We start from the raw sequence: 72,089 nt of genomic DNA, 5'->3' as shown, positions 1-72,089 counted from the left end.
TGTGCTTTGTTAAACAAGTGCCTGAAGGCAGTATGCTTGTGAAAAGTCATCACCATTCTCTTAATCTCAAGTACCCAGGGACACGTACACTGCCAGGGACCTCTTCCTAGGAAAGCTAGGTATTGTCCAAGGTTTCTCCCCATGTGATAATCTGAAATATGGCTTCGTGGGAAGGGAAAGACCTGATTGTCCCCTAGCCTGACACCCGTGAAGGGTCTGTGCTGCGGAGGACTAGTATAATAAGAGGAAAGAAGGCCTCTTGGCAGTTGAGATAGAGAAAAGCATCTGTCTCCTGCCAGTCTCTGGGCACTGGAATATCTCGGTGTAAAACTCAATTGTCTGTTCTGTTTACTGAGAAAGGAGAAAACCACCTTAGGGCGAAAGGTGGGACTTGCTAGAGCAATGCTGATCTTTATGCACTAAAAAGGTTTATGGAGATGTTTACATATGTATATCAAGGCACAGCACTTTTCCTTAAACTTATGTCACAGAGATCTTTATTCACATGTCTTACTGCTGACCTTCTCCCTATGATGATCCTATTATCTTGTCACTTCCCTTTTTCTAAGATGGTAAAGATAATGATCAATAAATACTGAGGGAACTCAGAGACCGGTTGCAGCATGGGTCCTCTGTATGTTGAGCGCTGGTCCCCTGGGGGCCCACTTTTTCTTTCTCCTTACTTTGTCTCTGTGTCTCATTTCTTTTCTCAAGTCTCTCGTTCCACCTAACGAGCAACACCCACAAGTGTGGAGGGGCAGGCCACCCCTTCATCAGTCAAAATAAAAATAATTTAAAAAATACTTAGAATAATTAGTATACCCAAATGAGAAGGAACCAGAGAAATAATTCCAGCAATATGACAAAACAGGGCTCTATAACACCCCCAAAAGATCACATTAGCTCACTACCAATGGATCCAAACCGAGATAAAATATTTGAAATACCCGATAAATAATTTAAAAAATTGATTATGAAGTTACTCAAGGATATACAAGAGAAAGATGAAGACCAACGTAAAGATTTTTTTAAAAAAATTTAGGATATGAATGAAACATTTTCTAAAGAGAGACATTTTAAAGAAAAACCAATCAGAACTTCTGGAAATGAAAGACACATTAGAGGAATTAGAAAATGCAGTGGAAAGTTTTAACAATAGACTAGACCAAGTAGAATAAATAATTTTAGAGCACAAACACAAGGCTTTTGAATTAACCTAGTCAGACAAAAATAAAGAAAAAAGTGTGAAAAGAAATGAACAAAATCTCCAAGAAATATGGAATTAGGTAAAATGGCCAAAACTAAGAATCACTGGTGTTCCTGAGGGAGAAAAAAAGCAAAAAATTTGGAAAACTTATTTGAGGGAATAATTGAGGAATATTTCCCTGACTTCATTAGAACTTTAGACATCCAAATACAGGAAGCTCAAAGAACTCCTGGGAGATTCACTGCAAAAAGGACATAACCAAGGTTCTGTTATATAAAGTTACCCTGAAGGAAAGAATTCTAAGAGCAGTGAGGCAAAAGCATCAGGCAACCTATAAAGGAAAACCTATCAGACTAACAGCATACTTCTCAGCAGAAACCTTACATGTCAGAAGGGATTGAGTTCCTATCTTTAGTCTCCTTAAGCAGAGTAACTCTCAGCCAAGAATTTTGTATCCAAAAAAACTAAGTTTCATAAGTGAAGGAGAAGCATATTCCTTTTTGACAAGCAAATGTTGCGAGAATTTGTCACTATAAGACCAGCCCTACATGAAATACAAAAAGAGTTCTAAATCTTAAAACAAAATGTCAAATCCCCCAGTGTAGAGCCTCTTGACAGCATAAAATTCACAGCACCTATAAAGCAATAATACAATGAAGAAAACAAAGTAACTAGGTAACAATCAACATGAGGAGTGGAACAGTATATCACATCTCAATATTAAAAGTTGAATGCCAGTGGTCTAAATGTTCCACTTAAAAGGTGCAGATTGGCAGAATGGATAAAAAATCACAAACCAAATGTACATACCTAACACACAAGGATTCTTGTAGACTCAAGGTAAAGGGGTGGGAAAAGATATTCCATGCAAATGAAAACCAAAAGCAGGCAGGAGTGGCTATTGTTATATCAGATAAAACAGTCTTTAAGGCAACAACAGTAAAAAAAGAAAAAGACAAAGAAGGTTATTATATAATATAAAAGGATCAACCCAACAAGAAGATATTACATTTCTACATATATATGTAGGTAACTGGAGCTCTCAGATTCATGAAACAATTATTACCAGACCTAAGAAAAGAGATAAACAGTAACACAATAACAGTGGGGGACTTCAACACTACTGATAGCACTAGACAGATCATCAAGGCAGAAAGTCAACAAAGAAACACTGGACTTAAACTGCATTCTAGAACAAATGAACCTAACAGATATTTACAGAACATTCTACCCGACAATGGCAGAATATATTTTCCTCTCATCAGCACATGGAACATTTTTCAAGACAGACCATATGATACACCACAAAACAAGTCTCAATAAATTTTAAAAATTCAAAATCATGTCAAGTATCTTCTCAGACTACAGTGGAATAAAACTAGAAAACAATTCCAAAAGAAACCCTCAAAACTATATAAAATATTGAAATTAAACAATGTGCTCCTGAGTGATTTTGGGGTTAACAATGAAATAAGGATGGAAATTTAAAAAATTTTTCAACATTAATGATAACAGTGACACAAGTTATCAAAACCTCTGGAAAGAGGTTTTAGCACAGCAAAAGCAGTGCTAAAGGGAAAGTTTATAGTGCTAAATGCCTACATCGAAAAGTCTGAAAGATCACAAATCGACATCCTAATGTCATATCTCAAAGCACAAGAGAAGCAAGAACAAATGAAACCCAAAGCTGCAGAAGAAAAGTAATTACAAAGAGTGCTAAATGCCTACATCAAAAAGTCTGAAAGATCACAAATTGACATCCTGATGTCATACCTCAAGGCACAAGAGAAACAAGAACAAATGAAAACCAAAGCTAGCAGAAGAAAAGAAGTAACAAAGATCAGAGTAGAATGAAATAAAATGAAACAAAAAATACAAAAGATCAATGAAATGGAAAGTTGGTTCTTTGAAAAGATAAAATTGATAGACCATTAGGTAAATTAACTAAAAAGACAGAAGATTCAGGTAAGCTTGATTAGAAATGAAAATGGAGACATTACAGTTGACACTCTAGAAATTTGAAAGATCATTTGAGACTACTGTGAATACCTCTATGCACACAAACTAGAAAAATCTAGAAGAAATGGATACATTTCTAGAAATATACAACCCTCCTAGCTTGGATCAGGAAGAAATAGAAATCCTGAACAGACCTATAACAAAGAGTGAGATTGAATCACTAACAAAAAATTTGCCAACCACAATGAAAAAAGCCCAGGGCCATATGAATTCATAGCCAAATTCTACTAGACATTTGAAGAATTGGTACCAATCCTACTGAAATTATTCCAAAAGATTGAGAAAGAGGGATGCTTCCTAACTTACTCTATAAAGCCAGTATCACCCTGATACCAAAGCCAGGAAAGAACGTAACAAAAAATAAAATAAATAAAAGAAAAGAAAACTATGAACTAATATCCCTGGTAAACATAGATGCAAAAATCCTCAATGAAATACTAGCAAACTGAATCCAACAGCACATCAAAAAGATAATTCACCATGATCAACTGGATTTCATCCAAGGGATGCAGGGATGGTTCAACATAAGCAATTCAAAAAATATGATTCATCACATAAACAGAACCAAAAACAAAAACCATATGATCACCTCAATAGATGCAGAAAAAGCATTCAATAAAATCCATATCACTTTATGATAAAAACCCTCAACAAGCTAGGCATAGAAAGAAAATACCAAAAATAATAAATGCCATATATGGGAAACCCATAACCAACATCATACTGAATGGGGAAAAGTTGAAAGCATTCTCCCTAAGAACCAGAATAAGACAAGGATGCCCACTTTCACCGCTTCTATTCAATATAGTACTGGAAGTCCTAGCCAGAGCAATCAGGCAAGAGAAAGAAATAAAGGGCATCCAAATTGGAGAAGATGAAATCAAACTATCTCTGCTTGCTCATGTTATAATTGTATACTTAGAAAATCCTAAATACTCCTCCAAGATACTCCTAGATTTGATGATAAATGAATTCAGTAAAGTCTCAGGTTACAAAATCAATGTACACAAATCGGTAGCACTGCTATACACCAACAACAGCCAAGCTGAGAATCAAATCAATAACTCAATCCCTTTTGCAACAGCTGCAAAAAAAAAAAAAAAAAAAAAAAAAAAAAAAAAAAAAAGACAGACAGACTTGGGAATTTATTTAACCAGGGAGGTGAAAGTTCTCTACAAGGAAAACTACAAAAACACTGCTGAAAGAAACTATAGATGACAAACAAATGGACATATGTCCCATGCTCATGGACTGCAAGTATCAATGTCATGAAAATGACCATACTACCCAAAGCAATCTACAGACTCAATGCAATTCCTATCAAAATACCAATATCATTTTTCACAGAATTAGAAAAAAAAATCCTATAATTATATGGAATAAAAAAAAGAGCCCAAACAGCCAAAGCAATCCTAAGCAAAGAGAACAAATCTGGAGACATCACATTACCCAACTTCAAATTATACTACAAGGCTATAGTAACCAAAACAGTATGGAACTGGTTTAAAAGTAGATACATAGACCAATGGAACAGAATAGAGAAACTGAACCCAGAAATAAAGCCTAATACTTATAACCAACTGATCTTTGAGAAAGCATACAAAAATATAAATTGGGGAAAGGATATCCTATTCAATAAGTGGTGCTGGGAAAACTGAAAAGCCACATGTAGAAGTGTGAAACCAGATCCCTATCTCTCATCACATACAAACATCAATTCAACATAGAATAAAGACAAATCTAAGACCTGAAGTCGCAAAAATTCTAGAAGAAAACCTAGGGAAAAAAAATCTTCTGGATATTGGCCTAGGCAAAGAATTAATGACTAAGAACCAAAAGCAAAATGCAACAAAAACAAAAATAAATAAATGTGACCTAATTAAACTAAAAAGCTTTTGCACAGCAAAAGAAATAATAATCAGACAACATGCAGAATGAACAGACAACCTGCAGAATGGGAGTAAATATTTGCAAACTATGCATCTGACAAGGAACTAATATCCAGACTCTACAGCAAGAAACAAACAAATGATCTTACAAAAAAACGGGCAATGACATGCACAGACATTTCTCAAAAGATCATGTACAACTGGCTAACAAACAAATGAAAAAACGCTCAACATCACTAATCATCAGGGAAATGCAAATTAAAAGCACAATGAAATACCACTTACCCTAGCAAAAGAATGGCCATTATTAAAATGTCAAAAAACAATAGATGTTGATGTGGATGTGGTGAAAAGAGAATGCCTATACACTGCTGGTGGGAATGCAAATTAGTGCAACCTCTGTGGAAAACAGTATGGAGATTTTTGAAAGAACAAAAAGTAGATATAACATTCGATCCAGCAATCCCACTACTGGGTGTCTATCCATGGGAAAAGAAGTCATTGCATCAAAAAGGCACCTGCCTGTGTATGTTTATCGCAGCACGATTCACAATTGAAAAGACATGGAACCAATCTAAGTGCCTATCAACTGATGAGCAGATAAAGAAAATGTGGCATACATACACCACATAATACTACTCAGCCATAAAAGCAACAAAATAATGTATTATGCAGCAACTCGGATGGAGCTGGAGACCATTATTCTAAGTGAAGTAACTTAGGAATGGAAAACCAAATACCCTATGTTCTCACTTATAAGTGGGAGCTAAGATCTGGGTATGCAAAGGCAGACACAGTGGTATAATGGGTGCGGGAGACTTGGAAGGGGAGAGGGCAGGAGGGGAATGAGGGATAAAAAATTACATATTGTGTACAATGTACACTACTCAGATGATGGTGCACTAAAATCTCAGACTTCACTGCTACACAGTTCATCCATGTAACCAGAAATCACTTGTACCCCTAAAGCTATTGAAATAAAAAAAATCGGCTGGGTGCGGTGGCTAACACCTGTAATCCCAGCACTTTGGGAGGCCAAGGTGGGCAGATCAGGAGGTCAGAAGTTCAAGACCAGCCTGACCAACATGGTGAAACCCCGTCTCTACTAAAAATACAAAAATTAGCTGGGCATGGTGGCACATGCCTGTAATCCCAGCTACTCAGGAGGCTGAGGCAGGAAAATCGCTTGAACCTTTAAGGCGGAGGTTGCAGTGAGCTGAGATCATGCCACTGCACTCCAGCCTGGGACAGAACGAGACTCTGTTAGAAAAAAAAAAAAAATAAAAGGAAGGAAGGAAAGAAAGGAAAGAAGGAAGGAAGGAAGGAAAGGAGGGAAGGAAGGAAGGAAGGAAGGAAGGAAGGAAGGAAGGAAGGAAGGAAAGAAGGAAGGAATCCACGATTGGATGTATCGTGCTGAAATAGGGTGCTTAAGGCTAAGCAAAAAAAATTATTGATCATTCATCATGTGCTGAACACTAAACATTATTATCCTTCACAAAGGTGATATAAGAATACATTTATTCAGCAATGAGATGAGGAAGTTGGGGTTCTGAGAAGTTACATAACCTCATCCACACCTCAGCAACGGTACTAGGTGATAGACTTTGGATTTAAACCTGGGCATACAAGAAGATGAGCAAATTATCTAAAAAGAAAACAATTCACATTGTTATTAAACTTTTTTGCAATCCAGAATACCAGAGAAACTGGAGAAATGACAATTGCAGTGTTCTGAACACGTCTTCTCATCACAGTCACTTTTGGGGCTTTATAAAAGTCATACTTGAGTGAGCCCCATCTTAGACTGTTCAAACCTGGAAATGGGATCACATTGCCCATTTTAAGATCTGCTGTTCTACAAAATTTGTCAGAAAAAAAGATTATGATACAAAAATTCTAAGCATTCCCAAATTTGTGTGTGAAAGCAATAAATTAGTACTCCCATATCTTTAAGATTTTTTACAAAATGTACCACCTATGTATTCTTCCTGAAAAATATATTTGTACCTGTCCTTCTGTTCAGTGAGAGCTGAACTCGTATTAAATTGTGAGGAGTGTTAAGAGAAAAAAAGTCATACTGTGACACTAAATAAATACACAGAAATAAGTGTGATAGTATGACTATAGTTGCAATGTTGAATGTAACAACTTAAAAATCATAAAGAGAATGTTACAGAGAACAGCGATTGCATTTAAAACCTCAAATTAAATTAAGAAAGACCTGGAAGTTGCAAAGAACACTGAGAAAGTGAAAGAACTTAATTACTTGGCTTTCATAGTAGGAAACAGAAAGTTGTTTGATTCATGATCTTTATAGCTAGATAAAGGTATAGGAATGTTTTTGAAAAGTGTAAAATACATCACTAGTAGAATTTAAATCATGGTATATTGATGTCAGTGCAGAAAACCAAAAGTGAAGTTTTTGAGGGCTGAGAAGTGAATGGGATGAAAGGAAGTAGACAAGTACAGATGCCATTTACAAGGATGTCTATTGTGAAAATTAGCAGAAACCCAGGACAGGGACTAGAGGAGGATGTGGAGTCAAAAGAGAGTTTTCCTTCTGTTGTTAAAAATGGATGCCAGTAAGCATATTTGTATGCCATCAGAAGAGATGCAATAGGAAAGGAGAAACTGAAGATATGAAAGAGAAATAAGACAATGGCTTGGAGTGAAGTCTTTGAGCAGGTGAAAAGCAATAGCACCAAAGAAAATGGGTGGAGGCGTCACCCTTAGATGGGAGTATACACAGTTTAGCCATTGTTACAGGATGAAAGGTAGAATGTGTGGCCATAACAATTACTTTGTGCCCTATTTATTGGTCAACTTTAAAAAAAATTAATTTTATTGTAGTAATAACTCTTAACTTGAGATCTTCCCTCTTAACACATTTTTAAGTGTACAATGCAATATTGTTAACCACAGCCACAATGTAATTCAGAATATCTCTAGAACATATTCATTTTGCATTATGGAAACTTACACATTGAACAGCAACTCCCCACTTCTCCCTTCCTCCCCTCACTGGCAACCACCATTCTGCTCTCTGCTGCTATGAGTTTGACTATTTTAGACACCTCATATATGTGGAATTAGGCTGTCTTTGTCTTTCTGTGATTGACTTATTTCATTTTGCACAATGTCCTCCAGGTTCATCCATGTTGTATATGCATACTGCAGGATTTCCTGTTTTATTAAGGTTGAATAATATTCCATTGTATGCCACCTTTTCTTTATTTATCCATTAATGGACGCTTAGGTTGTTTCAACTTGTTGGCTATTGTGAGTCAATGCTGCAATGAACATGTGAGTACTAATATCTCTTCAAGAGCCTGATTTCAATTATTTTGGATAAATACCCATACATGGAATTACTAGATTATATGATAGCTCTATTTTTATTTTTTTTCAGGAAACTCCATACTGTTTTCCTTGAGGGTTGTACCATTTTTCTTTCCTACCAACAGTGTACGAAAATTCTAATTTCTCAACATTCTTGCCAAACTTGTCTGTATTTTTTTTTTTGATAACAGTCATCCTAACAGGTGTGAGATATCTCAATGTCATGAGTGATTACTCTACTTTTTTGCCCCTTAATTTCAGTTCTATAAAATGGAGAAAATGATACGCACCTCATGGTTGTGAGGATTAAATGAGTTCATGTGTATAAATTCCTAGGAAAAATGCTTCACAGATAGTGAGTAGTCAATAAAAGCTAGCTATTATTATTTTCTTTAAAAAAATAAGTGCAGATGAAAAAGTTTTGGAGACGGATAGTAGTGAGGTTGCACAAAAAAAATGAATGTGCTTAATGCCACTGAACTGTACACTTAAAATGGTTAAATGGCACATTTTATGTTACGCATATTTTACTAAAATAAAAAATGAAGGTTCGTTGATGGTGTTTGGAGGGGCAAGATGAGGGAGATTTGTTCTGTTGCATCTATTTTTTCTATAAAATGATGTCATTAAGGATGAGATGGGTAGGGATTTTGAAGATTTGAGGAAAGAGACTAAATCTAAAGTAATCATGTCAGAGAATATGAATTTACTAGGAAAGTGTAATAGGGTTATCTATGGCAGTACATGGTGCCTCCTTGAAATCTGTGGTTATAAATTGGAAATTAGTTGAGTCAACAGGAGCTGCTTTAGCACAGGGGTAGAGTAAGTGGGTTGTTGCATTAACCAGGGTCGGTATTTTTCCCAGGTGAGTTCAACAAAGGGAAAAAGGGGCAAAGCAGTGAGGGTGTTTGCAAGGGAGTTGTCAGGATGCTGAACTGTGGAGTTTGACACCATACAATAAAAGAAAATGGTGGTAAAATAGTCTCAGGAAGACCTGGTTAGGAAGAAACACGAATAAAGAAATGAAAAATAGTAAATGAAATAGACATTGAGGACAATATTGTCATTTAAGAAGATGGAAATGGCTATACAACATTTAGATAATTGTTCAAGAATTCAACTGTCCTGAGTCCACTGTGTTTTAGTGTTTAGCTCAGAAACTAGACTTATGAAAGAATTTTAAAAAATACTTTCTTTTGTAGGTGCCAAGCCTCTGTTAGCTATTTTCTTTCCCCCTTTGCTGTCATTTTAGATTCTGAGACCAATTTACCAGGAGTGTCTTGTTAATCTTCACTCTGTCCTTCAGAGATGGGCTACTTGCCATACAATTCCAATTTGCAGGAGAGTGGGTTTAGAGGTGACACCTTCCCATCATGCTTTACCTCAAATGTCAGCACCAGGACATCTATAATGAAGTACTAGAATATAGCTGGAACAATGGCTCTGGGAATGGGTCTTCTAGGTGTCTGTCAATTGAGTGTGGGATGATTTGTTCTTGTTTCTTCCCAGAAATTGAAGTTAAGCTGGATTTGTTTGCAATTTTCAGACATAGCACAATTCAACTTCACTGACTTGGTTATACTGACAAGCAACTGGTACCCATAAGTTTTCCAAAGAAGGTGGCTGCTTGCAAGGTGGGGAGAAGAAATTCTACCAGAATAAAGACCACACAGAGGACTAAAGAAGTCACTGTAGTCAAGAAACCACTCAGTGTTCAGGGGTCATGTGGCTCATTATCAGCAAATCGCCCTGTGGAATCTGACTCATGAACAAGGCTCAGGACAAAAATCACCCTTTTAAGCTGTATTTCTATACACATTTTTATAGCTAGCAGGACTCCTTTCTATCCAACCTCACAAAGTATACTTGTACTTATGGCTTCTGAGGTCCTTGAATGAAAAAAGAAAATAAGAAAATGGAAGGCTGAAGTTGCTTGGCAGACTCAAAACTATTTTTATCGGCTACATAGTCAGCCCCAAACCATAGGAGTCAATCAGTGTCCTGGGCCACACCTGCCTCAGACATGAATCTTGTTACACAATCTCATGTCTTTGAGCTATGAAACAACTTATCAGCCCCCTTCCTGTATGTTCCACCCCTTCTCCAGCATATCATCATAATCACTCATGTTCACACTAAAGACAGGAGGAGGGGGAAAGGTAAGAGTCTCCACCATGTTGCCACCTTTAATTTGCCTTCAGCTCAGGAGATCACAGATGTGAAGTACCATACGTGTTTAAATAGTATAGATATTCTAGGTCATGACCCTGCTAAGAAGTTATTGATTCTCAGCTCAGGGGATCAGACTACATCTGATATAAAGTGAGATTGTATTAGCTTATATGGCTGTTAAAAAATGATGTGTTCATCAAAGAGAGAACCAGAAGAGGGAAGACTGGGCTATGATTGGGAGACAAATCATGAAATGGGTGACACTCCAAGATTTGGTGTCCAAGTGACCTGAATTTGAGTCCCAGCTCTTCCATTTTCTATCTGTGTGCTTTTGAGCAACTATTTAGCCTCTCTGAAATGTGTTTTTTTTTATTTGTAAAATGAAGGCTCATGATGCCTGCTTCATAGGATTGTTATGAGAATTAAATGTATGTAAATGTATGTAAAGCACTTAGTACATTACTTGTCATTTAGACATATGATGAGGGCTCAAAATTTAGCGTTTTTATTCAGTTATACAGTAAATATTATTTGCCTTTTAAGGTTAAGTACATTTTCTCCCAAATTAGAGTTGAGTGTACTGCACCCACTGCCCCTTAGGTCTTAGCCAGTCAGTACCAGCTGCCCTCTCAGCCCCGAGGTAAAGTGGGCAGCTCAGACAGAACTGAGAGACATTAGCTTTGCCTGAACAGCAGCCTGGAGAAAGTCCAGCCATAAGGCTCCTGCAACTTCAGGGAATAGTAGTAGAAAGAAGGCCAACCGCCATGCTGAGAGTGGGTCAAATTCTAAATGTTTGTATTATAAAATAAATGATCTAGGACCAGGTGTAGTCTTTGAGCACTTGGTACAAGTGGAGTAAGTCATTGTTTGGTCCTGAAGAAATTTAAGATCTAACTGGAAGGGATAAGACAAGCACACAGGAAAAAGAAATTTGATATGTCAGAATGTAAAATGTGCCAAGTGAGTAGTAGAGCTGATGGGTGAAGGAGAATGAGAACCCCGTGGTTCAGTGTGGCTCAGGGTTTGGCCTGGCCTTGGATTCAGGGCTGGATTCAGATGGAGGAAGAGAAGTGGGGGCATTGTAGGTAGGGACAGAGAGAGGGAATAGGAAAGCCAAAAGGAGTCTGAGTAGCCTGGTTCAATTATAGTAATGGGAGCTAGTGCAAAATACGGATTCACAGATCGGTTGTGATATGGTTTGGATTTGTGTCCCCACCAAATCTCATGTTGAATTGTAATCCTCAATGTTGGAGGTGGGGCCTGAGGGGAAGTGATTGGATCATGGGGGTGGGTGTCTCATGAATGGTTTAACACCATCCCCCTTGGTACTGTTGTCATGATAGTGAGTTCTCATGAGATCTGGTTGTATAAAAGTGTGCAGCACCTTCCCCCTTTCTCCTTACTCCTGCTCCTGCCATTTAAGACACCTGCTCCCGCTTTGCCTTCCACCATGAGTAAAAGCTCCCTGAGGCCTCCCCAGAAGCAGATGCCCCTATGCTTCTTGTAGAGCTGTGGAACCTTGAGCCAGTTAAATCTGTGTTCTCTATAAGTTACCCAGTCTCAGGTATTTCTTTAGCAATATAAGAATGTACTAATATAGATTGCAATCTGATTTTGAAGAATATTGAAGTCCTAGGGTAAGGAGCTTGGAGTTTACCAGTGGCTAAAGCGAAGTCATTGAAGGCTTTCAAAAGAGAGGAGTGATTGAAAAAGGATATTATCGAAAGATGTATAAGATAACTTAGAGGCACACATACACACACAGACACACATGCACAGAAGGCATGATTTTAGCAGCCTACAACTATGGACCTGGAAGAGCTTCCAATATTGTTATTTACAATCAGTGCTAGATTTGGGGACTCAGTGCCAAAGTTTAAATCTAGTAATGGGAACAGCAATACTCTATAGATAATTCTTAGAAAGATGGAGCCACAGCTTCTGAATGCTTTCTACAACAATTAAATGAGACTAGAATAAGATAGATAGAATTACTTAAACAAAGTCGTGTAAGGAAATTATAGTCTCCCTAGTTAGGGACAACATAGAAACAAGGACAAATGAGGATGGGGATGTGGGGCAGATCCACCTGTCCAGATACTAACTGCACATCAAGGTGATTCATAGTTAGATGTGAAGTAAATAGTAGAAAGAATTATCCACCCAAATTCCATTAAGGAAAATGATCCCTCAAGAATTACTGAAAGAGTATCTAATTTTAAAGTCTGTAAAAGGATTTACGAGATGAAGAGTTTGCTATTTATAGAAATAAATTCTATTGGCCGGGCGCGGTGGCTCAAGCCTGTAATCCCAGCACTTTGGGAGGCTGAGATGGGCGGATCACGAGGTCAGGAGATCGAGACCATCCTGGCTAATACGGTGAAACCCCATCTCTACTAAAAAATACAAAAAAAAAATAGCCGGGCGATGAGGCGGGCGCCTGTAGTCCCGGCTACTCGGGAGGCTGAGTCAGGAGAATGGCGTAAACCCGGGAGGCGGAGCTTGCAGTGAGCTGAGATCCGGCTACTGCACTCCAGCCTGGGCAGCAGGGCAAGACTCGGTCTCAAAAAAAAAAAAAAAAAAAAAAAAAAAAAAAAAAAAGAAATAAATTCTATTAAGAAAACCTTTTTGTATCTTAATAAAAACAATGTACACTCTTTGTGGTGCACCTGATCTTTATAATTCCAGGAGCCCAGGTTGTTCAGCCCCCATGTTTTGTTTAAGGAAACACAGTTCAATAGGTATTAAAAAATAACTAAAATATTTTACTTGCATTTCTCATCAAACAGCAAAAGTGTGTGTGATCACTCCTGGCCTCCCAACCCCTTCCAATTTTCTGCCAACACACAGATGAGTGACACTCTCCTTTTTCCTCACTCTTCCCACCTTCTTATTATGTACAATGACTCAGTGGGTCATGAAGTTGAGCCCTCTTTCTTGAGATGAGGAAGAAGGTGATGGTGATGTGGGTAGGGGAAGTGTGAATATTAATGTTAAATTTTGCCCTAATAACCTTGGAGTGTGATCTATAATCACACCATTCAGGACTAAGGTTTCTTTTGTATTCTTTTAGAGTCTGTATTTTGGTCATGCTGGGCTACTTTTAGATTTTCCAAAGTATCACACCGTCTCTCATCTTTAGGCCTTCATTTTGCCTGTTTTTTTTTCCTCTGGTTTGCTGTGTTGTTTACTGGAACACTTCCTTTCTTTACCTTTCTTTAGCTGACTCTTTCCCTTCAGATTTTAAATGAAATGTCACTTTCCGCTGAGTGCCTCCCCTGGTCCCAGCACTGGTTAGACACCCCTCCTATGTACTCTCATGAATCCTCTGACTCACCTTTCAAAGCACTTCTGTCACTGCATTGTGATTGCCTGTTTAGGTGTCTGTATTCAGAATTCCTCCCCTGCCCAAGAGGTGCGTTTCTAAAACATGCCCTGAGGCACAGCAGATATTCAGTAAATATTTCTTGAAGATATAATTGTTACCTTTATATTCTGTACTGTGGTTGAAATTATGGTGTACATACATTTTTTAACTTAATATTCTAAATATTTGGTCATGTCATTAAAATTTCTCTAATAAGCATAATTTTAAATTGCTGCATTATATTTTGTTATATAGATATACCATACTTTAAGCAAGGGGTTGGCAAACTTTTCAGAAAGGGTCTGATGGCAAATGTTTTCGGCTTTTGAACTGTATGGTTTCTTTCACTCAACTCGCCTACTTAGTATGAAAACAGCCACAGATAATATGTAAACAAATAGGCATGCCTATGTGCTAATAAAATAGCCAACGGGTTAGAATTGGTTCATAGGCTGCTGACTACAGCTTACCCCTGAGTTAAATAATAATTATTCCATTTGTGAATTTTGATTTCTCCATTTTTTATTATAAATGATATTCCAATGAATATATTGACTATATTTTTTCTCCTTAAGGATAGGATCCCCCAAATACAATTACTGAGCTAGAGTATCAGCACTTCTGAGGCTCTTCATAAATATTTCAAAATTGTTTTCCAGCATACATTTCCATCAGTACAATATGAGTCTATTTTGTAGCGTTCTTGTAAGTAATACAATGATAAGTATGTTTATTTTGAAAGTTAAAAAATACTACAAACATATAGGAAAATGTAGAAAATAACATAAAGAATACCCATGTACCGAAATACCCACCATCAAGGCAGTGGCTTTTGGTATGTAAAGCTAGCAAAAAGAAATGGCCCTCGTTTATTTGGGCTCCAAAACTGATTACCTCACCTATTGTATTTGTGCTCACCTGGTACATATACCCTAGAATTTGCCCACTTCATCAAGCCTAATGGCCAACTTAAGGCTCTCCAAGATTTATCACCCTTGTGACTTTTTAAGACAAGAAGATTTTTTACAATATTTAATGTGTTTAGTTTGAAGATGGCCACATACAATTTTTGTTCTGCCATCACCTCTCTACCTTAAGTGTATTTCTCATATCCAGTTAATTCAATGTGTGTGTGTGTGTGCTTGTGTGTCTATGTATGTGATGCATGCTTACTCTGTCAAATTAGCTGGTGGAGGATGAGCACAATATAGATAAAATTGGTGTTAGTTGGCAGTCCATTGGTGGGGGTCACTCAGTCTTGCAGTCATTATAGCTTTTTTTCAGTTTCCAAGCTTCTGCAGTCTAGCCATGAGAATAGGTCAATGCCAGCAGGCTGCAGAAGGATAGTTGTGTTTTCTGTTACAGTTTTGCTTTCCTTATTGAACCAATGGTTATACATGCAGTGTTTTACAATACTTGTTAAAGAAGTCAGGACTCCCTTTTTGTTTCTTTGTTTAAACTCTTAAAAAAATTTATGGTATTCTTTCATTGTGGCCCGAAAAGATTGTATTTTTTACTTTTCAGCATTTATAGAGATCTCCTATAGTACTCAATATTTGATACATTTTAGTAAATCTTTTATTTACTCTTGAATATATGGTTTATTCTCTGCTGAGCTGAGAAAGTTCAATATATATCTAATATATATCTAATATATATCTAATATATATCTAATATATATCTAATATATCTAATAAGTGATTCTAATTAGTCAGATTCCTGCACATTTTTAACTTTTTATTTGGTTTGTGGAAGATGAGAATAGTGTGTTAAAATTTCTCATTACAATTATATTTGTTTTGTTCCCCCTGCCTGTCCACTAGGGGACTGAGCTTGCCCTTTTCAATGGCATTAATCTCACCCACGAGGGCAGGGACCTTCTGGCCTAATCACCTTCTTGCTTGACAATAGTTTCTTAATTTAATTTTTTTTTAATTGAGGTAAAATATACACATAAATTTATCATTTTACCATTTTTAAGTTCACCGTTCTGTGGCAATAATTATATATATATATATAATTATATATAATCTTCCCCCTACTTCATCCTTCTCTCACTCTACACTTCCTGGCCTTTGGTAACCACTAATGTACTCTCTGTCTTAATTTTCATGAGATCCAGCTCCCACATATAAGTGAGAACATACCATATTTGTCTTTTTGTGTTTGGCTTATTTCACTTAACATAATAGCCTCCAGAATGACAGGATGTCATTCTTTTTATGGCTGGATAATTGTCCACTGTGTATATGTGCTACATTTTCTTTATTCATTCATCCACTGATGGGCCCTGAGGTCGATTCCATATTTTGACTATTGTGAATAGTACTGCAATAAATGTGGGAATGCAGATATCTCTTTCATATATTGATTTCCTTTCTTTGGGACATAACCCAGTAACAGAATTGTTGGGTCATATGTTAGTACTATTTTTAATTTTTTGAGGAACCTCCATACTGTTTTCCACAGTGGCTATACTAATTTACATTCCCACCAGCAGTGTATGAGGATTCCCCTTTCTCCATATCCTTGGAAGTATCTGTTATTTCCTGCCTTTTTGATACAAACCTCAAACCTTAACTAGGGTGAGATGATATTGCATTGTGGTTTAGATTTGCATTTCTTTGATGGTTAGTGATGTTGAGCATTTTTTCATATACCTGTTGACCATTTGAATGTTTTCTTTTGAGAAGCATCTGTTTAGATATTTTGCCCATTTTTAAACTGGATTATTTGTTTCTTTGCTACTGAGTTATCTGAGCTCCTTATATATATTCTGGATATTTAAGTCCTTGCTGGGTAGGTCACTTGCAAATATTTTCTCCCATTCTGTAGGTTGTTTCTTTACATTGTTGCTTGTTTCCTTTGCTGTGCAGAAGCTTTTCAGCTTGAATTAACCCCATTTGTCTATTTTTGCTTTGGTTCCTGTGCTTTAGAGGCTTTTATAAAGCCTCTAAAGGCTTTACAAAAGGTCTTTGCCCAGACCAATGGAGTATTTCCCCAATGTTTACTTCTAGTAGTTTTTATAGTTTCAGGTCTTAGATTTAAGTCTTTAATTCATTTTGAGTTGATTTTTGTGTATGGTTAGAAAGAGAGGTCTAGTTTCATTCTTCTACATATAGTTATGCAGTTTTCTTAGGACCATTTTTTGTATGTTCTTGTATGTTAGAACTATTGTATGTTCTTGGTGCCTTTGTCAAAGATGAGTTGGCTGTAAATGTGTGGATTTCTATCTGGGTTTTCTGCTTTATTCCATTGGTCTATGTGTCTGTTTTCATGCCAGTGTCATGCATCTTGGTTATGATAACTTTGTAGAAAATTTTGCTTTGTTCTTTTTGCTCAGAATTGCTTTGGTTATTCTGAGTCTTTTGTGGTTCCTTATAAATTTTATAATTTTTTTTCTATTTCTATGGAGAATGTTATTGGTATTTTAATAGGGGTTACATTAAATCTGTAAATTTCTTTGGGTAGTACTGTCATCTTAACAACATTAATTCTGTCAATCCATGTATGTGGTATATCTTTCCATTTTGGGGGGTCTTTGATTTCTTTCATCAGAGTTCTATAGTTTTCCTTGTATAGATATTTTACTTTGGTTAGATTGAGTCCTAGGTGTTATATATTTTTTGTATCAATTGTGAGATTGCTTTCATGATTTCTTTTTCAGTTTTTTTTTTGCTGTTGGTGTGTATAAATGCTACTGATTTTTGTATGTTAATTTTGTATCCTACAACTTTACCAAATTTGTTTACCAGTTCTGACAGGTTTTTTTTTTTTTTTTTTTTTTGGTGGAGTCTGAGTTTGTCTAGGTCATGTCATCTGTAAACAAGGCTAATTTGACTTTTTCCGTTCCAGTTTGGGTGCCCTTTATTTCTTTTTCTTGCCTAATTGCTCTGGCCAGGACTTCCAGTGTTATGCTTAGTGACAGTGGTGAAAGTGGTTATCCTTGTCTTGTTCCAGTCCTTAGAGGAAAGGCCTTCGATTTTCCCTCATTCAGTATGTTACCTGAAGGTTTGTCACATATGGTCATTGTTATTTTTAGGTATGTTCCTTCAATATCCATTTTGATGAGGGTTTTCGTCATAAAGGATGTTGAATTTTATCAAATTCTTTTCAGCATCTATTGAAATTATCTGTGGTTTTTGTTCTTGATACTGTTAATGTGATGTATTATGTTTATTGATTTGTATATGTTGAACTGTGCTTGCATCCCTGGGATGAATCCCACTTGAACATGGCGAATGATCTTTCTAATATGTTGTTGAATTTGGTTTGCTAGTATTTTGTTGAAGATTTTTGAATCTATTTTAATCAGGGATATTGGCCTATGGTTGTCTTTTTTTTTTGCTGAGACCTCATCTGGTTTGGCATCAGGGTAGTGCTGGCCTCATAGAATGAGTTTGGAAGTATTTGTTCTTCTTCAATTTATTTGAAGAGTTGGAATAGGACTGGTACTCTCTTTTAAATGTTTGGTAGAATTGGGCAGTGAAGCCATCAGTCTTGGGCTTTTCTTTGTTGGGAGACATTTTATTGCGGCTTTGATTTTGTTACTCATTGGTTTCTTGAGGTTTTCTGTTTCTTCATGGTTCAATCTTGATAGATTGTGTGTGTCTAGGAATTTATCCATTTCTTCTAGGCTTTCCAATTTGTTGGCATGCAGTTGTTCATAATAGTCTCTAATGATTCTTGGTATTTCTCTTATATAACAAACCTGTATAGTTTGTTGAGAAGCCTGTTGCCAGACAAATTGGGGCTCCTTTATATATTGTTTGTGTCTTTTCTCTTGCCACTTTTAGGACCCTCTCTTTGTCCTTGAGATTTGAGAGTTTGCTTATTATATGCCTTGGGGTAGTCTTATTTGGATTGAATCTGTTTGGTGTTCTCAGTCCTTCTTGTGCCTGAATATTTTTCTCAAGTTTTGGAAAGTTTTCTGTCATTATTTCTTTGAATAAGTTGTTTTTTTTTTTTTTTTTTTTTTTTTTTTTTTTTTTTTTTTTTTTTTTTTTACCATTTGCTTTTGCTTAATTCTCTCTTGAACAAACATATCTAATAAAATATCCTATAACATATTCAAGCAAATGTATACAATAAAAACAAACATCCTATAGCTTGTTTGGTCTTTTAAGGCAATTTTCTTTTTTTATGTATTATACTTTAAGTTCTAGGTTATACGTGCAGAACATGCAGTTTTGTTACATAGGTATACATGTGCCATGGTGGTTTGCTGCACCCATCAACCTGTCACCTACAATAGGTATTTCTCCTAATGCTATCACTCCCCCACCCCCCCATCCCCCAACAGGCCCCAGTGTGTGATATTTCCCTCCCTGTGTCCATATGTTCTTATTGTTCAACACCCACTTGTGAGTGAGAACATGCGATGTTTGGTTTTCTGTTCTTGTGTTAGTTTGCTGAGAATGATGGTTTCCAGCTTCATCCATGTCCCTGCAAAGAACATGAACTCATCACTTTTTATGGCTGCATAGTATTCCGTGGTGTATATGTGCCACATTTTCTTTATCCAGTCTATCATTGATGGGCATTTGGGTTGGTTCCAAGTCTTTGCTATTGTGAACAATGCTGCAATAAACGTACCTGTGCATGTGTCTTTATAATAAAATGATTTATAATCCTTTGGGTATATGTCCAGTATATAGGACTGCTGGGTCAAATGGTATTTCCAGTTCTAGATCCTTGAGAAATTGCCACACTGTCTTCCACAATGGTTGAACTAATTTACACTCCAAACAACAGTGTAAAAGTGTTCCTATTTCTCCACAGCCTCTCCAGCATCTGTTATTTTCTGACTTTTTAATGATCACCATTCTAACTGGTGTGAGATAGTATCTCATTATGGTTTTGATTTGCATTTCTCTAATGACCAGTGATGATGAGCTTTTTTTATATGTTTGTTGGCCACATAAATGTCTTCTTTTGAGAAGTGGCTGTTCATATCCTTCACCCACTTTTTGATGGGGTTGTCTGATTTTTTCTTGTAAATTTAAGTTCTTTGTAGATTCTCAATATTAGCCCTTTGTCAGATGGGTAGATTGCAAACATTTTCTCCCATTCTGTAGGTTGCCTGTTTACTCTGATGACAGTTTCTTTTGCTGTGCAGATGTTCTTTAGTTTAATTAGATCCCATTTGTCAATTTTGGCTTTTGTTGCCATTGCTTTTGGTGTTTTAGTCATGAAGTCTTTGCCCATGCCTATATCCTGAATGGTATTGCCTAGGTTTTCTTCTAGTCTTTAATTCGGTATCTTGTAAGCAGTCGTTGTTCCTTTTCATTGTTTTTCCTCCTCTGACTGTGTATTGTCAAATAGTAGTCTTCAAGCTCACTTAATTTTTTTCTCTGCTTGGTCCATTCTGCCATTGAGAACCTCTAAGGAGTTATTCAGTTTAGCAAAAATATTTTTTGGTTTCAGCATTTCTGTTTGATTTTTAAATCATTTGAGTCCTTTAAGAAAATATCTCTGATAAATTTCTGAGTTGCTTTTCTATGTTATCTTGGCGATCACTGAGTTTCCTTAAAACCACTATTTTGAAATTTTAATCAGAGAGATCACAAATCACTGTCTCGTTAGAATCTTCAATGGATTTTTGCTTTGCCCTTTTGGGGAGGTCTAGATTTGCTGTTTGCTGTTGTTTCTTGTGGGTATAAGTCTATGTCTTTGCACAAAAGGATTAGTTACTTATTTCAGTCTTTGTTGTGTGGCTTGTTTTTGTTTTTGTTGGACATGTTTGCTTATTAAATCTTTACTAGTTTGCTGCTTCCTTTTTGGCTTGAGGGTTGACTTAAGCCAAGATTTACCTTAGTGTTAAGCTATTAAATGATTAAAGTGCTACCTTTCACAAATGCAGGAGTTCCCAAAGGGATTATTCTTGCATGGAAAGGCTGGCTAGGAGTTCATGCTCAAGTGACCTGTGAAATGTACCTCCTACACTGTGGTGCTGCTGAACGGCCACTTTGATTTGGCATCTCCTTTGGCCACATTACAGAGCAGTTTCTGGTGCTGGAGATGATATTCCTGCCTCCCTACTGTCATCTTTGCCTATCCTCATGGATATTTCTTCCTTCAGGCACTCACAATTCTTCCTGTGGGTTAAGGCAAGAACAGGTCTCCAGGGAACCCAAATAATGAGAAAGTGGTTAATCACTTCAATCTCATTTTTTTCCACTGTGGAAACTGTGGATTGGGGGAAGACTTTTTATGCACTTGCTGCTGTCTGCTTGGAATTTTTTCACTTCTCTTTGGCCTCAGGATCTGTCTCATCCTCATAGTTGAGTTGTGGGTTGTTGCTAGTGAAAATCTCAGTACTGTATATTTGTTTTAGGTTTTCTGTGGGATGAGTGAAACCAGCTTCTACATTGCCATTTTAAAACTGGAAGTGCCCGGCTGGGTGCGGTGGCTCAAGCCTGTAATCCCAGCACTTTGGGAGGCCGAGACGGGCGGATCACGAGCTCAGGAGATCGAGACCATCCTGGCTAACATGGTGAAACCCCGTCTCTACTGAAAAATACAAAAAACTAGCCGGGCGAGGTGGTGGGCGCCTATATTCCCAGCTACTCGGGAGGCTGAGGCAGGAGAATGGCGTAAACCCGGGAGGCGGAGCTTGCAGTGAGCTGAGAACCAGCCACTGCACTCCAGCCTGGGCGACAGAGCGAGACTCTGTCTCAAAAAAAAAAAAAAAAAACAAACAAACAAACAAAAAAAAAAACTGGAAGTGCCTAATCACCTCTTAAAATTCCCACCTTTTAAAGCTGTTACAATGACACTTAAGTTTAAACATTAGTTTTGGAAGGGACAAACATTTAAACATAGCAGGTGGCTATTGTAAGAAGTAAAAAGAAGAAAGAACAAAAAACGGTGAAAAAGCTTAAGGGACTTCTGGGAGTCTATCAGGCAAACTAATATGCATATTATAGGAGTTTCAGGAAGAAAAGAGAGAAAAGGGGGCATAAAGCTTATTTAAAGAAAAAATGACTGAAAGCATTTCAAATCTGTGAGGGAAATGAACATCTAGATTTACAAAGGCCGAGGATCCAAATATTATCTGATAAACCCAAAGAAGTCTACACCAAGACATATTACAATCGAATTGTCCAAAGTCAAAGACAAAGAGAAAATTTTAAAAGCAGCAAGAGAAAGTGACTCATCACATACAAGAAAGCACATATAAGACTAACAGCTGATTTCCCAGCAGAAGCTTTGCAGGCCAGGATAGAGTGGGTGGATATATTCAAATTGCTAAAAGAAAAACATTGTGGAGAAAGAAAATTATACCTGAAAAAGCTGTCCTTTAAAAAAAGTAGAGGAGAGATGTAGAGAATTTTCCTGAAAGCAAAAACTGAGGTTGTTCATCACCACCAGACTTGCCTTACAAGAAATGCTAAAGGGAAGTCTTTAAGTTGAGATGAAAAGATACTAAAGAGCAACATAAAAGTATATAAAGGTATAAAACCCACTGGTAAAAGTAAATGTGTAGACAATTACAGAATACTGTAATATTGTAATGAAGTGTGTAAATCACTTTTACCACTCATGTGAAAGTTGAAGGACAGAAGTATTAAGAATAACTATAATTATAAAGTTTGTTGATCTACAGTAAGGATGTAAATTGTGATATCGATAGTATAAAATGTGAGGTAGGAGAGAAATAAAAGTAGAGTTTTTGTGTGCACTTAAAGTTAAGATGTTATCAGATTAAAATAAACTAATATAATTATAAGATGTTTTATGTAAGCCTCATGGAAACCACTAAGAAATACCTTGAGTAGATACACACACAAAAAGAGAAAGGAATCAAAACCTGCTCACTTAAAAAAATAATAAGTCACAAAGGAAAACAGAAGAGGAAGAGAAAGGCAAAAGAATTACAAAGCAGACAGAAAACAATTTAATGGCAACAGTAAGTTCTTACCCAGCAATAATTCCTTGAAATGCAAGTGGATTAAACTTCCAATAAAAAGGCATAGAGTGGATGAATGGATTAAAAAACCCACCAAGATCCAACTAGATCTTATCTATAAAACACTTTAGCTTTAAGGGCATGCATAGGCTGAAAATGAAGGGATGGGAAAAGATATTCTATGCAAATGGTAATCAAAAGAGGGCAGAGTGGTTTAATTATATCAGACAAAATAAAGCTTAAGTCAAAAACTCTGACAAGAGACAAAGAAGATTATTATATAATAATTAAAATGTGAATTTATCAGGAAGATATAATAATTATAAACATATATATGCACCTAACCCCAGAACATCTGAATGTAGACATTGATAGATCAGAAAGGAAAAATAGACAGTAATACAGTGATACTAGGAGACTTTAACATTCCACTTTCAATAATGGTTAGAATGTTCAGGCAGAAAATCAATAAGGAAATAAGAAATTGAACAACACTATAGATCAATAGACTTAACAGGCACACACAAAACATTCTACACAACAGCACCAGAATATACATTCTTTTCAAGTAACATGAAACCCTCTCCAGGATAAGATCATATGTTAGGTTACAAAAAGTTTTAACAAATTTAAGAAGACTGAAAATATACCAAATATCCTTTCCAAATACAGTGGAATGAAACTAGAAATCAGTAACAGAAGAAAAACTGGAAAATTCACAAATGTGTGAAAATAACACATTCTTAACAGATATTGAATCAAAGAAGAAATCAAAAGAGAAATTAGAATATATCTTGAGACAAACTAAAATGAAAACATATCAAAACTTATGGGATGCAGGAAAAGCAGTACTAAGAGGGAAGTTTATAGCAATAAATGTCTACAGTAAAAAAGAAGACCATCAAATAAACTACCTAATTTCATACCCCAAGAAATTAGAAGCAGAATAAATTAAGCCCAATGCTAGCAGAAGAAAGAAAATAATAAAACTTGGAGCAGATGTAAATTAGAGAGGAGAAAAAAATCAAAATTAAGAGTGGATGTTTTGAAATGAAAATGATTTGATTTTTTTGAAATTTTTTTCCTAAGAAAAAAAGGAGAAGACTCAAATAAAATCAGAAATGAAAAAGACTTTACAACTGATGCCAGAGAATTGAAAAGGATCAGAAGTATTACTATGGACAATTAGATGCCAACAAATTGGATAACTGAGAAGAAATGGATGAATTCTTAAAATCATGAAACCTACAAAGGCTGAATCATGAAGAAATAGAAAACTTAGCCGGGCACGGTGGCTCAAGCCTGTAATCCCAGCACTTTGGGAGGCCGAGACGGGTGGATCACGAGGTCAGGAGATCGAGACCATCCTGACTCACACGGTGAAACCCCGTCTCTACTAAAAAGCAGTACAAAAAACTAGCCAGGCGAGGTATCAAAAACCTCCTAATCAAGAAAAACCTATGACCGGGTGACTTCACTAGTAAATTCCATCAAACATTTAAAAAAGAATTAATACAAATCCTTTTTAAACTCTTCCAAAAAAAATAGAAGAGGGAATATTTGCAAACTTATTTTATAATGCCAGCGTTACCTTGAGACCAAAGTCATAAAAAGGCACTACATGAAAAGAAAGCCACGGTCCAATATCTCTGATGAACATAAATGCAAAATTCTCAACAAAATACTAGCAAACTGAATTCAACAGCTCATTAAAAGATTCATACCTGGCTGGGCGCGGTGGCTCATGTCTGTAATCCCAGTACTTTGGGAGGCCGAGGCCAGTGGATCACCTGAGGCCAGCAGTTCAAGACCAGCCTGGCCAACCTGGGGAAACCCTGTCTCTACTAAAAATACAAAAATAAGCTAGACCTGGTGACACATGCCTGTAATCCCAGCTACTCGGAAGGCTGAGGCAGGAGAATTGCTCAAACCTGGGAGGTTGCAGCGAGCCAAAATTGCGCCACTACACGCCAGTCTGGGCGACAGAGTGAGACTCCGTCTCAGAGAAAAAAAAAAAAGATCATACCCTATGACCAAGTGATATTTATCCCTAGGATGCCAGCATGATCAAACACATGCAAATCAATAAATGTGATAAACCATACCAACAGAAGGATAAAATCTCATATTATGAAGGATGAAAATCACATTTTTATCTCAATAGATGCAGAAAAAGCATTTGACAAAATTCAATATATTTTCATGATAAAAAGTCTTATCAAGTTGGAAGGAATTTATCTTAATATAATAAGTGCTATATATGAAAAGCCCAAAGCAAACATGATACCTAATGGTAAAAAAACTGAAAGCTTTTCCTCTAAAGTTAGGAACAAGACAAGGATGCCTACTCTTGCCATTTCTGTTCAACATAGTACTAGAAGTCCTAGTCAGGGCAATTAGTCAAGAAAAAGAAATAAAAGACCTCCAAGTCAGAAAGAGAGAAGTAAAATTATCTTTTCAGATGACATAATCTTATATGTAGTAAACCATAAAGGCTTCACCAAAAATTGTTAGAACTAATAAGTGAAATCAGGAGAATTACAGGATGCAAGATCAACATATGAAATCAGTTACAGTTCTATAAATTAACAGTAATTGTCTCAAAAAATTTAGAAAACAACCCCATTAACAATAACAACAAAAGAATAAAATACTTAAAAATAAACTTAGCCAAGGAGGTAAAAGATTGTACATTGAAAACTGTAAAATATTGATGAAAATATTAAAGAAGTCACAAATAAATGAAAAGATGTCCTGTGTTCATGGATTGGAAGAATTAACATTATTAAAATGGCCATATTACCCAAAGTAATCTACAGATTCAATGTAATCCCTATCAAAATCCCAATGACAATTTTTAAAAAATAAAAATCCAAAAAAATCACATATAGAACCACAAAATCATATATAATATATAGACCTTGAATCGTATATAGACCTCAAATAGCCAAAGCAATCTTGAGAAAGAAGAACAAAGCTGGAGACAACATCCTTCCTGATTCAAAAATATATTATAAAACTACAGTAATTAACACAGTGTAATACTAGTATAAAAGCAGACATAAGCTCAGTGGAGCAGAATAGAGAGCCCAGAAATAAACCCACATGTATGGCATCAACTTATCTTTGATAAGTGTGCCAAGAATGTGCAAGGGGGAAAGGATAGTTTCTTCAACAAATGGTGTTGGGAAAATGGATATCCACATGTAAAATAATAAATTTGGACCCTTATACTGTACACAAAAATAAACTCAAAAATGAATGAAATATTTAAATGTAAGACCTGAAACTGTAAAACTCCTAAAAGAAAACATAGGGAAAAAGTTTTCTGATATTGGTCTTGGCAATGATTTCTTAGCTATGACACCAAAAGCACAAACAACAAAAGCAAAAATAGGCAAGTGGGACTATATCAAACCTAAAAGCTCTGCATAGCAAAGGAAACAACAGACTGGAAAGACAATCTATGGATGGGAGAAAATATTTGCAAACCACATATCTGATAAGGATTAATGTTCAAAATCCACAAGGAACTCCTATAACTTAATTGCAAGAACCTCAAACTAGATAACTAGATTGAAAATTGGACAAAGGAGTTAAACAGACATATTTCCACAGAAGACATACAAATACCTAACAGGTGTATGAAAAGATGCTCAATATTACTAATTATCTGGGACTACAAATCAAAACCACAATCAAATATCACTTTATATCTGTTAGGATAGCTGTTACATAAAAAACACACACAAAATAACAAGTGTTGGCAACAATGTGGAGACAAGGGAACTCTTGTACGTTTTTGGTGGGAATGTAAATTGGTGCAGCTACTATGGAAAGTAGTATGGAAGTCCCACAAAAAAATTAAAATAGGACTACCATATGACCAAAAAATTCCACATCTTGGATGAGAATTTGAATTAGCCATTATCAGATTGGTAGTTTCCAAAAAAGAAGCTAATCCAAAATAACTGAAATCAGTCTCTCAAAGAGATATCTGCACTCTCATGTTCATTGCAGCATTATTCATAATACCCAAAATATGGAAGTAACCTAAATGTCCATTGAGAAATGAACAGATAAATAAATGTGGTATATACATACATTAAATACTATTCAGCCTTTAAAAAGAACATCCTCTAACATGTGACAAATGGATGAGCTTGGAGGACCTTATTCTAAATGAGATAAGCCAGGAACATAAGGACAAATACTGCATTATTCAATGTATATGAAATATCTAAAATATTCAAAACCATAGAAATAGGGAATAGAGTAGTAGGTTGCCAGGAGCTAGGAGAAGGGAGGAATGGGGGATTGCTTTTCAAGAAGTATACAGTTTCAGTAACAGAAGACAAGTTCTACAGATCTGCTGTACAACATTGTGTTTATAGTTAACAATGTTATATTGCGCACTTAAACATTTAATAACAGGGCAGATCTAAAGTTAAGTGTTCTTACCACAATAAAAAGACTAATACATTAAAACGAATTGTTAGTTTATGTTTTTGTATAGATTATGCTTAAAGATGTAATTCTGTGACATCAACAACTGAAAGAGGTGGGGACTGAGCTGTAAAGGAGCAGAGTTTTTGTATGTTATTGAAGTTAAGCTGTATAAATTCAAATTAGATTATTATAACTTTAGAATGTTAAATGTAATCTCCATGGTAACCACAGAGAAAGTAGCTATAGAATATACACAAAAGGAAATGAGAAAGAAATGTAAATGCTTCACTATTAAAAAAACAACTAAATACATACGGAGAAAGTAATGCAGGAAATGAAGGACAAAAAGAAGCTGTAAGGTATGTAGAAAACAAGTAGCAAAAAGACAGCAGTAAATATACATACAATGGAATATTATTCTGCCTTAAAAAGGAAGGTGGCCGGGCACGGTGGCTCAAGCCTGTAATCCCAGCACTTGGGGAGGCCGAGGCGGGCGGATCACGAAGTCAGGAGATCGAGACCATCCTGGCTAACACGGTGAAACCCCGTCTCTACTAAAAATAGAATAAAAAAAATTAGCCGGGTGTGGTGGCGGTCGCCTATAGTCCCAGCTACTCCGGAGGCTGAGGCGGGAGAATGGCATGAATCTGGGAAGCGGAGCTTGCAGTGAGCCGAGATCACGCCACTGGAGGCGACAGAGCAAGACTCCGTCTCAAAAAAAAAAAAAAAAAAAAAAAAAGGAAGGCAAATCTGACATACTACAGCATAAGTGAACCTGGAAGACATTATGCTGAGTGAACTAAGCCAGTCACAATAAGAAAAATACTCCTTGATTCCACTTACATAAAATATTTAGAGCAATCAAAATTGCAGAGATCAGGGAGGCTGAGGCAGGAGGATCACTTGAAGGCTGGGAGTTTTAGACCAGCCTGGGCAACATAGCATGATCTATCTCTTAAAAAAATTAGCTTGGTGTGGTAGTGTGTGCTTGTAGTCCTAGCTACTTGCGAGGCTGAGGTGAGAGGATTGCTTGAACCTAGGACTTCAAGGCTAATGTGCCATTGTATTCCAGCCTGGGTGATACAGCAAGACCCTCTTAAAAAAAAATTGTAGAGACAAAAAGTAGAATGGTGGTTGCCAGGGACTGGAAGGAGGGAGGAATGGGAGTTACTGTTTAATGGGTACAGAGTTTCAGTTCTGCAAATGAAAAGAGTTCTAGAGATGGACAGTGGTGATGGTTGTGCAACATTATGAATGTATTTAACACTACCGAACTATAGATGTAAAAATAGTCACGTCAGTATATTTTATGTTATGTGTATTTACCCAAAAGAAAAAAAATTGTGAAAAAATTGCAAATCAGAGAATGTTTCTCTTTATTGAAACTCTTCAACAGCTTTCCACTGTACTTAGGATATAAGCTTAATTGGCTACCATGACCCCTGGAACCCTTCAGAATCTGGCCCTGCTTCTTCTGCAACCTTATCTCCTCCTCGCTGACCCTCACTCTCTGGACTTCTTTGCTATTTTTTAACATAACAGGCTCATTTCCGCCCCAGGGCATTGGTACTTGCTGTTTCCCTACTGGAATGCTCTGTATTTAGATTTTCACTTGATTTGCTCATTCTAGTCATTTGGATCTTAGTTCAAACTTGATCATCTTGTCAAGTAGGCCCTTTTTCACAGCAGTTACTTGATATTATCTCAGGCATTTATTTATTTTCCTATTTACATCTGTTTCCCTCTTAAAAGACATAAGCTGTACAAAAGAAACTGACTTGTCTGCTTATTCACAGTTTCCCTGGCCCTAAAGCATTATTGATATTTAATATTTGTTGAATAAATATTTTCATATAATTGCATTTATAAGAATGTCTTTCTTTTGCTTTCAAAACTGAATAACAACTGGACTAGGTCTGCCTTTCCATTTAAAATGGGCTCTGAAGCTCTATGAGGTTCTAAACATGGATACGAGCTTCAGGAGGATCTGTGAAACTTTTGTAACTGTTATGCCAGAGTATTGCACAAGTGTGTGTTCATTTTTGTTGTTGTTTATAGCTTTCATCATCTACTTGATAGAACTCATGTCTAAGAGCTTAAAAACCACTAGTTATTTTTCTGTCATTTTCTAGCATTTGTATTTGCAGAAGAGAAGACTTACTTCCTCTGTGGGTAACCAGGTTATCAGACTTGGTGTTTTCCAAAGAAAAGGTAAGAGTGGTCTGCTTTCATTGTCTGCTTGGTGCTAATACAATCTCCCTCGTAGTTCTATGCCTGCAGCTTAGTTGATGTCTCAGTAACTAAAACACTTCCCACCGTCTGGCAGACACTCATCTAGTGCAATGATTTTAAATTGCTTATTCTTTTTTGTCAAGCCTATTTCATATATGAAAAATTATGTATAAGCTTGTTATTGCAAATAGGAAAATGTGGACTTGCCCTGAATGAGTTTTGGAGATGTGCTGAGCCCATCCTTTGACCTGTCCTTTCTCCCTGTAGTGGGAGATATTTTTGGGGAATCTCAGGGCACATAGCAGCATGTTTGAAAAACACTGATTCTGGCCAAGCGGGGTGGCTTACGCCTGTAATCCCAGCACTTTGGGAGGCCGAAGCAGGTGGATCACTTGAGTTCAGGAGTTCAAGACCAGCCTGGGCAGCATAGCAAAAGCCTGTTTCTACACAAAATGCAAAAATTAGCTGGGCATTTTGGCGTGCGCTTGTAGTGCCAGCTACTTGGGAGGTTCAGGTAGTAGGATGGCTTGAGTACAGGAGGCAGATGTTACAAGTGAGCCTAGATTGCACCACTGCACTCCAGCCTGGGCAACAGAGACAGACTCTGTCAAAAAAAAAAAAAAAAAAAAAAAAAGAAAAGGGAAAACACTGATTCTGCAGGGATGACATTGGTTCTTCTCTCTTATCACTTGCTCCCCATCCCCAGCCTGGTCATGATCTTTTCATACGATACAGGGGAAAAGAGTCTACACTGCTCCCAGCACCCTACCATCCCTGTTTCTACCTAGACCCTGTCATGTGCAAGGGGTTTCTATGGTCCCCTTCCTCTCTTCTATTTACTTCTGAGTAACACAGTCTTGGTTTCTAAATGGACATAGGTAGAAAGGAGCCTGAGGGTATAAAGGCAAGATCCAAACCCTACCTGCCTCAAAGCATCCTGCAGAGCCTGGGGGAGGTGGTTGTTTCCTGACACTTTGCATCTCTGGGTCAGAAAAGACAGAGGGGGAAGGAAGGCACAGTCTTTTCTCAACTTCCCTATGCAGAAAAGAGATAGCAGAATAGAACTAAACTGCTGTCCTTGAAAAGGCCTGCTTCAAAGGGTGGCCCTTGGCTCTCATCTGGGAACCTAGATTCCCACTATGAACTGATAAGAGTGGCTCACCGTGCCCAAACTGTTTTTACACCCAACGTGGTTTATGCTGAACACCTCCTTTCCTTCTGAGAGTTTACGGTTTGGGTATGTGCCAGGCAGGAGGTTGCCTATGGGGACATCCCCCGGTAAAAGCCTTGGTCATTGAGTCTAACAAGCTTCCCTGGTTGGCTACATTTCATGCATGTTGTGATGACTTGTTGCTGGGGAAATTAAACATGCCCAGTGTGTTTCCACTGGGTAAGAAATCTTAGAAACCTGTGCCTGCTTTCCCTCTTACTTCACCCCAGGGGCCTTTTGACTTTGCTGAATGTGCTTGGTACCCATTTGTTGTTATAGATCATAGCTCTGACTACAATTATATGCTGAGTCTTTGGAGTCTTCCTAGTGAATTGTCAAATCTAGGGGAGGTTTTAGGACCTCCTGACATACTGCCACTTCCAGACTAGCATGGCTCTTGGTTTCAAAGGGCAGAGTGTAAACCACCAGCCAATTTTCTCAAACAAGCCTCATAGGCTTTGAAGCTGGTGGACATGCTCCCAGATTCTGGCAAAAAGTTGCTAACTTATTTTTGGCCTCTGTGGTTATGTAATTTATTTTTTAATTTTTATGTTTTTCTGGTGTCTCCATATGTATTTTAGCAGAAAGGAAAGATTGTGTCAGAGACTCATAGCATTAACACTGTTGAAATCACAATTTTGGGCAGCTCATACTTTAAAATTTTGAGAGATGAGAGAATTTGGCTTATCCTGGTTTGCTATTTTGTTTTTATTTCTCATAGTGGGTTGAATAGTCCAAATTCTAACCTCCAGTATCTGAGACTGTGACCTTATTTGAAAACAGGGTCTTTGAAGATTTTATTAAGTTAAGACTCTTGGAATTAAATCAACCTGGATTTAGGGTGAGCTCTAAATTCAACGACAGAGAGTCTTTAGAGACATAGAAAGGGAAAGTCTGGATGAATGTAGAGGCAGATATCAAAGTGACATGTTTACAAGCCAAGGAATACTAAGGATTGCCAGTAGCCACCAAAAGCTAGGAGAGAAGTGTGAAACAATTCTCCTTCAGAGTGTCCAGGAGGAACCACACCTGCCAGCACCTTGATTTTGGACTTCTGACCTCCAGAACTGTGACAGAATAGATTTCTATTGTTTTAAGCCACCTAGTTTTTGGTATTTTGTTATGGCAGCCTTAGGAAACAAATACTATTCTTGATGTTTGGAATAATGCCCGGGAGAGGCGAGTGAGGAGGGAAGCCCTGACTTGCAGGAAAGGAGATCTGAGCAAAGTTTAAGAAGGCGTAAGCCACTTTCTAAAAATGTACAAATGAGCCCCATGTGGTGATTAAACCCCTCAAGATGTAGTCTTCACTTTATTCTAAACTGCTTGATCTTGAATGCCAGATGTTCGGGGTACTCCAGCCTCTCCTCCATCATTGCGTTTTGTTTGGGCTCAGAGACCCTGCAACTCTGGTCTACCTGGGGCATCTGACTTTGATTTCAACCCAGACTCTCAGAACATTAGAGAACTCCAAGAAAGGGCATGGCTGCTTGAGCAGCAGGAAGAGCTTATTCCAACCCCCTATTACCTGGCCCCACCTCCCACCACAGACAGGCTCCTCAGGTATGCACTTTTGACATCCAAGCTCTTAAGGCAGAAGTCCATCTGCTGGAATGTGATAGCAGCCAGGACGTAGGGAAGACCCTCTTTGCCCCGTGATGCATGGGCTTTTACTTCTCAGTGAATGCTCTGCAGGCCTGAGGATCACCCCATATAGAAAACAATGGGTGCAATGACAGGTGCCTGTTTCAGACCCACTCTAGATGCCTGGCCTTGCATAGTCTCTAAAAGTGGCCTTCTTAGAGAAGGCATGTAACTGCAGGATCAGGCCTGCTTGACATCTCCCAGATGCTTGAGAAATGCCTGAGTTGGCACGGAGCCTTCCTTGTTTTATCACTTTGTTTCTTGATGTTGTGGATGTTGGTTAAGAATCAGCAATTAGTTCTTTCCTTAGCTCTCACAAAGGCAAGGTGACCATTAGCAATTGATCAGTGACTCCTTCATTTCTTATTGGAAATCCTCTGACCCTCGAATGCTGAAATTCTTTTGTCCTTCCTCATATAGGCCCAAAGACTTCCCTTGCCTTGTTTTGATGTTTACTCCACAAGAACATCTAGCTATTCTGGCCCCTGTCTCCATACTCATTTTCGTAAATGGGATTCTTTAAACCTGTGGCAGACACTTTTTGTTCTCTCCCCAATATCCATTCTCCTTCTATTCCTTACTACCAGAATTCCTGTGGGCCATTTGTTTTTTGGAAGGCAGCCAAATCCTTAGCTGAAAACAACTATATTTCCCAGTTTTCTTTGCTGGGAAAGGAGTGGCTAATGAAATACAAATAGAAGGCATTGGTTGGAACTTCTGAGGAAGCCTTGGTAATGAGACTGGTGCCATTGCAGCCGTGCCTACCACTCTTCTTCAGGCTTGAAACACAGCCCTGTATACAGCACTGCACCATCTTGGGCCATGATGCCATCCTTGAGGAGGCAAACCACACACTAAAGATGATGGCACGGAGGGTTGAAGAAGGCTGGTCCCTAAAGACCCTGGGGCTTCCTTTCCATTCCTGGATCATCAGCCTCTGAATTTCTGTTTCTTCAGTGAAAAATACCTTCTTTATGCACTGTTATTTAAGGTTTCTAATATATGCAGCAAAACTTAGTCCTGATTGACTAACCCTCCTCTTTGTCTAGGTTGGGATATTTTGATTGTATTTGTCTTTTCTCCATTTATATTTGCCTAACACAGGGAAATTCATGTAATAATCATATAATAGGTAATTAACATTCCACCAATATTATCAAGTATATGATTGCATCTAACATATTCCACAATTCTAGTTAATAATTATGTACCAAAATAGGACACAAATAAAATAAACAGCAAGGCATATTGCATGTTTGTGATTCCCAAGATAATTGTATCCCGTTATATTTAAAGTTTCTTATATGAAAATTTAATTTAATGAAGAAGATATATGATGTTGGAATGCTACCTATGTCACCATCTGGCTCCCCATAGCTGCCTGTCAGTACTAAAAGCTCAAAGTGTAGCCATATGGGCCATTTCTAAAATAAGTTTTTGTCTTTTAGACAGTACGGTGGCTCAACTTTGAGGCTTAATTTTTGTGGCTCATAGGATAAAGGATCAATTATCACGTATAAACTTTTCTGCACAGTTTATATAAATAAAAGAGTGTTATTGACAATGTATCTGGTCTTTATGACTTACAAATTGAAATGGAAAGAATTGGGGACCATAACTTGAAAGACGGCTTCACAGATTCACAGAATAAAAATTATTTATGCTTTTTTTTTTTTTTTTTTTGAGACAGAGTTTCACTCTTGTCTCCCAGGCTGGAGTGTAGTGGCATAATCTCGGCTCACCACAACCTCTGCCTCCCAGGTTCAAGTGATTCTTCTGCCTCAGCCTCCCAAGTAGCTGGGATTATAGGCGCCCACCACCAGCCACCACACCCAACTAAGTTTTGCATTTTTAGTAGAAACAGGATTTCACTATGTTGGCCAGGCTGGTCTTGAACTTCCAACCTCAAGTGATCCACCCTCCTCAGCCTCCTAAAGTGCTGGGATTACAGGCATGAGCCACAGCACCTAGCCTTTTTTTCTTCTTCTTTTTGAGACGGAGTCTCGCTCTGTCGCCAGATTGGAGTGCAGTGGTATGATCTCTGTTCACTGCAACCTCTGCATCCCGAGTTCAAGCCATTCTCCTGCCTTAGCCTCCCAAGTAGCTGGGACTACAGGTGCGTGCCACCAGGCCCAACTAATTTTTGTATTTTTAGTAGAGACAGGGTTTCACCATGTTGGCCAGGATGGTCTTAATCTCTTGACCTCATGATCTGCCCGCCTCAGCCTCCCAGAGTGCTGGGATTACAGGCGTGAGCCACTGTGCCTGGCCTATGCTTCTTTTCATTAACCTTTGTTTTAAAATAAATGTTGTGTTTGTTAACTGGAAATTAAAAACTGAAAGTGGGGATTTCTTTTTCATTTTCCCCATCTCCATTCTCTAACTGATTATTCATCTTTAGTGAGACATAGCATCCAAAAGCTGCCATCCGTAATTTACAGTATTTTTTGCAGAGTGATTTCTGTCACATCAGTAGAAATTTATCAACAGTTGCTTCTCCACAAGAGGGATTTTTAAAGGTTGTTTGTTCATTTGCTGAAGCATTAAAAGATAAACGAAAACTCAAGGAAAATTACACACAAAAAATTACTGGGGAAAAATCTTTAATTTCCCTAATTTGGAAAGTTTCTAAAATAAATCACCTTTTGCTAATTATAATTCAATAAAAATTAAACTGCTAATGTGCCCCCAGACATAAAGAAAACATGAAGGAAACATGTTTACTATGAATCAGTTTCAAGGTAGTATCAGTTTTAGATTTTCCCCTTGAACACAGATGGCAGCTGTTAGAAAGAGTGTGTTTGTGATATCCCCGTTATCATTTTTTATTGCGTCTATTTGATTCTTCTGTCTTTTCTTCTTTATTAGTCTTGCTAGTGGTGTATCAATTTTGTTGATCTTTTCAGAAAACCAGCTCCTGGATTCATTGATTTTTTGGAGGGTTTTTTGTGTCTCTATCCTTTAGGACATAGGCATGGGCAAGGACTTCATGTGTAAAACACCAAAAGCAATGGCAACAGAAGCCAAAATTGACAAATGGGATCTAATTAAACTAAAGAGCTTCTGCACAGCAAAAGAAACTACCATCAGAGTGAACAGGCAACCTACAGAATGGGAGAAAATGTTTGCAATTTACTCATCTGACAAAGGGCTAATATCCAGAACCTATAAAGAATTCAATCAAATTTACAAGAAAAAGCCAAACAACCCCATCAAAAAGTGGGCAAAGGATATGAACAGACACTTCTCAAAAGAAGACATTCTTACAGCCAACAGACACATGAAAAAATGCTCATCATCACTCGCCATCAGAGAAATGCAAATCAAAACCACAATGGGTTACCATCTCACACCAGTTTAAATGGCAATCATTAAAAAATCAGGAAACAACAGGTGTTGGAGAGGATGTGGAGAAATAGGAACACTTTTACACTGTTGGTGGGACTGTAAACTAGTTCAACCATTGTGGAAAACAGTGTGGCGATTCCTCAAGGATCTAGAACTAGAAATACCATTTGATCCAGCCATCCCATTACTGGGGATATACCCAAAGGATTATAAGTCATACTGCTATAAAGACACATGCACACGTATGTTTATTGCGGCAGTGTTCACAATAGCAAAGACTTGGAATCAACCCAAATGTCCATCAGTGACAGACTGGATTAAGAAAATGTGGCACATAGACACCATGGAATACTATGCAGCCATAAAAAAGGATGAGTTCGTGTCCTTTGTAGGGACATGGATGCAGCTGGAAACCATCATTCTCAGCAAACTATCACAAGAACAGAAAACCAAATACCGCATGTTCTCACTCATAGGTGGGAATTGAACAATGAGATCACTTGGACACAGGAGGGGAAACATCACACACCGGGTCCTATTGTGGGGAGGAGGGAAGGGGGGAGGGATAGCATTAGGAGCTATACCTAATGTAAATGATGAGTTAATGGGTGCAGCACACCAACATGGCACATGTATACATATAGAACAAACCTGCACGATGTGCACATGTACCCTAGAACTTAAAGTATAATAATTAAAAAAAAAAAAAAAGAAAGAGTGCCTTTGTGTGGCTAGTTCCCTGAAGAGCCCATCAACTTACTAAGCACTCACACATTCCCACATTTCTCTTTTTGTTTGACACAAGAGATCCATGCAGATGGTAAGTGGAACTTAGCTACGAAGGGGAGATAAAAAGGTCCACAGTTTGAGATGCATTTCCTCTGAAAATAATGGGCAATCACCCATCATATATTTCTTTGCTTCTCTTGAATGGGACAAACTTCAAAGTGACACGAACAACTTTCCAAGAATGCAATGCCTCTGAGGCTGACATAAAAGGCTTCTTTTTCAGGAAGCCGTGATGTTTGTGTGTCTCTGCCCTTCCATGACTCCATCTGTTCGGCCTGGGTGTCTACAAACCCTCCAGCAGTCACTGCGTTCTGGGTGTTCATCTTGTTGCTGGTGTGTTGTCAGATTTGGCGCCTAACAATTCTTTGTGTCTCCTCCAGCTGGGTAGATTGCATTAGGGGCTGGAGCCCCAGGCATGATCTGTCTGTCTCCGTAGTGCCACAGTTATGCATGTTGTGTTCCTCTAGAGTGAGTTTCAGCAAAGGTGTGTCTCTTTTTGCTTGTTTCATGGACAAACGGTTGCTTTCAGGGGGGTGTTCTTCAGTACTCTCTTTCTTCACTCTGTGCCTGGACTCTATAGCTAGGTGCTAAACCTAGCCTTAAAAACTGAGGAATATCTGCTCTTAATCCCGACCTGTGAGAATCACTGGTGGTAGCATAAAGATCTTGTTGCCCTATGAAGCAACTAAACTTTCCTTTGTATTTCAAAGATGACTCATTTGATGTAGTTGTTGGGTTAAGTTTCAAATGACATGTGATGTTTAAAATGCTTTCCCCTCGGGGTGAGCATGCTGCTCCCTGAATAGTTTTGCTTTTGTACTCAGAGACTGAAGGAAATGGTTTCTTTTTTGAGTCTGTGCTTGAGTCTCCTCAGTCCAGCCTCTGTACCTAGTTGGGAGTTGGGGGGTTGGGGGAGGGAACTAAAGAATCTCACAGGAATGGAATGTGTTAGAAATCTCTAGCACGATTTCTGGAGATGCAAAATAGACACATGTGAAATGATTTGGCAGGAAGCAATAAATTCCAAATGTAAGCATTAAGTGCAGAAAAATCAACTTTCAACCATAGCATTCACTGTGGTAGCAGGGAAAAATGTAGAGGAAGTGGAGCTTGAAAAGCAAGAGAAGATGTGGATGGTATTTATGGAGTGGAGACTAGCAAAGCAAAGTTCACAGGCAAGGGAGTGTAAACATTGGCTTGACATCAGACAGCATTGCCATGGATTGTGGTGGGAGATGATACAGAGATACTCCATAACAGGAAGGTGGCCAGATGCCTTTGGGAAGAAGGTACTTCTTTAGGTGGCAAGCGAAATGTCCTAAGAGAGAGAACAGAATAAGAGAACAGTACAAAGGGGAAAAGATGGTTATTGCAAGTAGTTCATGTCATGCGCGTCCGTGTGAAGAGACCACGAAACAGGCTTCGTGTGAGCAACATGGCTGTTTATTTCACCTGGGTGCAGGCGGGCTAAGTCCGAAAAGAGAGTCAGCAAAGGGAGATAAGGGTGGGGCATTTTATAGGATTTGGGTAGGTAAAGGAAAATTATAGTCAAAGGGGGGTTGTTCTCTGGCGGGCAGGAGTGGGAGTCACAAGGTGCTCAGTGGGGGAGATTTTTGAGCCAGGATGAGCCAGGAAAAGGAACTTCACAAGATAATATCATCGCTTAAGGCAAGGACCGGCCATTTTCACTTCTTTCGTGGTGGAATGTCATCGGTTAAGGCAAGGTAGGGCATTTGCACTTCTTTTCTGATTCTTCAGTTACTTCAGGCCATCTGGGTGTATATACGTTATACATGCAAGTCACAGGGATGCGATGGGTTGGCTTGGGCTCAGAGGCCTGACATTCCTGCCTTCTTATATTAATAAGAAAAATAAAATAGTATTGCAGTAAGTGTTGGGGCGGGAAAAATTTTTGGGGGGTGGTATGGAGAGAGAATGGGCGATGTTTCTCAGGGCTGCTTCAAGCGGGATTAGGGGCGGCGTGGGAACCTAGAGTGGGAGAGATTAAGCTGAAGGAAGATTTTGTGGTAAGGGGTGATATTGTGGGGTCGTTAGAAGAAACATTTGTCATATTGAATGATTGGTGATGGCCTGGATGCGGTTTTGTATGAATTGAAAAACTAAATGGAAGACAAGGTACTGAAGTAATGGGGGCTGTCCGTGAGGCCTTGCAGCAGTACAGCCTAGGTAATTTGCTGAGCCTGATGGGTGTCAGGGTCAGTCTAAGTGAAAGCGAAGAGAGGCTGAGATGAAGAGTGTAAAGGAATAGTAATGAAAGTACATTTGAGATCCAGAACAGAATACTGGGTTGTGGAGGGAGGTATTGAGGATAGGAGAGTATATGGGTTTGGCGCTATGGGGTGGATAGGCAAGACAATTTGGTTGATAAGGTACAGCTCTTGAACTAACCTGTAAGCCTTGTCTGGTTTTAGGACAGGTAAAATGGAGGAATTGTAAGGGGAGTTTACAGGCTTTAAAAGGCCATGCTGTTGCAGGCGCGTGATAACAGGCTATAATCCTTTTAAAGCATGCTGCGGGATGGGATATTGGCATTGAGTGGGGTAAGGGTGATTAGGTTTTAATGAGATGGTAAGGGGTGCATGATCAGTCGCCAAGGAGGGAGTAGAGGTATCCTATACTTGTGGGTTAAGGTGGGTGTATCCAAGGGGAGGATGTGAAGGAGGCTTTGAACTGGGGGAAAAGGCAGCAATGAGGTGTGGCTGTAGCCTAGGAATAGTCAGGGAAGCAAATAATTTAGTTAAAATGTCTCGGCCTAATCAGGGAACTGGGCAGGTGGGGATAACTAAAAAGGAGTGCATAAAAGAATGTTGTCCAAGTTGGTACCAGAGTTGGGGAGTTTTAAGAGGTTTAGTAGCCTGGCTGTCAATACCCACAAGAGTTATGGAGGCAAGGGAAACAGGCCCTTGAAATGAAGGTAATGTGGAGTGGGTAGCCTCCGTATTGATTAAGAAGTGGACGGACTTACCCTCCACTGTAAGAGTTACCTAAAGCGTCTGTGATGGTCCAGGAGGCTTCCCAGGCGATGGGGCAGTGTCAGTCTTCAGCCGCTAAGCCGAGAAGGTCTGGAAAGCAGTCAGTCGGAGTGTCTTGGGCCAGAGCTCCAGGGGCTCTGGCAGTGGCTGCCGGGCGAGTTGGACAGTCCGATTTCCAGTGGGGTCCTGCACAGATGGGACACGGCTTGGGAGGAATCCCGGGCTGTGGGCATTCCTTGGCCCAGTGTCCAGATTTCCGGCAGTTGTAGCAAGCTCCTGGGGGAGGACGTTCTAGGGGAACCTCTGGCAGCTACGGTTCAGGTGTTTGGAGTTGTGTGCTGGAGATGTGGCTGGGTTTTGTCTCACAGTGGATGCAAGGAATTGCAACTCAGAAATAAGTTGCTACTTGGCTGCCTCTACTCTATTATTTTACACTTTGAAGGTGAGGTTCATTAAGTCCTGTTGTGGGGTTTGAGGGCCGGAATTTAATTTTGGGGGTTTATTTAATGTCGGGAGCGGATTGGGTAATAAAATAAAATGCATATTAAGAATAAGACGGCATTCTGACCTTTCAGAGTCTAGGGCTGAAAAGCCTCTCAGGGTTGCTGCTAAACAGGCCGTGAACTGGGCTAAGTTTTTCATATTTGATGAAAAAGAGCCTAAAGGCTAACTGATTTGGGAGAGGTCAGATAAAGAAAAAGGAACATTAACCTTGACTATGCCTTTAGCTCTAGCCACTTTTTAAAAAGGAAATTGCTGGACAGATGGGGGAGGGCTAGTTGCGGAAGGAAACTGTAAGCCAGACCGGGTGTGAGGAGGGGAGGTGATAAAAGGATTACAGGGTGGGGGAGTAGAGGCTGAGGAAAAATTGGGACCTAGCTCGGCCTGGCGAGGAGGGGAAAGGTCAGATTCGTCTGTAGAAAGGAAGATTAGAAAGACTCAGCGATGCTTGGGGTTGGGACTGAGGGGACAGGCGGGAGGGAAAGAAGGAAGATTTGGGACAAATTGCATTGAGAGCAGAGACTAGGGAGGGCGGACGTGTAAAAGAATGCCTGGATGTCAGGCACCTCAGATCATTTGCCCATTTTACGACAAGGATTATTTAGCTCTTGTAGGATGGAAAAATCTAAAGTGCAGTTTTCTGGCTGTTTAGAACTACTGTCGAGTTTCTATTGGGGTCAAGCGGCATTGTAGAAGAAGATAAGGCGTTTAGGTTTTCATTTATGAGTAGTTGAGAAGGTGAATAGGAGTATGACTAGACAGAAGATAGTAGGGATGAAAGTTTTTTGGGGTGCAGTATAAGTTGGTCTGGTGTCTGGAATGAGACTGGGACCTGATAAAAAGGAGTGTCCACACAGGAGTTCAAATGGGCTGCAACCTGTAGCATTCCGAGAACAGGCCTGAATTCTGAGAAGGCAAAGTGGTAAAAGTATTGTCTAGTCCTTTTTAAGTTGGTGACTGAGCTTGGTGAGGTGTGTTTTTAAAAGACTATTAGTCTGTTCTACCTTTCCTGAAGATTGAGGACGGTAAAAGATATAAGGGTTTCACTGAATACCAAGAGCCTGAGAAACTGCTTGGGTGATTTGACTATTAAAGGCTGGTCCGTTATCAGACTGGATAGAGGTAGGAAGGCCAAACCGAGGAATTATGTTTGAAATGACCGGAGTGGCCTTCTCAGACCCTGTGGGAAAGGCCTCTACCCATCCAGTGAAAGTGTCTACCCAGACTAAGAGATATTTTAGTTTTCTGAACATCTAAGTAAAGTCAACTTGCTAGTCCTGGGGAGGGGCAAATCCCGGAGCTTGATGTGTAGGAAAGGGAGGGGGCCTGAACAATCCCTGAGGGGCAGTAGACTAGCAGATGGAACACTGAGAAGTGATCTCCTTGAGGACAGATTTCTAGGATGGAAAGGAAATGAGAGGTTCTAAGAGATAGGCTAGCTGCTTGTAACCTACATGGAAGAGGTTATGAAATGATGACAGTATAGAATGGGCCTGTGAGGCTGGAAGGAGATAATTTCCTTGGTCTAAGAACTTTTGTCTTGTGTGGGAAGAGATTGATAGGTGGAAGTTTCAGCGGGGGAGTAGGTGGGAGTGGCCGATGTGAAGGAGGAAAACTGCCGTGAGGCATAGAAGTTGGAACGCTAGCTGTTTTTTTAGCTAACTTATCAGCATAAGCATTGTCCTGAGTGATGGTTGGGGGAAGAAACTAGATTTTGGAAGTTATGAGAACTGCAGAGAGTTGAGCATAGTATGTGATTTTTAGGGCCTCTAACAGTATTAAAGCAGTGGCAGCCACTGCGCGCAGACATGAGGGCTAGCCTAAAATAGTAAGGTCAAGTTGTTTGAACAGAAAGGTTACAGGACGCGGTCCAGGCTCTTGTATAAGAATTCTGTCCACACTAACCATGCCTAGGAAGGAAAGGAGTTGTTGTTTTGTAGAAGGGATTGGGGTTTGGGAGATTAGCCAGACACGATCAGCAGGAAGAGTGTATATTTATAAGAATTATGCCAAGGTAGGTAACAGATGAGGAAGGAAACTTGGGCTTGACGGAAGTAATGGGGGCTGTCTGGGTATTGACGGCCAGGCTTCTAAACCTCTTAAAACTCCCCAACTCTGGTACCAACTTGGACAACATTCTTTTATGCACTCCTTTTTAGTTATCCCCACCTGCCCAGTTCCCTGATTAGGCCGAGACATTTTAACTAAATTATTTGCTTCCCTGACTATTCCTAGGCTACAGCCACACCTCATTGCTGCCTTTTCCCCCAGTTCAAAGCCTCCTTCACATCCTCCCCTTGGATACACCCACCTTAACCCACAAGTATAGGATACCTCTACTCCCTCCTTGGCGACTGATCATGCACCCCTTACCATCTCATTAAAACCTAATCACCCTTACCCCACTCAATGCCAGTATCCCATCCCGCAGCATGCTTTAAAAGGATTATAGCCTGTTATCACGCGCCTGCAACAGCATGGCCTTTTAAAGCCTGTAAACTCCCCTTACAATTCCTCCATTTTACCTGTCCTAAAACCAGACAAGGCTTACAGGTTAGTTCAAGAGCTGTACCTTATCAACCAAATTGTCTTGCCTATCCACCCCATAGCGCCAAACCCATATACTCTCCTATCCTCAATACCTCCCTCCACAACCCAGTATTCTGTTCTGGATCTCAAATGTACTTTCATTACTATTCCTTTACACTCTTCATCTCAGCCTCTCTTCGCTTTCACTTAGACTGACCCTGACACCCATCAGGCTCAGCAAATTACCTAGGCTGTACTGCTGCAAGGCCTCACGGACAGCCCCCATTACTTCAGTACCTTGTCTTCCATTTAGTTTTTCAATTCATACAAAACCGCATCCAGGCCATCACCAATCATTCAATATGACAAATGTTTCTTCTAACGACCCCACAATATCACCCCTTACCACAAAATCTTCCTTCAGCTTAATCTCTCCCACTCTAGGTTCCCACGCTGCCCCTAATCCCGCTTGAAGCAGCCCTGAGAAACATCGCCCATTCTCTCTCCATACCACCCCCCAAAAATTTTTCCCGCCCCAACACTTACTGCAATACTATTTTATTTTTCTTATTAATATAAGAAGGCAGGAATGTCAGGCCTCTGAGCCCAAGCCAACCCATCGCATCCCTGTGACTTGCATGTATAACGTATATACACCCAGATGGCCTGAAGTAACTGAAGAATCAGAAAAGAAGTGCAAATGCCCTACCTTGCCTTAACCAATGACATTCCACCACGAAAGAAGTGAAAATGGCCGGTCCTTGCCTTAAGCGATGATATTATCTTGTGAAGTTCCTTTTCCTGGCTCATCCTGGCTCAAAAATCTCCCCCACTGAGCACCTTGTGACTCCCACTCCTGCCCGCCAGAGAACAACCCCCCTTTGACTATAATTTTCCTTTACCTACCCAAATCCTATAAAATGCCCCACCCTTTCTCCCTTTGCTGACTCTCTTTTCGGACTCAGCCCGCCTGCACCCAGGTTAAAATAACAGCCATGTTGCTCACACAAAGCCTGTTTCGTGGTCTCTTCACACGGACGCGCATGACAGTTCAGGCCATGTGACCTGAGGGTTTCACGGTAAGAGGCAGGGTGCACAAAGCTGACTGAAGGGGGTAGCATTCTAAGTAAGGCATGATGCAGGCCATCCAAAAGCAGCTCGTCAGATGACAGCAAACAAAGTGCTTTACAGCACTAAGGAGCCTCATCGGAGAGAATCTCCTCCCACCTCCAACACCCCCAGGCATCGTAGTATGTGTCATAAAAAATGCCATCAGCTTCATGAGCCAGCCATTGAATTAATGTTGCGTTAGGTTATTTCAACTTTTTACTATAAATTTGTGTAAGAGTTCACATTCAATATTTCATGTATTCTCAGAAATCTAGGTAGGGAGAAGTTATTACTAAAAATGATCTGAGGAAATTAAATCACTGTGGTCACTCAACTAATAAATGAGGGGTTAAGTCTGGAGCCTGATCCTTGTGACTTTAAACCAGTGACCCAGGAGGCCAGGTAAACAGGATAGTTTTGAGGCAGGAGGCTTTTTCAAGTGTAGGCTCTCTACAAGTGTATATATTAATTCTGTTTGCTAAATATTTCCATTTCTCCTTCCTATCGGGCACATGGCATGATTCCACTTCTTGGCTCCCATGTGAGTACTTCTGGCCAATGAGTTGTGAGCAGATGTGTGTCACCCCTAGGTGAAAGTGGCTGCCTGCCAGCATGAGATCCTCCTGAGCTCTCTTGCTCTCTGCCCCAGTGACTGCCAGGCTCCAGATATTGTTTGCCTGATCAGCTTTAGGTCCCAGAGTATGTAGACAAGGAGCAGAACTCCCAAGCAACCCATAACGAGTGTGTATCACAAGGGGGAAACAATCCTTTGCTGCTCTATGCCTCCGGGAGTTTAAATTGCTTACTGCAGGAGAACACAGCCTGCCCGAGCTGAGATACCAAGTGTGAGGTATTGGCCGCCTAGGCAAATAATGGAGGCAGAGGAAATGGGAAGCAAGAGATAAAGACTAAGGAGGAACATGTAGAACTTTGTAAATGATGGAATATGATTATGTAGGAGAAGCAGGCTTTGAAGACCATGCCAAAGTTTCCAGCCCAAGTATAGGAAGAATGGAGGTGACTTTGGTTTGACGATAATAAACTTAGCATCTCTTTACTTAAAAATAAATGAAAATAGCTCTTGACCAGATTTTAAAAGCAAAATATACTAATCATAAAGATTCAAGAAATGCCAAAAATTATATAGAAAAAATTAAAAATTGACATGATTTAGTATACCTCAATAACGATTGTTTGCATTTTGTCTCACATACACAGACATGCTTGTTTATGTATGCTTATAAACATATTTGGAAAAATTATAAACTATTTGACATGTACATGAAATGGATGTACATATGAGGCATTCATTAAAAAAAAATTACTGACTACCTACCACTAAGCAGGCAGTAGCTTAGGTGCTGGAGTATAAATGTTAGTGAATGAGTTACCATTTAATTCCTCAGGGAGCTTATGGACCAGTAAGGAAACTTCTCATCTATAAGGGAGCAACTGGAAATGCAGAATTGGAGTTCATTGTGGTGCAGATTTGGGAATTTCAGGCCACAGACAGCAGCTATGGCCCAGGAATGACTGATTTTCCAGAGGGAAAAGAAGACAAGTAAAGAGATGAAGACTTCTTCCGGGAACCTAAGGTGCTTCATTGTCTACAGAGATGCCCTATCCCATAGCCCTCAGTCACTCATATCTGGATACATTGGATCTTGTCAACACCAATAATGGACATACCTCTGATATTTGAACTCTAAATCTCACTCTGTGACCACGACTTTGTATCTTTCTAAGTCTTTAATCTTCAGCCTCACAGAACTCTTCGTACCCTAAAATGTAGTGTTTTCACCTGGTCTGTCATCCCCTTTTGTGCCTTCATTTTTTTTCCTTACCGAGACTGGTTCCCATGGTGATCCCATGAATGACTTTATCACTAATAACCACAACTTGCATATATTCCGCCTTTCTAACGTGCTTGTCCAGCAACTACTTCAATCCGTTCTATAGTCCACCGTCACTGTCTCCCTAGACTAAGGAGAGAGCATGAGAGTGTAAATTTAAGGTTTCCAGTTTGAGCTGGTGGCTGAGAACCTCATTTGCTTGCTCATTTAATGAGCACATACTGAGTGTCGACTGTGTCAGGCACTGAGCTAGACACTATAATACGTTGGTGAACAAACCACACAAGAACTCCTGCCTGTGTGGAGTTGATATTCTAGAGGGGACAGATATACAATAAACAAAAATGTAAAATATACAGTATATAAGATGGTAAACATGGTACAGGGAAGGCTGGAGAGTAAATAGAAATTTCAAAGATGGTTCACTGAGGAGGAGTTGGGTGAAGAAAAGGGGAGTACACTATGCAGGTAATCTGGAGGAAGAGAACACGCAAGGGGAACATTAAATGCAATGGTCTTGAGGCAGGGGAATGCCTGAAATATTTGAAGAGTAGCAGCTTTGTATGGAATGGAGTGAGGGAGGTGGCTGAGAGCAGGAGATGAGGTCAGAGAGGTAATGAAAGTCATTTTGTTTTGGACCTTGTCAGTCATTGTAAGGAACTGTGGTTCTACTCTGAGATGTGAAGTCATTTAGAGGATTTTGAGCAGAAGTGTGATATGATCCAACTTATTTTTTAAAAGAATTGTTTGGGTTGCTATGTTGAAAATAGTATTGGGAGGAAGGGGCAGAGGTTTGAAACAGAAAGACCAATTACAGGGTCATTGCAATAATCCAGGATAATGCTTTTGACTAGTACAGGTGGAGTGAAGGTAGTGAGAATTTTTTTAACTGTGTATATGTTTTAGAAGTTGAGTCAAGAAGATTTTCTTGCATGGATATATGAAAGAAAGAGAAATCTCAGGTGAAGTCAAAGATTTTGGCCTAAGCAGTAAGAAGGATAGAGTTACTATTAACTGAAATGGGAAAGACTGAGGAGAAGCAGGATTTGGTGGTGACTTCAGCAGTGGGTTTTAGATTTGCAGAGTCTAATGACTTTAGACATTCAAGTGGACACCTTGAGCAAGTTCCATCTCTGGAGTTGGGGGAGAGATTCTTGTGAGAAATAGAAGTTTAGGGATTGTCAGAATGCAGATATAATTTAAAATCGCAAGACTGGATGTGATCCCTAAGAGAATGAGGGTGGATAGAGAAGAGACAAGATCCAAGGATTAATCCCACAGGTGCTTGAACATTTAGAGATCAGGGACTTAATGGGGAACCCATGAAGAACGATAAAGAGAAATGCCCAGTGAAATAGAAGGAAAATCAAAAGAATGTGGGGTCCTGGAAACAAAGCAAAGAAAATGCTTCAAGGAGGAGAATCACCTGTGTCAAATATTGCTGACAGGTTAAATAAGATGAGGATTGAGACTTAGTCACTAGATTTTGCAGCAAGAAGGTGACTGATCATAGCAGGCCTGATTGGAATGAGCTAAAAAATGGGGAAATGAGGTACTAATATGTGACACTGTGTGGACAGACTCAAAACATGCTAACTGAAATAAGCCAGGTATAAAAGGCCAGGTACTGTATGATTGCATTTATATGTAATGATCAGACTAGGCAAATCCATACAGACAGAAAGTAGGTTAGCGCTTGCCAGAGTCTGAGGGGAGGAGGAAACAAGAAGTAACTGCTGATGAGTATGAGGTTTCTTTCTGGGACAATGAAAATGTTCTGGAATTAATGTGATGGTTGCACAATCTTGTGAATATACTAAAACCGCATAATTGTACACTTTAAAATTATGAATTTTATAGTATTATCTCAATAAAAAAGACAATGAGAGACGAGGAATTGGACACAATGCAACTTTTCCTGTTTGGCTGCAAATGGGAGCAGAGAAGCAGAATGGTGAATTGAACTGGATATGAAGTCGAGATTGGAGGAAGTTAAAATAGGTGTCCTTTTGGAATGATTCAGTAGAACAGGAAAATTTGGTGATACAGCAGAAGAGGGGAATAGTTGCTTTGGCCCTGTCCTTAAGTAGGAAATAGTGGGTGGGATTCAGGGAATAAGTGGAGGATTTGGCCTTAGATAGGAGCGGGGGCTTAGGAACACAATGAAACATGTAATATGTGGTACAGATACAGGTAGATGAGTACATGTGGTGGGGAGAGGATGTAGAAGTTCTCTGTAGCTGACTCTAGTGAAGCAGGAACAAAGTTAGCTGACAGTGATGATGGAAAGAAATATTAGATATTTGAGGAGAGAAGAGAAGGTATAACATTTTCATCTGGAAGATCAGAAGATTGAATAGACCCAGTAAATGTCATAGAATTGTTAGGCAACACTAAGGGTCTACTTATGGCTTGTAGTCACCAATTGAATAGACGAGTCAGCATGATCATGTGGTTTTCTCCAACAAGGCTTAGTTTGCTTGGATGCAGGTATGGAATAAATAGAATTTTGGATCTAAACAAGTTAGGATTTTTTTCCATGTGAGTTTAAGAAAGCTGAAAGTGAAGTAATTATAACAATGGGCTAAGAAAGTTAAGCTAGGAAAGGATGCAAGTGAGAACATGAAGACATGGAGAATAAGATCAATGCATGAAGGGCAAGTAGGATTGAAAAATTGTTAGAGGAGGGTTGCCTAGTGAGCAAGAAAAGTAGTGAGTGATGGTCAGAGAGGGAGATCGTTGAAACTGAGATTATGAAGAGGTTTCTGTTACTGGTAATGACAAGGCTGAGGCAATGACCACGGAAATGGGTAGCTGAGATGGGGGAGAACAAGGTCATTCAAGAGGTTAGACATGAAAGCACTTGGTGTTAGGGCATCATCTACATTGCTAGGGTCTGAATGTGTCCCTCAAAATTCATGCATTGAAACTTAATTACCAATGTGATTAAGAGGTGGGCATTTAAGAGGTGAGTAGGTAGGGTTTATGCCTTAACCAAGAAGCTTCAGAGAGCTGCCTCCCACTTCCTTCCATCCTTGCCTCTATGAGAACACTTAGACAGCACCATCTATGAGGAATAGATCTTTGCCAGACACTGAACCTGCTGGTACCTCATCTGGGACATCCATCCTCCATAACTGTAAGAAATAAATTTCTATTATTTATAAATTTCCCAGTCTGTATATTTTGTTGTAGCAGCAAGGATGAACTAAGACATACAAGCATAATAACAACGGAAAAAAAAAGTAACAAGACTGTGTTGGTGAGAGTGACAGTGAACTGGGAACTACAATCTTAAAACACAAAGAATGACCTGGGAGGTGTAGCTATTTGCAGTAAGGAGGGAAAAGTGGGGGATCATCTGTTGATGTGAGCGCAAAAGCTGTTTATTATTTTTTTTAAGAGGAGAGGAGGGAGGGATGACCATGGTCTTGAAACAGCAAAAACAAACAAACAAACAAAAACAAACAAAGAGAACTCTGCCCTATCTCCATGCCCAGTGTGGACAGCTGGGGAGCCAGGAAATAGCCACCGCTTGAGAGGGCCACAGAGGAAGCAGATCTTGGGCAAAGCATGTTTTAGTAAAATAAGCAGCGAAGGAAATATTCCAAGAAGGGATTTTGATAATGACTGAACATGAATAAAGCATCCATGAACCCATAGTGAAGTGTTTCAGGAGTCAGGGAGAGGCAGGAGATGAGGTCAGTGTGAGCTGTTGAGAGCTGTATAAGGCATGAGATTATTTGGGTGTCCTGGCTGGGCTTGGTGGTACTGGATGCAACCAGGCATAAAGGGCACAATTGACAATCAGCGGTGTGTGCTTGTGGGGGTGGTCTTCTCTGGAGCTCCATGGTTCTGGACAACTCTCTGCTCATCTCTTTCCTCTTTCTAATCCACCTGTCATACCCTTCTTAACTTGGCCAGCTCCTGTGCATTCTTCAGCCATGAGAAACCTTTATCAACTCCCTTCAGTGCTCCCTTAACATCTTGTAAGTAACGTCACTGAACATCTTACCACTCTAATTGCTATTACCTTTTATATATATTTCCATAAACAGGTTTTACATTTCCTGAGGCAGGGTTGGTCTTACTTGTGTCCTCTGTGCTAAGCACAGTGTATAGGATAGAGTACATGAAATATACCTGTTTGTTGCAGCAGGTATGGAAAATAGTATGGGGTTTTAAAAATATTTAAAATAGTACTAACATATGATCCAGCAATTCTACTTCTGCGTATATGTCCAAAAGAATTAAAATCAGATCATGAAGTGCTATCTGCACTGCCATGTTCATTGCAGCATTATTCACAGTGGCCAAGATATGAAAACAACCCAAGTGTCCTTCATGCATGAATGGATACGCAAAATGCAGTATAGAGACCAAGGGTAAACTTCGCCTTCTGTTTCTGAAGGTTCACTCAAAAATCAACTGACAAAAGGCAGATTAATAGGAGAAAAGGCAAACAAATTTATTGACATGCATGGGAGTCTTATGAAATATAAGACCTGAGAGAAATGGCCAGATGGTGGGTGACAGTGTCCAGGACACTGTTTTCCAGGCACTGGAGTCATAATTACATGAGAATGCCATGTGAATGTGTTTGAATCAAAACTGTGAGTAATTTGGTTTGTGCTAAAATTCTGTGTTTGCATGGAATGTAGTTTTGGTACATTACTTCATCTGTCAAATGAGGGGATTGGAAGGTTATTGTATGACCTGGGGCATACCAAGAAATCTGTTTCCTGTATAATTAGGTGAATTCCGAACCTTGAGGCCCCAAGACAATTTAGGGCCCCTGAGCCTGTCAGAAAGTGACATTCTTTACTTACTACAGGTTGGGAATGCTGCACAGGGACTGTGTAGACAAGGTATGAGGCTAGCTTTCCTAAGGGTCTTATGTTTGCTCTATAAATCAACTTTGATTCTTTTTTAAAATTAAAAAAATTAAATGATTTTTATTTATATATATTTTTAACTTTTACTTTAGGTTCAGAGGTATGTTTGTTATTTAGGTAAACTCATATCACAGGTGCTTGTACAGATTATTTCATTGCCCAGGTACTAAGCCTAGTACCCAATAACTTTTATCTGATCCTCTCCTTTCTCCCAACCTCCACCCTCAAGTAGGCCCCAGTGTCTGTTGTTCTCCTCGTTGTGTCCATGTTTCATCCTTTAGCTCCTACTTGTAAGTCAGAACATGTGCTGTTTGGTTTTCTGTTCCTGCTTTAGTTTGCTAATGGTAATACTCCCCAGTTCCATCCATGTTCCTACAAAGGACACAATCTCTTTTTTAACAGCTGTATAGTATTCCATGGTGTATATGTACCACATTTTCTTTATCCACTGTGCCATTGATGGGCATTTAGGTTGATTCCATGACTTTGCTATTGTGAACAGTGCTACAGTGAGCATACGTGTGCATGTAGAATAATTATAATTTATATTTATATTCCTTTGGATATGTATCCAGTAATAGGATTGCTGGTAGTCTTTGAGGAGTTGAATGGTTGTCTTTGAGGAATTGCCACACTGCTTTCCACAATAGTTGAACTAATTTATACTCCCACCAACAGTAGATAAGTGTTGCCTTTTCTCTGCAACTTCACCAACAGGTATCTGCAGGCACAGATAAATCTGTGGCTTGGCTAAAAGCTTTGAAAAGTCTAACTAAGATTCCTTATGGAATAAAGTTCCAACAAAACCAACCAAAAGAAAGAGCCTATATGGCAAGTAATTATTCTTGCTGATTTTATGCAAATACTCAGGCCAAGTATAATAAGACTAACACTTATTTTATAAATAAATTTGTCCTATAATTTGTCTTTAGTAAAAATGGGAACTGGAGAGAGAAAAATTATGTTTGAAAATAAACTATAGTATACCTGTTTTTTTAAAAAAGGAAATCTCTTTCCTTATCTGTAGAATACAAAGAGGGACTCTATGATCTCTATGTTGCTTCTGATTTCTGAACCCCTTCATTGTTCCTTTTGAGGCAGTTGCCATAGCTTGTGATCATTTTGTTTGCTTATTTTATTTAATTTTTGGATTATAGCCCTAACTTGAATGTAAGTTCCATGGAAGTAGAGACCATAACTATTTTGTCCACTGATTTATTTGGCTAATGCTTAGCATATATTAGATGCTCAACAATAATTTCCTAAGTAGTGAATATGGTTATTTGGTCCAACAAAGAGGAACTATAATTTTTTTGGAGGCAGATAGATTTATGACTCTATTTTATATACATGGTCTTGACATTTTTTGGTACACATGGTACTGCTTAGCAGTGAGGTTAACTTGATATTAAAAAAAAAACCACCCAGCCCCACATTAGTTAAGATACACTGTAATTCTGTAGTATATTTGTACAAGGTCCATTTTAAGGATAAAGAAATTTAAGTGTACATATTTTGTATATGAGTGAGCCTGGGCCCATTTCACTGAGCACACGCAAGTCACAGTACCTAGCTTCTGCTCCTCCCCTCAGCTACTAGTTAACTAGCATGTTACTTACATGCTGTTTTTATATCTGGTGTTTCATATATGTGTGAGCACTTGAGCTTGCACTGTTGTTTGGTCTGTAAAAGGGAAAATGAAACATAAATACATTGACTTTGACCTTCAGATAATCAATTAAGCCCAAACAGGTTTACAAAAGAAGCTTTTAGTTTCTTAAAGATATTGAGATTACACAGAGCACTAAAAGAGCAGAGGCCCAGACCAATTACATCTCATTTTATGAGTCCTGGCGAGGATGTATATTTGATTCTTGTTGTTTTTCCTCACAGAGTCCTTCTTTTTTCATAAATCAAGACCAATCAGTCATAGGAACATGAAATTCCATTTATATTCTCAAATGACTAATGGCTTGGCTTTGGGTCCTTTAGTTCAAATTGTGATGAAACAGAATAGTAGCTATGTGTAATTCACAAATGGACCCTGTCAGGTCTGGCCATGTGCATGTCCACAGGGATTGAACCTGAGTGCAGGTGTCTTAATCCATTTTGTGATTTTATACCAGAACACCTGAGACTGGGTAATCTATAAAGAGCAGAAACTTATTTATCACATTTCCTGAGGCTGGGAAGTTCAATATCAAAGTGCTGGCACCCTGTGAGGGCCTTCTTGCTGCATTATCCCATGGCAGAAGGGCAAAAGAGCACATGTGCATGAGAGAGGGAAGGGGACCAAATTTGTCCTTTTGTAAGGAACCCATTCCCAAGATAACAAACTCACTCCCATAACATTGGCATTAACCCAGTCACGAGGGCGGAGCTCTTGTGGGTTAATCACCTCTTAAAGGTCCTATCTCTCAACACTACTGCATTGGGGATTAAGTTTTCAACACAGGAACTTCGGGGGACACATTCAAACCATAGCACTCAGTGTCCTCCTTATTTTTTAAAGGAGCTAATAGTAAGCATGGCTATGACTGGGATGAGACTGAAAGGCCACCCCTGCTTTCCTGAGATCCCCCTCCAAACCAGCAGTGTAAGAGTCTCTAATTCAGAGAAACTGGTGTGGGACTTTGCTAGGCTACAGATGGTAGGAAATGCCTTTTCCAGAGGAGGGAAATGTCTGTATTGAGTGGTCTGTCTGTTGTCTTGAAATGTGTATCCTTCTTTCCCATAACCCCTTATTCTAATGTCTACATTTACATAATGAATTTCTTATGTACTTGTGTAGGTTGATTTCAAACCTGGAATATTCTGGATATATCTTTTCAGTAAGGAGTAGTAAAACAGGAAATATGTAGTAAGACGTGTGGAGTGGAAGGCTGTGTAAGGTTAACATTAGAAAATAATCTTCTAGGAGCAATCCTATACTTTTTCTTGTTGCTGAATATTCAAGGCAGTAGCATTTGCATTTTCAGTTAGCACAGTCAGTAATAACAGCCTTCTATACCGTCACAGTCTAGGAACCTGCAATCCTAGCTCTATTTCTTTTGGTCTTCCTCAGCAGAAAACTTCCTTTAGGGTTGGAACATAAAGCCCCTGGCTCACAGGGTAATTAGAACCGTGCCAGTGGCAGGTGATGGGAGAAGAGATTTAAATCATTCCTTCCTGGGCTTTAAAACCCAGCACCTACAATCCCTTAGATTCACCTTAGGATCATAACTCTAGATATGCTCTTTCCACTTGTTTGTGAGAGATAGGCCAAATTGTCATCAAATCTGTTGAATGCCCTCTAGATAGAAAGCAATTTGTGAAGATGGAGATGAGACAAGGAGCCAGCACTGAAAATGATCAATGTTGCTCAGCAAAACCAACATGTAAGCCTGTTAGCAATGAATGACCAGTGAGGGTTTTCCAGCAGGAGAGTGCCTGATTAGATCTACATTTCAGAAAGGCCATCCTAGAACACAGGTGACCTCAGAAACATGATGATGATATTAGACGCAAGAACTGGTATTATTTGGATTAACACAGCACCAGAAGCGATGGATGGGTGGAGGAGACTGGTGAGACATTTTGGTGATAGACTCAACATATTGAGTGAATCACTGAAAGTGAAAGTAAAAGACAGGGGGAGTCGGTTGAGCTTTCTAGCCATGGTGCAATACTCCAAGATGATGAGCACAGAGGGTACAGCCCATTTAGGAAGGACATTTTGATTTTGATGTGACTATAGGACATCTAGGCAATAAACAGATGGAAATAATAATTCCAGTAAACAGATGGAAACAATAATTTAGAGCATAGCAGAAAGTTGAGGGTGAGAGAGAAAGATTTAGGAGTCATCAGTATAAGGGTAGATCAATGAAATATGCAAGTTTAAAACTGTTGTCGCTAGAATGTCTTCCCAAGATGGTGGCTGTGCTGGTACATCTTTTTGCTCTGCCAACAGCTACCTCTTTCCACAGAGATCTTGAAAAAGAGGAAACAAACCAAAACAACCAACAGCAGAACCTGGGGGTATGATTGTTCACATGTCCATCATGATAACATTATGTTGGTTCAGCCAACATAATTCCTGGCCTATGTTGAGGACATTGTAAATTACTCATTACACCTGAACCTGCTGTGATCACCACCTCTGGGGAACAATTGTCTTGTGAAAACACTGCTGCTTTCGCCAGGGTCTTTCATTCTTTTCTGTGACTAGGCTTTTGAGAGCTCAACTGGTGAGAGCTGCTTCTCTCCTTCTGTTTTGTCTTTCTTATGTGTGCAGATGGGTGCTGAGATTCAAAGTGAATGTGCTCATGAACATGTGGGTGTTGGGTGTTAAAGCATTTCGACATACACTGACTTTCTGGAGATGACAGTGGCATCACATTTTAAGCAACCCATAAAACTGGACATTAGTCAAAAGTGAAAATGATCTAAATACCAGTGACAAACACCTTAATTCTCTCTCCATCTTAGAATTGTAGTCCACTCAGTGTGTGTGTTTGTGTGTGTGTGTGTGTGTGTTTAAATCATTGCTTTGGGGTTTTTTAAGAGTTGGAGGTCAGCAAACCTGCTTTCTGTGATTCATATGCTTTGAGGTTATCTTAAAGCAGACTTGACACAAGCATCCTACAAGTCTGACAATACACAGTGCCTGGATACTTGCCATGTAAAGATCCCTCATTGCTATTGCTCCATTTGGGAAAGGTCTTAGATGAGTGAGTGATTAGGATATGTGCCATGCATCCATCAATATCACAAGCAATGTTTGGGATTTAAATTGCCGCATTAATGGTTCATTGATGCCATTTAGGATACTATCTAAAATTCATGTAGTCCTCTAGCAATATCAAATGAGACATTTTAGATGGCCTTCCAAATGATACTACTCAACAAAACAGCATATCTATGTATTGTGGAAATTCATCAAAAGCTCTCCACAGTGTGCAGGTGAAAAAGAACACAGGAAACAGTGCTGCAGATCAGATTCCGTGGAGCATTCTTGGAGGTTACTGATCTTCTCTGAAGGCTCTGGATGAAACTGACTTTCTTCTAGGGAAGTGAGCCTGAGTTGCAAAATTCAGGGTTGTTTCTTCAAGGGACCCAGTCAAGGCTGTCTCAAGGGTGATCTATTTGAGGTCACATATAGAAGAGAACTTGTGTGACTACTGGCACCTAGAAACTGCAGAGCTCTCTTAAAATGTTAAGGAGGTTGAGAGGCTGAGATGGGCAGATCATGAGGTCAGGAGATCAAGACCATCCTGGCTAACACAGTGAAACCTCGTCTCTACTAAAACTACAAAAGAAATTAGCCGAGCGTGGTGGTGGGAGCCTGTAGTCCCAGCTACTTGGGAGGCTGAGGCAGGAGAATGGCGTGAACCCGGGAGGTGGAGCTTGCAGTGAGCCAAGATCGCACCACTGCACTCCAGCCTGGGTGACAGAGTGAGACTCCATCTCAAAAAAAAAAAAAGTGTTAAGGAGGAAACAGGAGACCTAGATCAATCTTTACAGACTAGACTGTCCAATTTGGAAGGGACATCAGAGATCACCTTGTCCTAACCTTTTCATTAACCAGAAAGATTAACAGAGAGATTAAGCGACTTGCTTGACACAGTCTAGACAGTGGCAGAGCTGGGCCTGGAAATGTAGATGCTCCCTTGTAAGCCTGAGGCTGTCTTTCTTTTCTGAACTTGATTATGGCAGGAAGGCACAGAGGAATGAGGATGGCATTAAAATCAGGAGACTTGCGTCTAGGTTCTCTAACTCAGTCACTACTGGCAAGACCTTTGATATGATGATGGGCCCTATTTGACTTTCTGAATCAGTACCTCATGGATTCACTAGATGAGGATGAGGAGCTTATTTCAGGGGTGCCATTCACTGAATCTCCCTCAAATCACTTCTTATCCTTGGCATTATAACAAACTGTTACAAATAGTGTTAAACTGTTTGCTGCCAAGGACCATTGAAATACACACATCAAAGCAGCTTCCTAGAGGGTGTTGTTGGAGCAGGAATGAGGTGATGGGGTCTGTTTGGAGGTAGGGCTGACTAAGTCTTCTGGTGGATGTGGGCTGCCCTCACTGGCAGAACAAAACAGCCAAAAAACTATTCTCATTCAGTCATATAGAATTTTTAGTAATTAACCCTACGAAAAGCTCAGAAAGATTTAGGAGAGAAAAATAAGTGTTTTCTTCTTTCACACCAAGTTTATTTGAAATAGTGGGAGACAGGTCATAATTATAAATATCGGCATTTTAACAGACTGAAATTTGGTTTAGTTCAGGGTCCTTTGAGGACCCACCAGAATACCTTTGAAAATTATACCAAGGATTTCATATTTCCCACGACTCTAAATGATCTGCTTTTACTCTTCAAGCTGGCTTCATGTTTAGCTGTCCTTTGTGGCAAGGGCTAAATGATATTTTACCCCCTTACCTTATCTGGCTGATCATTGCTACGCTTGCATGAAAACACCTGTGCCAAATTCAAATGTACTCCTTACTAACCTACTTACAAAAGCCCATCAATTATCTTCACAGAAGCAGAATCCTCTAAAAGCCTAGAGTTTTGTGCTCCATTTGTCACAAGACAGCTGTTCAGATTTGTGCTGCTTATGATGGGAACACTCACGATTGTGAGTCACTTGTACCATTCTACAGGGTGAGGGAGGCTGACTGCCAGGACACAAGGACCTTGGGCCGAAATGTACCTGGACTTTTATGAATACGTGTTATTACAACCAATACATAACTCTACCCATCTTTTAAAAGTCATGTTTCCTTCTGGCTTAACCTTAACAAGTCTTCAATTGCCCTTACTTTTTTTTGCTTTACGTTTTAAGATGTTTTATGATTATCTTTATTTCAGACTTACTTAGAATTTATACCAGCAAAGAAGGACAGTAACTAATAATCATTATGTGTCTACCGTTTGCTAGCCCTTAGTTGGTATATGCAGGGCATACTTTCCACCGCTGTCTCTTCTTTGCTCTTGGCCACCATTGCTAATCAATCATGGGCACTCTTTTCACTGAACCTCGATAAAGCCTCACGATTCTCAGCACAGCACTCCAGGAAACCACTGTCAATTGGTCTGAATTAAGATGAAATTCCTTTTTTTTATTGTAGTAGTAGGTATTTAGTATTTTCTTTATTTCATTTTATCCTTGTAACAAAGATTCAAGCAGGCCATATTGTTTCTTACAGTCTTGCATATTAGAGCTAAGTTTATTTAAATAGGTTGCCCAACCACATTCAGTAGTCTAAATCCACATTTAGGTTTCTTGGACATAAATTTCATGCTGTTTATACTACATTATAAAGATTCCCATCTAAAGACAGGGCTTTATGTGGCTTCTGGATCAAAACATTATAAAATACATACTGCCCCTAATTTGGGGGGAGATTTTGCTCCAAAAGTTCAGATAAAATAGTAGTGATGATAATGAGTGTTTGCACAGCACTTGGTATCTGCTCTCCTTGGGAATCTGGGAACAGGCAAACGTAGAAGAAGTCAACACAACAGAATCTCTGGCTCCTTAGCTTGTCTATTCGTTCATTCCACAAATATTGACTGAGTGTTTAGCACTGTGACACGCATTAGGTAGACAGTAGTGAAGTAAACAGACACGATCCATGTGCTCATGGAACTTACGAGCTAGTGGGGCATGAAACAAAGAAACCAAAATAAATATATAGTTACAATCTGTGATATATTCTAAGAAGGAAAAGAACAGAGCCTTTTGATAGGAAATAACAAAGAGAAGCTTAAATTTCACTGAATGGTGAAGGCATCTCTTAGGCAAAGGGATGCAAGCTGATCACCAAAGGACCCATAGGAGTTAGTAAGGATAAAAGTTGGGGACTAGCGTTTAGGAAGAGGGAATGGCATGTGGGAAGACCCCAAGCTGGCAAAGAGTTTAGCTTGGTTAAGAGAGATGTGATTGTTTCTCTAAGAATCTTCTCTTTTGTTAGTCCTTGGGAAAGGGGAAAGTAATAAATCTATTCAGGACTATTTATAGAGATGTTGGCAAATAGCAGCTAAAGTGGTCATGTTTAGAAGACACATATGCCTTTATAAAACATAACACACTTAGTCCTCAGGGATATGGTATTACTTCTTAGTGATATGGTCAGTTGGCCCCAAAGTAGGGAAGACATCTTGAGCGAGACCACATTACACCCCCTTGCCCATGACATAATAAGAAATATATATTTGGTTTCTGTCCCTCATTCCTGACACAGAGCTCCAAAACTTTTGAAATTTCCTGAGTGATAGGTGTGATAAGAGCATCTTACACTAAGCTCCTACATGTTTTGGAGTTTCCTGGGTGATAGGAACATGTTTTGTTCTTGAGATGACTCTTGGTAGGCTCCTCGATAGCTTCAGAATGGGGCTGGTCACCAGAAACACCAAACCATGGTTAGAAGCTTGGAACTTTCAGTCCTACTACCCATCTTTTAGGGGAGGAGAGAGGAACTGGAGATTGAATTAATAATCAGTCATGTTTTTGTGAGGAAGCCTCCAAATAAACTATGGGATTTGGAGAGCTTATGGAGAACTAAGAAAATAATTTAAGAAAGCAATACCACTAATAGAATTTAAAATGGCAGCCGAAGCAATAACAAAAAGCAAAATTGACCTTATAGAAAACTAAATCATGATACAATACCATCATGATAAACTTAGATGGGTAATTCCTCTAACCAAGTTTATGTCCAAGAATATACTTATCACCCTGGATATTTCCAGTTAAGGGACAGTAGTTGGGAAAGTACTAGGTATTTGGAGGTAGGAGTAAATGAGAGATAATCTTCTCTAACGACAGAAACATCCAGAGACTCAGAGACAGAAGTTCAGAGAGTGAAGATTGATTCTGTGTTTATTAGCAAGCTCCACACGATGAATGCCATACAAATAATCATGTAGGCAATGTGGACTGCAGTTGAAATTTTTATTTAGACAATTCATGTACAGTTGTAAGGAATAATACAGAGAAACCTTATGTGCCCTTTACCCAGTTTTCCCCAGTGGTAACAATTTGTAAAACTGTATTACAATATGGTAACCGGGATATTGACATTGATACAATCCACTGATCTTATTCAGATTTCCTAAATTTTACCTGTGAAATGTTGATTTAAAGGCACTGGAACCAACACTTGAAAACAAGGTCCACTTACTTGTACTGTTTCCAAATCTAACTACCTCCACTAAGTTGATCACCAAACATCCTGTCAATATATTGATCCATGACTGTGAAAGTGCTTAGGGCAGTGGGAACTTAGAGAAGGCACTTCATGAATTTCGGCTCAATCTCAATCTGAAATTCATTTTGGGGAAGCATAATAAATGTGCTTGCTAACAGTGGTCAACAAGGATGCTGTGCCTCAAAATTGTACATATTGTCCAAAACACTGTGAAATCAGTGTGTTCTATTCATGATTCAAAACACAACGTGGAGTGGAAACAGAAAGCAGCATAATTATTTCTTTTGTCAGAGAAGTAACTAGCTGTTTACTATGGCCCAAAGTAGGGTATAAATGCTAATCTAAGAATAATTACCCTAACTTTTTTAGGGTAATTATTGTAATCAAAGGGCACAACAAGAAGAGAGCAGTCAGCTGCCTAGTTACATAGTATAAATACTGTAAGTGGCAACTTGAGAAACAATGTGCAGGTATCAGGAGATAAGCTCTTTACAATATTCTGTTATGGTCAGCCAAGAAGAGAAATGGAAATTTAATGTTTGCAAATGGCCTTTATTCAGGTACCCAGTACGACTCGTTCTGAACATTGAAAGAAAGGGAACATTGAAAATAAATTTCCATCACAGGAAATCACAAATATGCTGAGGGATGCATGGATTCTGGATTTGAGGGGGCATTGTTAGTAATGAAGCCCTTGGTGCTGGCCCCCATGAATTGAATCATGAGTTTTTTTCAAGGTGGATCATCTCTATTTAGTTTGAGGCACTTCTCTTGAATCCTCATATTAAATATGTGCTCTTGTTTAGTTCCGGATCTGTGGTTGGTCAAAATCCCAACTCAATTAAACAGAAAACATTTAAAGAATAGTTTATTTTCTCTCTTTCGAGCAGTGTTTCTCAGCCTGTTAAATGCATGTTCCTCTGTAATTATCCTAAAAAACCTCACTTCTTCCTACATATACTTGATATAGACCACTTTCAACCTTTTCACTTTTCCCTACCAGTCAAGAAGATTCTGTTGTTTGTTTTATAAAAGAGTAGATGTTTTTCACCTTTTAGACCTAAAATTATCTTATAACACTGCATGTGCTTCTTGAGCCAGTTCCAAAGATTATGATTTAGGGCTGTCGTCTGTTGGGTTTCATTGCAGCCTCTGTGAACAGGAGCACTGACAGACTGCTCCAATTGAAACTTAAATAAGATGCTTCTACTTCCCTTGTTTAGCTGAGCCAAAAGGTAATATTTCAACTAACATAATCTCAGTGCTTTTCCCAGGAGTTGCTATCTAATCAATGGGCAGCATCCTGACAATAAAGTTGAATATAAAATCTCACTGTGGCCATTATTCTGATGTCAAGGAAAACATGACAAACACACAACCTACCACTGTTGTTATTGATCTCCATAAATACTCTCTTTCTGGGTGGCACTAAAACAAAGTGAAAATTGCAATGCCAGCTCCAGTTCTATACGGTCTGTGTGAATAGACTCAAAGAGGACTGGAGCTGAAATAGCCTTAGAAATTGTTTAGTTGAGCTTCTTCATGTGAGTGATGAGGAAACCAAGGCAAAAATAAAATTGGAATCCATGTTTTCCTGATTGTCAATCCTCTAACAATATTTTCAATATAACAAGGACTTCCATGTATATTTTTATATTTCATTTTGATTATTGATAAGAAGTCAAGATTAAAATAGATATGTACATTTACAAAACATGTCCATAAAAAGTGCTTTCACAAAAACTATATGAGGTAGCTACTGTCATTATCCTCATTTTAAAGATGAAAAGATGAAGCTTAGATGGTTTATATGACTTGTCTAAAATTTAATTCTCCAGAAAGAGGCAGAATCAAGAAGCAGATGAATTGAATTTAACTCTGATTCTAGAAACCACAGTATCCACACTGTATTGTATTGTTACAGGAAAAATCAAGAAGATTGTTTCAGGCATCTTTGAATATAGTGTGTGTTTTCATTTGCAAATCAGCTGTATTTGTGAAAGAAGTAAGCAACTCTTCCACTTGACTCTATGCAGTCTTGTCTTATATTGTCACAACAGAGCATAAAGTTGAAATAGACTCAGTACTGTTCAGCGGTTTAAGTCCCCAGCACTGCCACATACTGGCTCTGTGATTTTGTGTAAGTTCTTTCACCTCTCTAGACTCTTAGTTTACCCATTTGAAAAAGTGGGACAAAAATGTCTACTGCAGGGAGTCGTTATGAGGATAAATGAGGTAACAAGCAGGCACAGTGCCTGCCACATAGTAAGCTCAGCAAGTAGCACTTATTCCTGGCACTTAGAAAAGGAAGGGAAGGGGAGAGGGGAAGCTCCTGACAGGTGTTGCTTCTGGAGAGTATAGGCTGCTGGGTCCTTATGGGCAAACTTTCTCTTCAGGCTATGAATTCTTCGTCACTCAAATGGCAAAAGAACCCAAAGGCAATCATTATAAGAATATAAATAGAATTTGTAATCATTAAATCGCCAAAAGAAAATTTGATCCATCCACTAAAAAGCAAGCAAGTACAGTAAATGAAAAATATGAATAAAGTATAGTAAAGAAAGCACAGTGAATGAGAATCATGAGGTGAAATGGCAGAAATGTCATAATATCATGGTAATGAAAATTCATTCATATGGATTACACTCACTGTGGCAAGCTGAAAAATGCCTCCCTCCCCACAGATTTTTACACCCTAATCCCTGGATCCTGTCAATGTTAACTTATGTGGCAAAACAAAACAAAACAAAAAAAGACTTTGCAGGTGTGATTAAATTAAGGATCTTGAGATGAGAAGATTATCCTGGATCATTCAGGATCATCGTAAGTGTCCTTATGAGAAAGAGGTACAGGGAGATTTAATAAGACAGAAGGAGAGAAGGTGATGTGACCACAGAGGCAGAGACTGGAGCACTGTGGCGATAAGCCAAGGAATGCTAGCAGCCACTGAGAGCTGAAAGAGGCAAAAACCAGACTCTCCCGGAGAGCTACTGGAGGGAGTGTGGTGCTGCTGGCACCATGATTTTGACCCATGAAAATGATTTTGAACTTCTGCCCTCCAAACTGTGAGATAATAAGTTTCTGTAGTTTTAAGCCACCAAACTTGTGGTAATTTTTTTTTTTTTTTTTTTTTTTTTTTTTTTTTTTTGAGACGGAGTCTCGCTCTGCCGCCCAGGCTGGAGTGCTGTGGCCGGATCTCAGCTCACTGCAAGCTCCACCTCCCGGGTTCACGCCATTCTCCTGCCTCAGCCTCCCGAGTAGCTGGGACTACAGGCGCCCACCACCTCGCCCGGCTAATTTTTTTGTATTTTTTAGTAGAGACGGGGTTCACCGTGTTAGCCAGGATGGTCTCGATCTCCTGACCTCGTGATCCGCCCGTCTCGGCCTCCCAAAGTGCTGGGATTACAGGCTTGAGCCACCGCGCCCGGCCACTTGTGGTAATTTGTTACAGCAACTGCAGAAAATGAATACACTTACTAATTAGAAGAAATAATCTCCCAGACAAAAATAGAAGATCCAATAGTGCATTTTGCATGAGTGACATAGCAGTAATGTACAACATCTGAATAATACAAATAATGAGACCAAGATTATATATATATGAACTGGATACCCACAAAACAGAGGAAATGCATCCTTTTTGAATTTGGAAAAAACATTTTCAAATATTGAATATGTAGTAGGCCACAGAGAATCATAAATCCAAGGAATTAATATTATGCAGCCTAGATTGATTATAATGCAAGAAGAATAGAAACCAGTAAAAAAAAAAAATCTGACTAGAAATATTTCCTATAACTGGAAACTAACACACTGCCAAATAGCTCTTTGGTTCAAATGAAATTATAAGAAAAATTACAGAATAGTTAGAACTGAATGATGAGTAAAATACTACATTTCAACATTTATAGAATATGGCTGAAGTGGTATTTACAGAGAAATTTATAGTTCTAAATACTTTTGTCAGGAAGAAAAACATTAAACTAATCTAAGTAATAATTCAATTCAAGAATTTTCTTTTTTCTTTTTCTTTCTTTTTTTTTTTTTTTTAAAGGAGTCTCGTTTTGTTGCCCAGGCTGGAGTGCAGTGGTGCAATCTCAGCTCACTGCAACCTCTGCCTCCTGGGTTCACATGATTCTCCTGCCTCAGCTTCCCGAGTAGCTGGAATTACAGGCACACAACACCACGCCCGGCTAATTTTTTGTGTATTTTTAGTAGACACGGGGTTTCACTATGTTGACCAGACTGGTCTCGAACTCCTGACCTCACGATCTGCCCGCCTCAGCCTCTCAAAGTGCTGGGATGACAGGCGTGAGCCACTGCGCCTGGCTAAGAATTTTCTTAAAAAGAGCAAAATTCCCAAACCAAGAAAGAAACAATGAAAATAAATAACAATGAACAACAACAACAATAAAAATGGAGAAGATTAACAAAACCAAAAATTGTTACATTGAAAGAATTAATAAGTAAACGGATATGGTATGTTTTATCAAGGAAAATAGAAAGCAGATAAACTTGAAATGCAGAATATATAAGGAAAAATAACTTCAGAAAGAACAGAATAGAAAATAGTAACAGAATTAGAGGCAACGAAATCAATAGAGAAGTGTAGATTGTTTAATAAATCATGTTAGGAAACTTGACTTATTATGTGGGAAAAATAAAATGGGATCCCAATTTACACAATACATTTGGACTCTGGATTTCTCTAACTTCATGTAAAGGGCAAAGCTATAAAAATAATAAAGGTTATATCATTATGACCTACAGTTGGAGAAGGAATTCTTAAACCCCCATAAGGGTATCTATAAGGTGAAAAATGCATAGATTCAATTATATTAAAAAATAAAAATTTCTGGTCTAAGGTGGAAATCATGAACAATGATAACAAATGACTGATATGCAGAAGATACTTGCAGTGTCTAAAACCAACAAGAAACTAATGTCTGAATAAAAGAATTTTGTAAATTAACAAGAAAAAATTGAAAAATGTTTTTATTTTTCAATGGAAAAATGGACAAAGGTTATGAACAACATGTAATTCCTAGATGAACCCCAAATAGCTGAAATACTTATAAGGAGATGCAGAAGCTCATTAGTATTTAGGAAAATGAAATGAAACACAATTATGCTAGAAAGCCCAGATATTTGGTCAAACATTATTCTGGATGTTCCTGTGATGGTGGTTTGTTTTGTTTTGTTTTGTTTGTTTGTTTTGGGTAAGATTGGCATTAAAATCAATGGATGTTGAGTAAAGCAGATTACCCTTCATAATGTAGCTGGGTGGGCCTCATCCAATCAGTTGAAAACCTTAGGAAAATGATTGATGTATCCTGAGGGAGATGGATGCAAACTGCAACTCTTCCCTGAGTCTCCAGCCTGCCTGCCTGCTGTTCAGATTTTGGATTTACCAAGCCTCCACAATTGCATGAGCCAATTCCTAAAAAATCTCTCTTTCTTTACATATATTTATTCTGATCTCTTAGCTCCGAGCTCTGAATAATTTTGTCTAGGGGATTATTTCTTCTAATTGGTAAGTGTATTCGTTTTCTGTGGTTGCTGTAACTGCAACTGCAAAGGAAGAGACCAAAGACCAATAGGATGTTTGTGTATATATATATGCTATATATATACACACACTATATATAAATATATATAACTATATATCTTATATATTGCAATCTTATTGCAAGATTATATTATTATGTATTACAATCTTATTGCAAGATCTTATTGTAAGATGAATCTTATTAAGATTAATCATGGTCTTTAGTCATGTATCTCTTTGATCTGTTCCTTTGCGAGTCTATGATTAATACAGACCCCAAACAAGAAGTGCCCAACTGAGTCCAGTCAATCCTCAGAACCATGAAAATAAAATAATAAATTATTTTAAGACACTAAGTTGGGGAGAGTTTGTTATGCAGCAATAAATAACTGGTGCACCTTCCACAGTCACTTTATTTAAACATACACTTTATGTAAATGTACCTAGCAGAGTGTATGCTTTGGAAAAATAATTTTTGTTAAATCACTGAAAATGTTAATTGGTCAAAATAGTTCTGAAACTTACCTGATCTGAATTCTGATCCATACCTACAACGTATTCTGTGTCAGACACAAAGGTACCACCAGCTCAATTTATTTTTTAAACCAAGTGTTTTCCACAATGTGATCACATTTAATGCAGCTTTGTTTCAAGAAACCACCAGTTCCACCAACAATTTGTCACTACCCACTTTATCCCCACTGAACCTCTTCTGAACTTCCATCCATCATTATTTTGTTGCCAGGAGTTGAGGACAGGCTTCCATTGTTTCAAGTTTTTAGTGGATCCCATTCATTATCTCTGATTGCAGGTTATGTACGGTAGTAGTTAGAGCCAGTGAATGCATGCCACCTTGGCTACAGGCATTTAAATGAACAGATTTTCAGGAGGAATTGGTGATAACAGTTATGTCTCACAATTTTGGTAGATAACTCCATAACTCCTGTATTAGAAGTATATTTTGGTTGAGTGAAATCCCTTACATTGACTGGAACAAATGGAAATTTTTTTTTTTTTTTTTTTTTTTTTTTTTGGTGATAAGCAATTTTCTCAAACAGCTGAAAGGTACAGCTATTTAGAAGGCTAAAAATTCCCTTAGTTTAGGCATGACACACGGTTCCTCACTTAGTTTTCACCCCTCTGTCACGAACCATGCCTGTTGGTACACATGACTTATCAGCTACTAGCTGATGAAACCTTGAGGATCAGCTAGCCCAGTCATCAAAGCAGGTGCTCTATAAATATTTGTATATTTGGAAGGCATACTTCTAACTTTTCATCTCTTGATTCCCTTCATAACTATGAGCTGGGATAAAAGCAGTGTTTTGTTTGTTTGTTTGTTTGTTTTGTTTTGCTTTTTAATAAAATTTGTGAAGAGAGAGTGAATTCTGGAGACATCTGTGGTATGTAAGAGAAGTTGATGGGAGAGGAAAGGGGATTTCACGAAGCATTCCTGAGGGCTATGCATTCTCTTCAATTAAAAAACAAGCTCAGGTTGTTTTGAAATTATTCTTTTTTATAGCATCTTTTCTGTTAACTGCTCTGAGTTAAGTTATAGTTTGTAAATGTTACACAAATTTTGTTAGAGTGGTGTGTGAAACGACTGAATTGGCTTTGAGGGGAATTTGTAGGGGCTGTCCTATGAACTAATTTTCAGTTCACTGGTGTTTTGATACCCATAAAAGCTGTTAAAGAAAACTTACATCCCACTTCTTAGTATTCTAGATAGGTTACTGCATAAAGACGTATAGAAAAATCGCGCATCAATGATAGACTGGATAAAGAAAATATGGTGCATATACACCATGGAATACTATGCAGCCATAAAAAGGAATAAAATCATGTCCTTTGCAGGGTCACGGATGGAGCTGGAGGTCATTACCTTTGCTAACTCACACAAGAACAGAAAACCGAATGCCACATGTTCTCACTTATAAGTGGGAGCTAAACAATGAGAACACATGGACACACAGAGGGGAACAACACTCACCGGAGCCTTTCAGAGGATAGAGGGTGGGAGAAGGAGAGGATCAGGAAAAATAACTAATGGGTAGCAGGCTTAATACCTGTGTGATGAAATAACCTGTACAACAAACTCCCCTAACACAAGTTTACCTATGTAACAAACCTGCCATTGTACCCCTGAACTTAAAAGTTAAAAAAAGGCCAGGCACGGTGGCTCAAGCCTGTAATGCCAGCACTTTGGCAGGCCGAGACGGGCGGATCACGAGGTCAGGAGATCGAGACCATCCTGGCTAACATGGTGAAACCCCGTCTCTACTAAAAAAAAAAAAAAAAAAAAAAAAAAACAAAAAACTAGCCGGGCGAGGTGGCGGGCGCCTGTAGTCCCAGCTACTCGGGAGGCTGAGGCAGGAGAATGGCATAAACCCGGGAAGCGGAGCTTGCAGTGAGCTGAGATCTGGCCACTGCACTCCAGCCCGGGCGACAGAGCGAGACTCCGTCTCAAAAAAAAAAAAAAAAAAAAAAGTTAAAAAAAAAAAACTTATAGAAAAATTATTGTACTATAATTTTTCACTGTTCCTCCAAGAAACTTCCATTCTAGATAGGTATTATTTTGGTGTGGAACAACTGCTACTGCTGTCAGTGAGTGGCAGGAGCTGTGCTGCTGTTGCTAGTAGGGGAAAGCTCCTTCTTCCCTCCTTGTAATTGGCACGGTCACATTGAGTGGAGAGAGTTACCTCATGGGAGGTAAGAGCTAAGTTTTACTCTTGTAACATAATGCACTTGTTATGTTTAAGGAGTCACTGGTTTTGCCCCTTGGTGGTTTCCTTATTTGTAGAAAGGATGGATGATGCAGGAACCCTATGCTGGTCATCAGAGGAGCACATGATGTAGGTGTATTCATCTCTCTTATAGCATAAAAATACCTGCCCTGGCTTTGCACAGGCCTGACATTGCTTCTTGACTGGTTTGCCACATACCCTGACTATTACCTCCTAGAGGGAGGAGACAGAAGTTTCTTTAGGGTTATATCTGTGTTTAATATCACACCTGGGTAACAATAGGTGCTTGATAATTATTTGATGAATGAAGGCAAGATTTGAGAACATGATGTGATAACATATAAGAAAACTGCCTTGAAATGTCAGGTATTTTAATTACTATCCTTGTTACACTTCTGTGAATTCTAAGTTTTGCTTTTGGATGTTATGTTATAACTGAACCTTCCCAGCTTTGCTGGAATAATCAATGTCCTTTAGAACAAGGCTATGTGTAAATTTCACGTTCTGAAAAGTTTCAACTTTTACCGGGCACCTAAGCTCTGACAATTGATATCAAAGCATAGGATCTTATTTAACAGATGATTGGCCCTCAGGACAGAGCCTTATTAATCATTGTACTTAAAGTCCTGCATTATGCTAAATGTTGAAAATACAATAACAAAAAAATATGCATTCTTGACTTCAAAGTGCGTAAGGGCTGATGTTATAGGTTGGAATATGTCCTCCCAAGTTCATATGTTGAAGTCTTTATCTCTAGTACCTCAGAATGTGACTTTCTTTGAAAATAAGGTAGTTAAAATGAAGTTATTAGGGTGAGAGATGGGATCAGGCCTAGATTTATCTGAAAAGAGACATTTGACCTGAGACTGGAATAGTGAGAAGGAGACACTGTTTGAAGCTCTGCAGAGGTAATGTTCCATGCAGAGGAACAGTGGGTGCAAAGGCCCTGTGCAGAGTGAGGTTGGCATGTTGGAGAAACAGAGGGAAGCCCAGTGTGGCCAGAGCACAGGGACCAGTGGGAAGGGAGCTGTAAGGTGAAGTTGGAGAGATAGGACGGTCATAGTAAGGCTCTTTCTAATCAGTAACTGTCCAATATCCAATACATATATATATATATATATTTTGAGATGGAGTCTCGCTCTGTCACTCAGGCTGGAGTGCAGTGCTGTGATTTTGGCTCACTGCAACCTCCACCTCCCGGGTTCAAGCAATTCTCCCGTCTCAGCCTCCTGATTAGCTGGGACTACAGGCGACTGACTGCCACTGTGCCTGGCTATTTTTGTGTTTTTAGTAGAGAGGGGGGGTTTCAGCATATTGGTCTGGCTGGTCTCAAACTTCTGACTTCAGGTGATCCACCCACCTCAGCCTCCCAAAGTGCTGGTATTACAGGTGTGAGCCACTGCACCCGGCAAATGTCCAATATATTCTGACTTATTTGTGGCACCAGAATGCATTTTATATGTGTGTGAGAAAGTGTTTCCTTTCTTGTTTCTTTCCTTTGTTGTTTTTAATAGCTAGTTTTCCTTCCTTCTTATTACTATTGGGTGATTTAAGCCTACAGCCATGTTGAGGCATGGTGGCTCAGCAAAGCTGTCTGGGAAAAAATGCACGTGGTTGCTAACTTTTGCAGAGTTGAGTGATTGGAAAGATAGTCCTCGCCAGCTGATGCACTTGGAGGAAGCGGAGTGTGCCGTGATACCATTCAGTCTGCATCATTGACTCTGCAGTCTCTGCTGCCCTTATAACTTAATGTTCTGGGCAGCCCAGGTTCCCATTTATCAGCAAGCACGATAAATTGCTAATGACTGCTGGCCTATCCCTATTCTTAAGTTATCTGCTAACACAAAGAGACAGATTCATTCAATTTGGAAAATGTTAATAAGATGCCAAAAATGTGTTCAGGGAGATTAAAGAAAAAGCTTTTTCAAATGGCTTGTATCATTGTTTCCAAAATTGAATTCCAACTGTCCCTGTTTGCACAGGTGAATTAAAAGACTATCAAAACCTTAAATGTTTCTATTAACCTAATTAAGCAGTGTCTGAGTAGAGACGTGGTAAAGATGAAAGGTGTTCATGGTTCATGCTCTATCAAATGAACGTCCATGACAAAAGATAATGAACACTTGCTCCCCCCACCTAGAAAATCAGTTTTAACACTTTGATTCCATTATTTGGATAATATTGATTTTCTAGGATTAGAAGTTCCTTTAAGTATGTCAGACTCATTTTTTTTTAAACTTTACTTTACAAGTATGAATTTTAGTTTTGCAATACCTGGATTCCGGGCATCATTGCTGTTGCTTGGTGTTGCTGCTTTCACCACCTTGCCCCCAAGTTTGTGAGACACGTCACTACTTACTGGGATCCCTCTATGAAAAGGTACAGAAAACTGGGTGGGAGAACTGAAATCAGTGATTTTCAAAATCAGTGAGCAATTCACATTGTTGCAAAAGGAATACTTGGTACAACTGCCAAAATTGAAGTTTGGGAGTTATAAATATTTCAGTTATTTGTTTTATGCCTGGACAGTAGTGAGTATTCTGATAGACACAATCTCTTCTTAGTTATGGGTCCAGTAAGAAAGGTGCTGAAGATATTATGTTGTTTTATGCCCTCTATATGAAGTCTATGAGGTCAATATCTTTTAGAATTTTATACAAAAAAATGTTCTCCCCTCCTGAGGAACTTATATTATTTCTGTAAAGATTTATACTTGTATTTATTTAATCTTTTTTTTTAAATATTAGGAGATAAGTAACTTGTAAGCCATCTTATTCTCTTTTGCCTTTGCTGCCAGTACCATATGTGATGTCCAATAGAGTTGTTTAACAATACCTTATACATTTAGTACATTAATTTTTCTCCTTTTCTACACAATAGTTTTGGGGGGTATATATGATTCCTATTATAAGTTTCTCGACACAGTTTTTGGAAGTAGATCATAAATAAGTAAAGTAAATAAATATGTGTATTGTGTTCAGATCCCTGTCCTCTAGAAGGATTTTTCTACTGGATTTGTATTTGTTTCTAATATATTTTACTTTAGTAGCAATTTGGTATGTTTGTTTTATTTGCTTTTTCTGAGTTCTCTTATCTGTAGTATGATTCCTTCTGAGTGGTGGGAAAAACATTTGTGACTATATTTCCAAACAGGTTATTTGATGAGTTATAAGGACTTCAAACATATTCTCATTCCTTTTGACTTAGTACTTTAAATTACAGCAAATGATATTAAGGACATTTTAGTGGGCATTGCAGGCATCAGGCAAGGTTTTGGCAGGTCAAGCAATCGGGCCTTAATAAAGCGCACTTGTCCTGACAGCCGTGTAAATAGCATTTGGGTTACACGATGTACTATCTTTCTACTACAAATGACATACAGAACTGCTTTTCTGTACACTGTTTTTTTAAAACTGAGGGTGTCTTGTATTGTCAGGTGAGGAATGTAGTTCTGATAGCTCAAGTGTTGTTGAATCAAGTAGAGATCCCTCCCCATGAAACTACAGTGAGTTGAAGACTGGAGTTGAATGTGGCAGCTGCCTAAACCATTGACGACTCATTGGCTAAATTGCGATTTAGTAATTTTGGTGTTGATAATTGGTAAGATAAGATGACCAACCAACCAGTCAGCTGCCTCAGAGGTTTTAGTGAGTATAGCAGAGAATTCCAATTACTTTCTAAGAGATGAGATTTCTCACTAGATGGCTTTTCCCCCTCTTGTTCTGATAAAATGTGTTCTATGCATGGTGAGACAGGTGATGATTTTGTCACATCTTCCTGGCTGGAGGTTAAGTTATATAGATTTTTACGGTTTCTCTCTCTGGGTTTTTGTACTTTACTCCTGTAAACCAAAAGCACCTGCTTCTGACATCCTGCCGTATTCTTATCCAGGTCTGCTTTGAGGTTTTAGTTTCTCTCTTTCTCTCTCTCCCTCTATATTTGTGCCAACCTCAATGAATGATAAATATTTTAGTAAAGATGTGGAAGGAGATGGGGGTTGGGGTGGAAGGGACTCTTATATGGCATATCATGCAACAAAATCTCTAAATGTTCCCTTTATCCATCTCTTTCTTCAGTGTTTCTCTCCCTACAGCAGATATTCCATTTCTGTCACTTTCCATCTTATCTTCCTGC

Source organism: Rhinopithecus roxellana, chromosome 6 (genome assembly GCF_007565055.1).
Source record: "Rhinopithecus roxellana isolate Shanxi Qingling chromosome 6, ASM756505v1, whole genome shotgun sequence".
Lineage (NCBI taxonomy): Eukaryota > Metazoa > Chordata > Mammalia > Primates > Cercopithecidae > Rhinopithecus > Rhinopithecus roxellana.
Note: the sequence above shows the minus strand (reverse complement) of the source record.